The sequence below is a fragment of the Triticum dicoccoides genome, chromosome 7B (assembly GCF_002162155.2).
Source record: "Triticum dicoccoides isolate Atlit2015 ecotype Zavitan chromosome 7B, WEW_v2.0, whole genome shotgun sequence".
In the NCBI taxonomy this organism is placed as follows: domain Eukaryota; kingdom Viridiplantae; phylum Streptophyta; class Magnoliopsida; order Poales; family Poaceae; genus Triticum; species Triticum dicoccoides.
The window spans coordinates 740,089,205-740,142,378 of record NC_041393.1 but is presented as its reverse complement, the minus strand read 5'-3'; the positions used below and the strand labels follow the sequence as shown (position 1 = coordinate 740,142,378).

Genomic DNA, 53,174 nt, shown 5'->3' with positions numbered 1-53,174 from the left:
GGGGGAGGGTGCGGGGGGGCCGGGTGCTCGTCGGCGGCGGTGGAACGGGGGAGGGTTGCGGTGGGTCGTCGGCGGCGGTGGAGCTAGCGGGGGAGGATGCGGGTGGGATCGAGATTGAGATCAAAAAGTGTCCATGAAAATATACATGGTGCGCCATTGGCAGTTTTGCAAAAAAGTAAAAAAAATTATATACTAATGGCGCACTGCTTACAAGGTGCGCCATTACTTGGTAGAACTAGTAATGGCGCACTTTGGCACCATGCTCCATTAGAGTGTATGGAAAAATGAAAAAAAAATTCAATACTAGTGGCGCACCCTGTGCCTGGTGCGCCATTAGTGTCTTCCACACTAATGGCGCACCTCCGACCGGTGCGCCATTAGTATATAGTAGTGGCGCACTGCTTACCAGGTGCGCCATTAGTATCAATCCTATCTATAGCCCTTTTCCTAGTAGTGACATGGCGATAGTACACACATTTGTCATCTTCGTTCACAACAAAGCCTGCAGCTGTTAAAGTTCTTTCAAACTTCTCATGCCACTGTTTGGGTGCTTGCTTGAGTTCAACTCTCCAACTTGCACACTTTCCCTGCCTGACCATCTATTACAAACCCATCTGGTTGTTCCATATAAATTTCCTCGTCCAAGTCTCCATTTAGGAAAGCAGTCTTAACATCCATTTGATGAACGTGAAGACCATGTGAGGCAGCTACTGAAAGTAGAACTCGAATAGTGGTCAGTCGAGCCACAGGTGAGTAAGTATCAAAGAAGTATTCACCTCTCTTTTCGGTATAACCCTTAGCCACGAGCCGAGCCTTGTACTTTTCAACAGTGCCATCAGGCCTAAGCTTCTTCTTGAATACCCATTTGCATCCTATAGGTTTGCACCCATAAGGACGACCAGTTATCTCCCAAGTTTCATTCACCGAGATGGAATCCATCTCGCGACGAACTGCTTCCTTCCAGTAGTCAGCATCTTCAGATGCATAGGCCTCTGAAGTAGAACTCGGAGTGTCATCTATGAGATACACAAGAAAATCATCACCAAAAGACTTTGCAGTACTTTGTCTCTTTCTCCTAGTAGGAACTTCATTCTTCTCCTCCATAGGACTTTCAAAGTGTTCCATCGAAATGGCAGGTTCAGTAATTGTAACTGGTTCCTGATTCGATGAACTAGGCATCTCCTGATTAGATGAGGTAGCCATATCCTTCATGGGAAAGATATCTTCAAAGAAAGTCGCATCATTCAACTCCATGATCATACCGACATGCATGTCAGGTACCTCAGATTTTATAACCAAGAATCTATAACCAATTCTATGAAAAGCATATCCCAGGAAAACACAATCCACAGTTTTTGGTCCCAGCTTCCGCTTCTTTGGAATTGGCACATTGACTTTCGCCAAACAACCCCAGGTTCATAGATAAGAGAGCTTTAACCTTTTCTTGTCCCATTCCTTGAATGGAGTTATCTCTTTGTTCTTTGTGGGAACTCGGTTTAGGACATGACATGCTCTCAATATCGCCTCCCCCCACCATGCCTTGGAGAGACCCGATGTGTCTAACATGGCGTTAACCAAATCAGTTAGAGTATGGTTCTTTCTTTCGGCCACCCCATTTGACTGAGGTGAATAGGGAGGCGTCTTCTCATGGATTATACCATGTTCCGCACAAAAGGAATCAAATTCATTTGAGAAATACTCTCCACCACGATCGGACCTAATCCTCTTGATCTTTCGATCAAGTTGGTTTTCCACTTCAGCTTTATAGATCTTGAAATAGTTCAAAGCATCATCCTTAGATTTCAGAAGATACACATGACAGTATCTAGTGGAGTCATCAATTAACGTCATAAAATACTTCTTTCCACCTTTTGTCAAAACACCATTCATTTCACATAGATCTAAATGTATGAGCTCTAATGGTACAAGATTTCTCTTTTCCGCAGTCACATGAGACTTACGAGGTTGCTTAGCTTGCACACACACTTGACACTTAGATCCCTTGACAGTGGTGAAACTAGGGATTAAGTTTTAACTTCGCTAGTCGCGACATGCAACCAAAGTTAACATGACAGAGACGTGAATGCCACACATTTGATTCACTATTGTTGCAAACGTGATTAACAACTTTATTGCAAACGTCTGATAAGGATAAACGAAACAGGCCTCCTAACTCATAGCCTTTACCAACAAATGTTCCATAATTGGAAATTAGAAATTTATTCGACTCAAAGACAAGCTTGTAGCCATCTCTACACAAAAGAGATCTGCTAACAAGATTTTATTGACGGAGGGGACATAATGCACATTCTTCAGCCGCACGATCTTCCTCGAAGTAAGCTTCAGATCGACTGTGCCAACACCACGAACAGAAGCACTTGAACCGTTGCCCATCAGCACGGTTGAAGTCCCTGCGGTCTGATAAGACGAAAACATGGAAATATCACCGCATACATGCACATTAGCACCCGTGTCAATCAACCAATCAGGAGAATGACATACTGAAAGAATAGTGGGAAATATACCATACCCAGCATCCTTCATGTCAGTGTCTCGAATGACAACATTGGCAGACTTGCCGCCTTTCCCAGGGTGATGCTTGTCATAGAGATTAGGGCAACTAGGAGCCCAATGATCAGGATGCCCACACACATGACAAACACCTTTTTTCTTGTCATTCTTCTTCTTGAAGTTCGTGTGCTACACAGCCTTGTTTTTCCCATCAAACTTTGCTTTTTTCCCATCAAACTTTGCTTTATCATCAAATTTGCCCTTATTCTTGAACTTGTGGGGCTGTAGGTTCTTCTTCTGTACCAGATTGGCACTAGAACCTCCCTCAATACCTCGAGCACGGTTGTCCTTTGCTCTCGCCTTTTCTTCCACATCAAGAGTACCAATGAGATCCGGAACGGAAAACTCCTGCCTCTTATGCTTCAGTGAGGTAGCAAAGTTCCTCCACATGGGAGGAAGCTTAGTGATGATACCTCCGGCAATAAACTTGTCCGGTAGGATACAATTGAAGTGCTCAAGTTCTCTAGCAAATAACTGTATCTCATGAGTTTGCTCAACCACGGAGTGCTCTTTAGTCATCCTATAGTCATAGAATTGCTCCATGATGTACAACTCAGTGCCAGCATCCGAGACCCCAAGCTTGGCCTCGAGTGCGTGCCACATATCTTTTCCCTTATCAATTGACGCATAAGCATCAGCTATGTTCTCACCAAGAACACTCATGAGAGCAGCCTTAAACAAGGTATCCATTTTCTGAAAAGCTTCTGCCTGTTGAGCATCTTGCTCTCCTTCAGGTTTGCCAAGAGTGGCGTCATAGCAACTCGTGGTTTGAAACCATAAGACCGCTCTCACGCGCCACCTCTTATAGTGGATACCCTCAAAAATAGGAGGTCTCATGGAAGCAGCAAAACCACTCGTGGTAAATTGACTATAATAAGGTTTTTGGATTGTTGGAAATATGAGCAATTTATCGAATGATTTTATTAACAGAAATACTAGATAAAGCATGACTAGCATAGTAGTGATAAAACAAATCATGCGATTTGACAAAGAGAAGGTAAACATCATCTGCATATACGAACTAGAACCGAACACATCTAGAACAGACACTAGAGCAAGAAGTTGTGACAGAACCTCGAACATGAAGAGTATGAGAACGTACGGAACGGGAGCAGATGCACCAGTCTTGGGGTCGGTGTCCTCGCTAGCCATGTCGTCGAGGAGGTTGTCGACGTCGGGGAAGAAGTCGTCGTCGGGGAAGTAGTCCTCGGAGGCCGGGGCGTCCGTGACGAAGAAGTCAGTAGTCGCGCTGAGTGCTCCCCAAAAACCTTATCACCCTTCTCCCGTACATGACTCAAAAGGTGCGGTTCCGGGTGCCTACTGTCCCGACCTGCGGTGCATGCTGCAAGCCAGGATGGGGAAGAACATAGCAGCGGCGCAGTGCTCGGGAACTTGTGGCGAGACGAAGAACACCTTCTGATGTGTCTCTCTGGAGAGGAGCGACCTCTCTTATATAGTCATATGAGAGGGACGCGAACAGGCTTCGACGGGAGGTGAAGCAACGGAGGGAGACAAAGTGAACAGGAAGCACGCGAAGAGGTGCACCGTTCATATTCATTCTCCACTATAGCAAAATGTTTCAGCTCCTGTGTGACCGTTCGTATACCCATCATGCGTGGCAAAAATTTAGACATCGACTCGGCTCATTGCCGCGGCGCGGCGCGGTGCGGCGGGACGAGGCGTGGCGTGGCGAGGCGGGCGGTGGAGGAGGAGCGCGCGTGGATGTCCCTCTTGTTCTCACGCTCATACATGTGGGGAAAGAACCTCCTTTATAAAGAGGTCCAACTCCCTATAAACTACCAATGTGGGACTAAACTTTAGTTCCACCTCTTGCCTTGCACGAATGGGCTGCGTGGGCCTCTATGATTTATTAGGAATTTCTGAAACTGCTATTGGGCTGGGTCCAAATAGACAAAATTCCAGCACTTTGCAGACGCAAGGACGAATGGTTTGGTCTAAGCGCAGATGGCATTAATCCTTTTGGGGAGAAGAGCAGGAATCATATCACCTGGCATGTGACTCTATGTATGTATAGCCTTCCTCCTTGATTATTTCTTCATGTACCGCAATATTTTAGTTTCAAATAGATTAAAATAGAATGTGTTACAAGTTATGTAGTTTTCATTATAGTTATTTTGATTCTATAGCGAAGTACGAGGAAATCTGATGGTGCAAGACAATGCCATGTTGAAAGAGGACTTATGAAGATTTTTCTCGAGAATTGCCGAGGGTTCTCCTTGTCACATTTATTTGCTCTCACACCTTGGGCGTCATGTTCTCTTGTTGGATCGCACGGGAATGTTTACTAATAACAGTAATAATAATATGACTTCGATAATACAACTAATGTTTATTTCACAACATATAAAAGAAAACAATAGAAAAATAGGATGCTGCACGCGCATGTGCTCAGGCTACCATTTGCTTGAGGATTTCTCTTGTCACATTTGTTCTCACACCTTGGGCGTTGTGTTTTCCCGTTGCAACGCACGAGCATGTTACTAGTAATAGTAATAATAATATGACTTCCATAATCTTATCTATCTATCTATCTATCTATCTATCTATCTATACCTATACTAATTATGCACTTCCTAGAAATTATCACGTTAATTAGTAATTAGAGACCATTGATTTTGTTAATTAGTAATTAGAGACCGTTGATTTGATGGGACAAATTAATTATGCTATAGATTAGCCCCACCTACGATTTACGTTACTCCTTTGCTAAAAAAAGAGTCCCAACAGGACTCAAACTGCACGTAAACCTCTTCTTTTCTAAAACTGATACAACCTTCACGTGCAAGGATTCTTTTTTTTTTGAGGGGTACGTGCAAGGATTCTAATGGTGGACATTTCCCTCCCATCACGTCTAAAAATAACTAATTAGAAAACCTACCCCTCCTAAAATTCTGGACCATATACAACTAACAATGTACGCATGAGATCACATCTCCCCTAACCCGCTTGATTTTGTTTCTCCCATGAAATCTCCTTTATCTCAGCCGCCACAACCTCTGTGTCGCCCTCGCGCTTCCTCATCATATCTGCGGCGACGCTCATGAGCCTCCACCTCTGCCCTCCTTTTCTCCCAATCCTCCACAGGACCATAACAAGGTGCGCACGACCTGGTAAACAGCTGTGAACGAGGCGGAGGTGGGGTCAGGTGGATCGAGCGGTGCACCTGCTCATTACTGTTGCCACCGCTAGGTGAGAATTTCCATCCTTGGCTTTGAACTACCATCGTGTACCATCCAGTCAACTATTAATTACACCAAGGCACCATGATCCTGATTGCTTTCATGGCAAATTCAAAGCCTCTAATGTTTGCCTCTTACAAGAATTTCTCCCATTGGCAAGCACACGAGAAGATTTTATGAGATGCTCTCTGAGTTTGAGGTAAATACTCCTTCATGCAGGCTGTCAAATAGTTTTGTTTTACCTTGAATATTTGTAATATGTTAAGTTACGTGGTACAGATACACACACTACTTTGGTCGGGATGTAGCAAACTAGCAATCAATCTGTTATTCTCTTTCTTGACCAAATTCAGAGTAGTGTTATAGGGAATACAACATGTTAATAGTATTCTCATTTAATTACAATTTCTATTTGCGATGCACCTCCTTACGCTATTCGCCTGCAGGTACATTCAGCAAAGGAAGATAATTGGTTCATTAACTAATTAACTAGGCAGGTACCTTCAGCAGGTACAATCTGATGTTTTATCTTATATGCGTATTTTTTTTCTCAAGTTCTATGCTGCGCCTGATTTGATGGGTTTTGTAAGAATTCCATCAGATTCTTTGTTTCTTTTCAGCTTCTAAGCATCAATATGCAGTTGATTTTGTTTTATCCAGGGATTATAATGGACAGAGGATAGATGGTCTGTATGGCAGTACAATCACACCTTCCTTTCTACTTCCAATTTGGCATGTTTTGTACTTTTTGTGTAATGTCTTTCTAGGATGGCAAGTGCATTGTTTCCCAGGATATCATCGTTGTGGGGTACAGGTTATTGTCTGCAAGACAACAAATACTAATGGTCCATGGAATAGACTTGCTAAGCAGATATTTTTATCTTATCCATGCAAGCCACCAGATCACTAAGTTGGAAAGATTCGTAGACATTTTCTGAATGTCTGACTGTCTGACAGCTAAATTGTAGCAGAACTATGGCAATCCCGCCATGCAAAAATAGGCCCATGAATCATATATCATCAAGTCACAATCTTTCCAACCTTTACAATGCATAATGCATTGGAGGTTCAGGTTAGAATTCCTTATCTTCACTCGAATTGTTTTTCTGATTGTTAGGGTACTGAATTTGCATTACTAAAGATGCAATGTCACTTTTGTAAGCAAGGACTTCACTTCACATCAGTTGATGCAATGTAAAAGTTGCAAGATAATCTAGGTTAAGAAAATGATGAAAGCATGTTCTGTTTAGAGAGTAGACGGATATGTTAAACATGTTTTGTTCGAGACTTTGCAGCATAATCAGATTACTTGCCCAATAACCCAAACCTATGTGACCGTATGAAAAGAGCTCAAACCAATACACCTCGGGTACCAAACTAGATGGGTCCAGATTCCAGTGTAGCAAGTTATAAAGGTCAATCTTACATACAAACAATAGCATTGAACATGTACGGGCTGACAATAATCTACATCAAGAAACATATTTACTTCTTTTTCGCTGTTCTCGATCCATTCACCCTTTGGGACGTGAATGTGATTATGTTTTGTTTCTGCTAATGCCATGTTGAGCTGGAGTCTTCGAACTAGTTTGGAAGTTTTTCGTAATAATATGCATGTTAATTTGTAGAAACCACATATATCCGGTGATACATAATGGATATGTGGCATCTGCATTCGGTTTTGGTCGGTTCGACAAATACTGTTTTGGTTAAATAAATTTGGACTCCAATTTCGTTTCCGATTCATTATATACAAAATTATTACAATAAGCATTAGGTAGACCTTTCTATATACGTTAATATATTTCCATTTTGCTTTTAGGAAATGACTAATATAATCAAAGTGTACGAGTTTAGGTTAACACATTATGATATGATGGAAGCAAACGAGATGCAACCATTGAGACATGTGCAGAAGCTCAACCACGTGACTATTTTCTTTATACATGAAATATATCAGTTGGAGACTAGGCTTTTCCCTTTTTATGAGAAAATTATGTAACAAGAAAAGAAGTAATAAAAAATGATCTCTGATGTGTGCATCTATTCTTCTTCTCTTTTAAAAATATGATTTTTTTTGTTGTTGTTGATTTTGTGAGGATCTTTCATCTTATATATAAGCTGGACTTCCTATTTACCCCACGGATGGGTAGGTGAACTAACAATGACAAATATAAAATTTTATGTGTTGAAGTCATTAAATACCAAGTTTCGAAGTGATTAAATAATTTGATTTGTTTATGTACATAGAGAATATCTGAGTATATGCTACATTTCCTATTCTATTATTTGAAGTACTGCATTATAACTATTATAAGACTTGAATATTAAACATATAAGGTCATAGGAACAAATGGAATGGTTCCAATAGAAATTTGGAACTTCTGGATTTCTTTACTCCCAGTAAATGAAACATAGTCTCAAAATTTCATCCCATATTATATTATGTAGGCAAGTCATAATAGTAGGTCACTAAGGCATAGCCTAGTGGTGGAAAGGGGCTGATGCCTTTTCACCCACCCAAGTTCAAGGCATGGTATTTGCAATTTGGATTTGTTGCACCAATTATACTGTAGGGGCCTCCCTTACAGTCTTTCTGTTAAAAAAAATAGTAGGTCACTACTAAACTAGCCCGTGCAGATGCACGGGTCGACGACTAATATATTTACTAATTGGAGGCACCTTTCAAGTCGTCTCATTATTCCACATCATTAATATTAATTACACCGTTGGATCGTAGAATTTACTCTCTGGATAGAAGAAAAACATACGTAACACATATGATCCCATTGTCCCTTAAAAGAGGCATGTGACACGACCAACGTTAATTAATAATGATAAAAAATGAAAGTAAACATCCTTCCGTTTCCTCAAAAAAATAAGGCAACACTTCATCCATATGGACTCTAATCCAACGAAAAAAGGAGAAAATCTACACGGTCCTGTTGATTGCCCTCAAAAGCCGGCTCCATAATAAAATATTCCGCCGATTAACCATGCCAGGACGTGACAGATCTGACATTGTATTGTACGTACAAAGGCAAAAGCAGGAGACGGCTGCAAATTTCAAAAAAAAAAGGCAAGGAGACGGCTGCAAGCTGGACTGTTGAGTCCTCTTTTTTGGAGAGAGAGAACCCTGATGATAGACGTTTGGTTGGATACATAAATTAAACAGAGTGACGTCTAAAAAATAAACAGAGCTCTGTATAGCTTGCAAGCTGGGTATCTATAGGTACATGTGTGGTTCCTCTATATCTAACAAATAGAGCTTCGGCTAGCTTCCAAGCTGGGTATCTATACTTGCATCAATATTGTCTGTGTCTAATTTATTTCTTGCGACCTTGCAAAAGAAACTAGCCCAGCATCTAAGGAGCCATCACGACATTCCGGTATCTATATGGGATTTGCTGCACCGGTACAACGGACGACTCCATATGCGAAGTGACGCGTCATGTAGTTGGCTAGACTCACCGGAGGGTTCGACTATTGTCCTACAATATGCAAGTATATAGTGCTAATTTTGTCTTGAGTCTAATTATTTACAAGAAGAGTTATGAATATCCACTCTTACATGCATACATAGTATATGAACCTCAAACGTCTTACTCCACCTTTTACATCTATACTCCATACTGTGTTTCGGAAGAAATATTTCTATTATTATAAAGTGATAGTTAATATTAAAGGTCGCATGTGTTTGATGTAAATTTTGGTTGAGATATTTCTTAGAAACAATGTAAAAAAATTTGTACGTAGAGTCGTAGATGAACTATTCTACCCCATGAAGTAGAATATATCATTATATCCTTATTTCAGTCTAATAAAAATTAATAGAGAAATATATGTACACACTATTTTGGGAGTGAAGTAATCTCGAAAGTGTAACTCCAATATATAGCAAGCTCAAGTGCTCCTAAGAAAATTAAAAAAATAGAGAAAAAATATTCTAAATTGGTTTTACAACAAACATTTCTTAGTTTTTTAACTACATGCAAAATTTATTATGGAACGTTCACCAATGTCTAGAAAAAATCAGTGCTCCAAAATGCTACTCCCTCCATTCCAAAATAAGTGCCTGGTTTTATCAAAAATAGACATTTTGGAGTATCATTTTTGTGCCCAAAATATTTTGAGTGCTTTTTATTCACGAAATATCTACAAAATATTCCACATAGACCTATTATAGAAAATAAACATAATCTATTTTAAAGGTAGGTTTGTTATCAAACTTTTTAAAATGTTAATCTGTGTGTTCTTGATATAAGTAAACAGTAAGTTCGGACTTTGTATTCTTTCATGGCAAAATCGAACCATATTCTTCTACATGTTATTTTATTTAGGCATCTTATACGTTATAACTGAATAAAACATGCACAGATATTACTTATATTCCTTACGATTTAGGTTCAACGTCTCAGATATTTTATTTGTCACCGACCTATAATATTGCTTCCTTCGTTCTTCGTAGGATTATGTGTGTTCAACAAATGCGTACTTTAACAAAGTTGCATTTTCATATTATCACAACAAGTATACTCTGAGATCTCTTGCAAAGAAACGAGAATAATATGTATATATTACTGTGACACAGTTGAACAATTAAAAAATAATGAAAAACTATTGCATGTCATGTTTAAACATATTATTATTGTCCAAAGATTTATATCAAAGAGAAAATTCAATGTATCAAGTATTAAAAAGTGCTAGACCGTGCAGAGGCATGGGTTGACGACTAGTACATATAATTTTTATTTCACAACATATAAAAGAAAACAATAGAAAAATAGGATGCTGCACGCGCATGTGCTCGGTCTACTATGAAAGTTATTACATTAGGCATGTATATGTATGCATATAAAAGACATAGACATATAAAATAACTCATATGTCCAGATTTCTATTTGATCGTCCTAAGCTTATTCATCAAGGCGCATATAGCCAAGGTTTGTAGCCCCTTTTGCTATCTCAAAACCTATAAGGGCATCGAACGCAGCATATCTGATTCTTTCAATGTTCAATGGAGCAATCTCCCATCCGGAGTTCCCAACACAAAATTTGCTAGGTCAAATAGCGACGGTGTAGGTTTACTGCAAATCGTTTTTGGTATGTGAATGCGCGTCTGTAGGTCAATGGGATTTTTGACATGGAGACCATATGGCTGAAGCACTTTTACGTCATTGCCAATTGCTGCTCCACAAAAGAAGATATCCTCACGAGCAAGAAATTTGTTGAGCTCTTCTGGTATGCGAGGCGAGTGCACGATGTGGTACACCAAGCAATCTTCTGCAAAACATAGTTGAAGTACAGCGGTGCGTCGCTCCATTTCTAGGGGCAGGTCCTTCTGCTTCACCCGATGGACTTGGTCGGTGAACTCAATATCTAGACCAACAATCTTCATTTCCACCGTTTGGAGGGAGTTCAACACACTCTTCACCCATTCATCAACGACGCCTGGTTCATTGGCAAACGTCACGGTTACCTTGAAGCCAACAATTTGATCAAAGCGATGAATAGCAGCAGACTGAGCCACCAGAATGGCAGCAGAGTGATCATCATCCTGTGGAGCTAGCGGAGGCAGCAGAGGATAATCAAAGATGGAAACAGTCTGTGGCTGCAATAGCTCAAAGGAGGATGGCGAAGCGAGCATATCATTGGCATTGGTCTCCGTAGAAAGCGCCCTGCAGTCATAGACCAAGTGATATCATGAACAAATAAAACATGTCTTTTTTTTGTATTACTACATGTCAACGCCCACTGAGTAGAACCATAAATAACTTAACACAAAGTACTCCCGTTCAATAGATGAAGAGTTCATCTGAATAGAAAAACTGAACTTGCTCAGAAACAAAATCCTAGATCTATATTCTGAAAATGAACCTGAGTACCCATGTTTTTTTGTTTTGCAAGAAGAATTAAAGTCCTCATATTTGCCGTCACGCAGTATACTGCTTGAAACTCCAATCTTCGAGTGCATGAACTTTAAAAGAAAGCTGAGACTAAATTGGACAAGACAAATTTTTCAAGACATCGTACAGAGAAAAGTTCACAAGCAAAACACCTCAAATTCGTCCGGAAGATGGAAAAATAAGAATGCATGAACATGCTGCGTATCATAAAAGAAGAAGACAATAAAATAAGTTACATTAGTATATTATTATACCTTGCTGACTTGGTTTTGTCTTGCAGCAGCGCCATAGTCAGGTGTATTGCAAATTGCAATATCCACTACACGTACGCGGGAGATGTTACTTCTCAGACTGCTGGATTGTATGTGATGTGATCGAGGGGATGGTTTGTCAATCCGGCCAAAAGGCTGCTTATAAGCTAGCCGATTGGGACAAAAATAGCAAGTTCTGATATTCGTATTTTGGGAAGGAAACAGTAAGGATTTTGGCGCATTGCTTGTCTGCAGCAAATTTTTAATAGCTTTCTTTATGTTTCATTCACGTCAAATAGCAAGCACTGATATTCGCATCACCTCTTTCTTTTATGTCAACGTGGTAGCTTTGGTTTACAATTTTTGAATGTGAACGTGCTGTAATTTTATTTAACATTTTTGCATGCGAACGTGGCATATTTATCCTTTTTGTTTTATGAATGTGGTCTATTTCACATTCACATAGGATGTGTTTGGTTGTTCGTAGCGATTTTGCCTGGATTGCATATGTGTCTCAGTTGGGCCTGATTGACAAAAAATCATCATATGCATATCGTTTCACTTCTAGAAAAAGGCTTATAGGTGGCCCTAACGAGTGGCGGGCGCGGAAAAGCACCCGCCATAGCCCTTTTGAAAAATTTGCAATGGCAGGTACTATAAACTTTGCTTTTCGACATAACAGTGGCGGGCATAAGTCCGGACCTGCCACTCCGTCACTCTTGCTAGTTTCTTCATGGTCGAAAAGCAACAGTGGTATGCACGTAGAATAGGCCCATCACTGGTGCCATGCTAATCATTGGCGGGCAGTTTCCAGCGACCGCCATAGACCCGCCCATACCGGTTTCAAATTTTGTAAGTGTTTGCAGTGGCGGGTCCGATTATGCACCCGCCACGGCTATATTCGGTCAGCGTACCACCTACCACTCAAATATAGCCGTGGCGGGTGCTATCTGCCGCCTGTCACTCTTATGCATGACCTTATCCACCCCACCCCACACCCGGAGCCAGTCACACATTATCCATCTAGACATAAATCTCTCTTTCTCTCTCTCTCTCTCTCTCTCTCTCTCTCCTCACTACCATGAGCGGCGTTGTGACATCCTCCGTCGACGCCACCGGCAAGGTCGCCGTCCGCCGCCTCGAACTGCGTCACGGACCCAATATTCCCTGTCACCCGCGCCATCCATCGCCTCCTCAATGTCCTCGGCCTTGTTGTCCACCTCCAACAACTTCCTCGTCACTATCGCCCGTGCCGTCCTCCGCCTCCAACGTCATCGGCTTCCCAGTCAAACCCGCCGTTCACCTCTTCCATCATCCCCGTCCTTCCCACCATCTCCGTACACACCAATGACCACACCTCCCCTCTCTCTGTTAATGGAGATTATAGTTATTCTTGTATATTGTACTATTACATTAGCAAAATTTTGTTAGTGTAGTTCAAACTTGTTATAGGATGTACTGTTAGTGTAGTTCAAACTTGTTATAGGATGTACTGCAGGACGTCTTAAATTTGATTGTACCATATTTTATTCAAGATGCAGATACTCATAACAAGTGCCAATGTTTTCGCTAAACGTGAATTAAGTTCCGTTTTGCTTAATTACTGGCAGTCAGTATGTCTAATTTCTAGCAAAGGTCATTCAAATTTTTCCGTATTTTTTAACTTTTTATGGACGAGCTACTTAATAATATTTTCCATCGCCTGGAGAATACTCACTCTTAATCCACAAGTTGATATGAGAGTTTTTCTAAGAGGAGGACACTACCTGTTGTCGTAGGGGGTTGTCCTTCTTGTTCACTTCGTCTTAGACTTTGCTAAAGTGGCAGGAGAAGATGAAGGACGACCATCACCAACAGTCAAAAATACAGTGACTAAGTGTGTGTACACCATATATATAACTACTTGAGAGATGAACCGACTATTGTTGTAGGATGTCGTTCTTCTCCCTCTTCTCCTCTAAGAGCTTGGTAAAGCAGGAGGAGAGAGGGGGAGAACCACCATTACCGCCAGTCGATATTATAGTAAGTGAGTGTACACCATATATACAACCACTTACAAGATGAACCTACTTAAGAGCTAGACATGTCCACCTATATATACAGCAACAGGTGAGTAAGTATCAAAGAAGTCTTCACCTTTCTTTTCCGTATAACTCTTAGCCACGAGCCGAGCCTTGTACTTTTCAATAGTGTCATCAGGCCTAAGCTTCTTCTTGAATACCCATTTGCATCCTATAGGTTTGCACCCATAAGGACGATCAGTTATCTCCCAAGTTTCATTCGCCAAGATGGAATCCATCTCGCGACGAACTGCTTCCTTCAAGTAGTCAGCATCTTCAGATGCATAGGCCTCTAAAGTAGAACTGGGAGTGTCATCTATGAGATACAGAAGAAAATCATCACCAAAAGACTTTGCATTCCTTTGTCTCTTGCTCCTAGTAGGAACTTCATTGTTCTCCTCCATAGGACTTTCAAAGTGTTCCATCGAAATGGCAGGTTCAGTAATTGTAACTGGTTCCTGATTCGATGAACCAGGCATATCCTGATTAGATGAGGTAGCCATATCCTTCATGACAAAGATATCTTCAAAGAAAGTCACATCATTCAACTCCATGACCGTACCAACATGCATGTCAGGAACCTCAGATTTTATAACCAAGAATCTATAACCAATTCTATGAAAAGCATATCCCAGGAAAACACAATCCACAGTTTTTGGTCCCAGCTTCCGCTTCTTTGGAATTGGCACATTGACTCTTGCCAATCAACCCCAGGTTCGTAGATAATAGAGATTTAACCTTTTCTTGTCCCATTCCTTGAATGGAGTTATCTCTTTGTTCTTTGTGGGAACTCAATTTAGGACATGACTTGCTGTCAATATCACCTCCCCCACCATGCCTTGGAGAGACCCGATGTGTCTAACATGGCGTTAACCAAATCAGTTAGAGTATGGTTCTTCCTTTCGGCCACCCCATTTGACTGAGGTGAATAGGGAGGCGTCCTCTCTTGGATTATACCATGTTCTGCACAAAAGGAATCAAATTCATTTGAGAAATACTCTCCACCACGATCGGACCTAAGCCTCTTGATCTTTCGATCAAGTTGGTTTTTCGCTTCAGCTTTATAGACCTTAAAATAGTTCAAAGCCTCATCCTTAGATTTTAGAAGATACACATGACAATATCTAGTGGAGTCATCAATTAACGTCATAAAATACTTTCCACCTTTTATCAAAACACCATTCATTTCACATAGATCTGAATGTATGAGATCTAATGGTACAAGATTTATCGTTTCCGCAGTCACTTGAGACTTACGAGGTTGCTTAGCTTGCACACACACTTGACACTTAGATCCCATGACAGTGGTGAAACTAGGGATTAAGTTTAGCTTCTCTAGTCGCGACATGCAACTGAAGTTAACATGATAGACGTGAATGCCGCACATATGATTCACTATTGTTGCAAACGTGATTAACAACTTTATTGCAAACGTCTGATAAGGATAAACGAAACAGGCCACCTAACTCATAGCCTTTACCAACAAAGGTTCCATACTTGGAAATTACAAATTTATTAGACTCAAAGACAAGCTTGTAGCCATCTCTACACACAACAGATCCGCTAACAAGCCTTTAATTGACGAAGGGGACATAATGCATGTTCTTCAGCTGCACGATCTTTCCCGAAGTAAACTGCAGGTCGACCGTGCCAACACCATGAACAGAAGCACTTGAACCGTTGCCCATCAGCACAGTTGAAGTCGCTGCAGTCTTATAAGATGAAAACATGGAAATATCACCGCATACATGCACATTAGCACCCGTGTGAATCAACCAACCAGGAGAATGACATACTGAAAGAATAGTGGGACATATACCATACCCAGCATCCTTCATGCCAGTGTCTCCAATGACGACATTGGCGGACCTGCCACCTTTTCCAGGGTGACGCTTGTCATAGAGATTAGGACAACTAGGAGCCCAATGATCAGGATGCCCACACACATGACAAACACCTTTCTTCTTGTCATTCTTCTTCTTGAAGTTCGTGTGCTGCACAGCCTTGTTCTACCCATCAAACTTTGATTTACCATCAAATTTTCCCTTGTTCTTGAACTTGTGGGGCCGGAAGTTCTTCTTCCGTAACAGATTGGCACTAGAACCTCCCTCAATACCTCGAGCATGGTTGTCCTTTGCTCTCGCATTTTCTTCCACATCAAGAGTACCAATGAAATGCGGAACGGAAAACTCCTGCCTCTTATGCTTCAGTGAGGTAGCAAAGTTCCTCCATGTGGGAGGAAGCTTAGTGATGATACCTCCGGCAATAAACTTGTCTGGTAGGATACAATTGAAGTGCTCAAGTTCTCTAGAAAATGAATGTATCTCATGAGCTTGCTAAAACCACGAAGCGCTCTTCAATCATCCTGTAGTCATACAATTGCTCCATGTTGTACAACTCAGTGCCAGCATCCGAGACCCCAAACTTGGCCTCGAGTGCATCTCACATATGTTTTCCATTATCAATTGACGCATAAGCATCAACTATGTTCTCACCAAGAACACTCAAGAGAGCAGCCTTAAACAAGGTATCCATTTTCTAAAAAGTTTCTACCTGCTGAGCATCTTGCTCTCCTTCAGGTTTGCCAAGAGTGGCGTCATAGCAACTCGTGGTTTGAAAGCATAATACCGCTCTCACGCGCCACCTCTTATAGTGGATACCCTCAAACATAGGAGGTTTCATGGAAGCAGCAAAACAACTCGTGGTAAATTGCCTATAATAAGGTTTTTGGATTGTTGGAAATATGAGCAATTTACCGAATGATTTTATTAACAGAAATACTAGATAAAGCACGACTAGTATAGCAGTGATAAAACAAATTGTGCGATTTGACCAAGAGAAGGTAAACATCATCTGCATATATGAACTAGAACCGAACACATCTAGAACAGACACTAGAGCAAGAAGGTTTGACAGAACCTCGAACAGGAAGAGTATGAGAACGTACGGAACGGGAGCAGATGAACCGGTATTGGGGTCGGTGTCCTCGCCAGCCATGTCATCGAGGAGGTTGTCGACCCCGGGGAAGAAGTCGTCATCGGGGAAGTAGTCGTTGGAGGCCGGGGCGTCCGTGACGAAGAAGTCAGTAGTCGTGCTGAGGGCTCCCCAAAAACCTTATCACCCTTCTCCCGTACAGGACTCAAAAGGTGTGGTTCCGGAGGCCTACTATCCTGACCTGCGGTGCACGCCGCAACCGGGATGGGGAAGAACGTAGCAGCAGCGTAGTGCTCAGGAACTTGTGGCAAGACGAAGAAGACCTTCTGATGTGTCTCTCTGGAGAGGAGCGACCTCACTTATATAGGCACAGGAGAGGGACGCAAACAGGCTGCGACGGGAGGTGAAGCAACTGTGGGAGATGAAGTGAACAGGCAGCACGCGAAGAGGTGCACCGTTCATATTCATTCTCCACTATAGCAAAATGTTTCAGCTCCCGTGTGACCGTTCGTATACCCGTCGTGCGTGGCAAAAATTTAGACATCGGCTCGGCTCATTCCCGCGGCGCGGCGCGGCGTGGCGCGGCGGGACGAGGCGTGGCATGGCATGGCGAGGCGTGCGGTGGAGAAGGAGCACGCGTGGATGTCCCTCTTGTGCTCATGCTCATACATGTGGGGAAAGAACCTCCCTTAAAAGAGGTCCAATTCCCTCTAAACTAGCAATGTGGGACTAAACTTTAGTTCCACCTCTTGCCTTGCACGAATGGGCTGCGTGGGCCTCTATGATTTATTAGGAATTTCTGAAACTGCTATTGGGCTGGGCCCAAATAGACAAAATTCCAGCACTTTGTAGACTCAAGGAACGAATGGTTTGGTCTAAGCGCGGATGACATTAATCCTTTTGGGGAGAAGAGCAGGAATCATAGCACCTGGCATGTGACTCTATATATGTATAACCTTCCTCCTTGATTATTTCTTCATGTACCACAATATTTTAGTCTCAAATAGATAAAAATAGTATGTGTACAAGTTATGTAGTTTTCATTATAGTTATTTGATTCTGTAGCGAAGCATGAGGAAATCTGATGGTGCAAGACAACGCCATGTTGAAAGAGGACTTATGAAGATTTTTCTAGAATTCCTGATGGTTCTCCTTGTCACATTTATTTGCTCTCACGCCTTGGGCGTCGTTTTTTCTTGTTGCATCGCACGGGCATGTTTACTAATAATAGTAATAATAATATGACTTCGATAATAAAACTAATGTTTATTTCACAACATATAAAAGAAAACAATAGAAAAATAGGATGTTGCACGCGCATGTGCTCAGGCTACTATTTGCTTGAGGATTCCTCTTGTCACATTTGTTCTCACAACTTGGGCGTTGTGTTTTCCCATTGCAACGCACGGGCATGTTATTAGTAATAGTAATAATAATATGACTTCCATAATCTTATATTTACTAATTGGAGGCACCTTTCAAGTCGTCTCATTAATCCAGATGATTAATATTAATTACACCGTTGGATCGTAGAATTTACGCTCTGGATAGAAAAAAAACATATGTAACACAGATGATCCCATTATCCCTTAAAAGAGGCATGTGACACGACCAACGTTAATTAATAATGATAAAAATGAAAATAAAGGTCCTTCCATTTCCTCAAAAAAATAAGGCAAGACTTCGTCCATATGGACTCTAATCCAACGAAAAAAGGAGATAATCTACACAGTCCTGTTGATTGCCAAAGCAGGCTCCATAATAAAATATTCCGCCGATTAACCATGCCAGGACGTGACAGATGTGACAACGTATTGTACATACAAAAGCAAAAGCAGGAGACGGCTGCAAATTTCAAAAAAAGGGAAAGAAACGGCTGCAAGCTGGACTGTTGAGTCCTCTTTTTTAGAGAGCGAGAACCCTGATGATACACGTTTGGTTGGATACATAAATTAAACAGAATGACGTCTAAAAAACAAACAGAGCTCCGTATAGCTTGCAAGCTGGGTATCTATAAGTACATGTGTGGTTCCTCTATATCTAACAAATAGAGCTTCGGGTAGCTTCGAAGCTGGGTATCTATACTTGCATCCATACTGTCTATGTCTAATTTATTTCTTGCGACCTTGCAAAAGAAACTAGCCCAGCGTCTAAGGAGCCATCACGACTCAACGTCTTGAGATGAAAAGTTAAGCTTTGGGGCGTCGCGACATTCCGGTATCTATATGGGATTTGTTGCGCCGGTACATCGGACGACTCCATATGCGAAGTGACACGTCATGTAGTTGGCTAAACTCAACGGAAGGTTCAACTATTGTCCCACAATATGCATGTATATAGTGCTAATTTTGTCTTGAGTCTAATTATTTACAAGAAGAGTTATGAATATCCACTCTTACATCCATATACAGTATATGAACCTCAAACGTCTTACTCCACCTTTTACATCGATAGTCCATACTGTGTTTCGGAAGAAATATTTCTATTATTATAAAGTGATAGCTAATATTAAAGGTCGCATGTGTTTGATGTAAATTTTGGTTGAGATATTTCTTAGAAACAATGTAAAAAATGGTTGTACGTAGAGTCGTAGATGAACTATTCTACCCCATGAATAGAATACATCATTATATCCTTATTTCAGTCTAATAAAAATTAATAGAGAAATATATGTACACACTATTTTGCAAGTGAGGTAATCTCCAAAGTGTAACTCCAATATATAGCAAGCTCAAGTGCTCCTAAGAAAATTCAAAGAAAATAGAGAAAAAATATATTCTGAATTGTTTTTACAACCAACATTTCTTAGTTTTTTTAACTACATGCAAAATTTCATTATGGAACGTTCGCCAATGTCTAGAAAAAATCAGTGCTCCAAAATGCTACTCCCTCCATTCCAAATTAAGTGCATGGTTTTATCAAAAATAGACATTTTGGAGTATCATTTTTGTGCACAAAATATTTTGAGTGTTTTTTATTCACGAAATATCTACAAAATATTCCACATAGACCTATTATAGAAAATAAACATAATCTAGTTTAAAGGTAGGTTTGTTATCAAACTTTTTAAAATGTTCATCTGTGTGTTCTTGATATAAGTAAACTGTAAGTTCGTACTTTGTATTCTTTCATGGCAAAATGGAACCATATTCTTCTACATGGTATTTTATTTACGCATCTTATATGTTATAACTGAATAAAACATGCACAGATTACTTATATTCCTTAAGATTTAGGTTCAACGTCTCAGATTTGTTATTTGCGACCGACCTATAATATTGCTTCCTTCGTTCTTCGTAGGATTATGTGTGTTCAACAAATGCATACTTTAACAAAGTGACACTTTCATATTATCACAACAAGTATACTCTGAGATCTCTTGCAAAGAAACGAGAATATTATGTATATATCACTGTGACACATTTGAACAATTAAAAAATAATGAAAAACTATTGCATGTCATGTTTAAACATATTATTATTGTCCAAAGATTTATATCAAACAAAAAATTCAATGTTTCAAGTATTAAAAAGTGCTAGACCGTGCAGAGGCACGGGTTGACGACTAGTACATCTAATTTTTTATTTCACAACATGTAAAAGAAAACAATAGAAATATAGGATGCTGCACGCGCATGTGCTCGGTCTACTATGAAAGTTATTACAATAGGCATGTATATGTATACATATAAAAGACATAGACATATAAAATCACTCATATGTCCAGAGTTCTATTTGATCATTCTAAGCTAATTCAGCAAGGCGCATATAGCCAAGAATTGTAGCCCCTTTTGCTATCTCAAAACTTATAAGGGCATCGAACGCAGCATATCTGATTCTTTCAATGTTCAATGGAGCAATCTCCCATCCGGAGTTCCTCAGTTGCTTGCACTCGTTGCCCTTCTCCAGATTCGTTCCCAACACAAAGTTTGCTAGGTCTAATAGCGATGGTGTAGGTTTACTGCAAATCGTTTTTGGTATGTGAATGCGCGTCTGTAGGTCAATGGCATTTTTGACATGGAGACCGTATGGCTCAAGCACATTTACGTCATTGCCAATTGCTGCTCCACAAAAGAGGATATCCTCACGAGCAAGAAATTTGTTGAGCTCCTCTGGTATGCGAGGCGAGTGCACGATGTGGTACACCAAGCAATCATCTGCAAAACACAGTTGAAGTACAGCGGCGCGTCGCTCCATTTCTGGGGGCATGTCCTTCTGCTTCACCCCATGGACTTGGTCGGTGAACTCAGTGTCTAGACCAACAATCTTCATTTCCACCGTTTGGAGGGAGTTCAACACACTCTTGACCCATTCCTCAATGATGCCTGGTTCATTGGCGAACGTCACGGTTACCTTGAAGCCAACAATTTGATCAGAGCGATGAATAGCAGCAGACTGAGCCACCAGAATGGCAGCAGAGTGGTCATCATCCTCTGGAGCTAGCGGAGGCACCAGAGGATAATCAAAGATGGAAACAGTCTGTGGCTGCAATAGCACCAAGGAGGATGGCGAGGCGAGCATATCATTGGCATTGGTCTCCGTAGAAAGCGCTCTGCAGTCATAGACCAAGTGAGCGATAGGAGATATCATGAACAAATAAAAGTTGTCTTTTTTTAGTATTACTACATGTCAACGCCCACTGAGTAGAACCATAAATAACTCAACACAAAGTACTCCCGTTCAATAGATGAAGAGTTCATCTGAAAAGAAAAACTGAACTTGCTCAGAAACAAAATCCTAGATCTATATTCTGAAAATGAATCTGAGTACCCATATTTTTTTTTGTTTTGCCAGAAGAACTAAAGTGCTCATCTTTGCCATCACGCAGTATACTGCTTGAAACTCCAATCTTCAAATGCATGAATTTTAAAAGAAAGATGGGACTAAATTGGACAAGACAAATTTTTCAAGACATCGTACAGAGAAAAGTTCACAAGCAAAACACCTCAAATTCGTCCAGAAGATGGCAAAATAAGAATGCATGAGCATGCTGCGTATCATAAAAGAAGAAGACAATAAAATAAGTTGCATTAGTATATTATTATACCTTGCTGACTTGGTTTTGTCTTGCAGCAGCGCCATAGTCAGGTGTATTGCAAATTGCAATTTCCGCTACACGTACGCGGGAGATGTTGCTTCTCAGACTGCTGGATTGTATGTGATGTGATCGAGGGGATGGTTTGTCAATCCGGCCAAAAGGTTGCTTATAAGCTAGCCGATTGGGACAAAAATAGCAAGTACTGATATTCGTATTTGGGAAGGAAACAGTAAGGATTTTGGCGCATTGCTTGTCTGCAGCAAATTTTTAATATCTTTCTTTATGTTCCATTCACGTCAAATAGCAAGCATTGATATTCGCATCACCTCTTTCTTTTATGTGAACGTGGTAGCTTTGGTTTACCATTTTTGAATGTGAACGTGCTCTAATTTTATTTAACATTTTTGCAAGCGAACGTGGTCTATTTATCCTTTTTTTTGTGAATGTGGTCTATTTCACATTCACATTAGATGTGTTTGGTTGTTCGTGGCGATTTTGCCTGCATTGCATATGTGTCTCAGTTGGGCCTGATTGACAAAAAATCATCATGTGCATATCGTTTCACTTCTAGGAAAAGGCTTATAGGTGGCCCTAACGAGTGGCGGGCGCGGAAAAGCACCCGCCATAGCCCTTTTGAAAAATTTGCAATGGCGGGTACTATAAACTTTGCTTTTCGACATAACAGTGGCGGGCATAAGTCAGGACCTGCCACTCCGTCACTCTTGCTAGTTTCTTCATGGTCGAAAAGCGACAGTGGCATGCACGTAGAATAGGCCCATCACGGGTGCCATGCTAATCATTGGCGGGCAGTTTCTAGCGACCGCCATAGACCCGCCCATACCGGTTTCAAAATTTGTAAGTGTTTGCAGTGGCGGGTCCGATTATGCACCCGCCACGGCTATATTTGGTCACCGTACCACCTACCACTCAAATATAGCAGTGGCGAGTGCTATCTGCCGCCCGTCACTCTTATGCATGACCTTATCCACCCCACCCCACACCCGGAGCCAATCACACATTATCCATCTAGACATAAATCTCTCTCTCTCTCTCTCTCTCTCTCTCTCTCCCTCTCTCTCTCTCTCTCCTCACTACCATCACCGGCGTTCTGACATCCTCCGTTGACGCCACCGGCAAGGTCGCCGTCCGCCGCCTCGAACGGCATCGCGGACCCAATCTTCCCTGTCGCCCGCGCCATCCATCGCCTCCTCAAAGTCCTCGGCCTTGTTGTCCACCTCCAACTACTTCCTCGTCACTATCGCCCGTGCCTTCCTCTGCCTCCAACGTAATCGGATTCCCCGTCAAACACGTCGTTCACCTCTTCCATCGTCCCCGTCCTTCCCACCATCTCTGTACGCACCAGTGATCACACCTCCCCTCTCTCTGTTAATGGAGATTATAGTTATTCTTGTATATTGTACTAGTATATTAGCAAAAAGAATTAGTGTAGTTAAAACTTGTTATTGGATGTACTGTAGTTGTCTCTTGTTATATGATGTACCATTTAATCTTTGTAATTGGACGTCTTAAATTTGATTGTACCATATTTTATTCAAGATGCAGATACTCATAACGAGTGCCAATGTTTTCGCTAAACGTGAATTAAGTTCCGTTTCGCTTAATTACTGGCAGTCAGTATGTCCAATTTCTAGCAAAGGTCATTCGAATTTTTCCGTAATTTTTTAACTTTTTATGGACGGGCTACTTAATAATATTTTCCATCGCCTGGAGAATACTCACTCTTAATCCACAAGTTGATATGAGAGTTTTTCTAAGAGGAGGACACTGCCTGTTGTCGTACGGGGTTGCCCTTCTTGTTCACTTCATCTTAGACTTTGCTAAAGTGGCAGGAGAAGATGAAGGACGACCATCACCAACAGTCAAAAATATAGTGACTCAGTGTTTGTACACCATATATATAACTAGTTGAGAGATGAACCGACTATTGTTGTAGGATGTCGTTCTTCTCCCTCTTCTCCTCTAAGAGCTTGGTAAAGCAGGAGGAGAGAGGGGGAGAATGACCATTACCGACAGTCGATATTACAGTATGTGAGTGTACACCATATATACAACCACTTACGAGATGAACCTACTTAAGAGCTAGAAATGTCCACCTATATATACAACAACAGGTGAGTAAGTATCAAAGAAGTCTTCACCTTTCTTTTCGGTATAACTCTTAGCCACAAGCTGAGCCTTGTACTTTTCAATAGTGTCATCAGGCCTAAGCTTCTTCTTGAATACCCATTTGCATCCTATAGGTTTGCACCCATAAGTACGATCAGTTATCTCCCAAGTTTCATTCGCCAAGATGGAATCCATCTTGCTACGAACTGCTTCCTTCAAGTAGTCAGCATCTTCAGATGCATAGGCCTCTGAAGTAGAACTGGGAGTGTCATCTATGAGATACAGAAGAAAATCATCACCAAAAGACTTTGCATTCCTTTGTCTCTTGCTCCTAGTAGGAACTTCATTGTTCTCCTCCATAGGACTTTCAAAGTTTTCCATCGAAATGGCAGGTTCAGTAATTGTAACTGGTTCCTGATTCGATGAACCAGGCATATCCTGATTAGATGAGGTAGCCATATCCTTCATGAGAAAGATATCTTCAAAGAAAGTCACATCATTCAACTCCATGATCGTACCGACATGCATGTCAGGAACCTCAGATTTTATAACCAAGAATCTATAACCAATTCTATGAAAAGCATATCCCAGGAAAACACAATCCACAGTTTCTGGTCCCAGCTTCCGCTTCTTTGGAATTGACACATTGACTTTTGCCAAACAACCCCAGGTTCCTAGATAACAGAGATTTAACCTTTTCTTGTCCCATTCCTTGAATGGAGTTATCTCTTTGTTCTTTGTGGGAACTCGATTTAGGACACGACTTGCTGTCAATATTGCCTCCCCCCACCATGCCTTGTTGAGACCCGATGTGTCTAACATGGCGTTAACCAAATCAGTTAGAGTATGGTTCTTTCTTTCGGCCACCCCATTTGACTGAGGTGAATAGGGAGGCGTCCTCTCATGGATTATACCATGTTCCGCACAAAAGGAATCAAATTCATTTGAGAAATACTCTCCACCACGATCGGACCTAAGCCTCTTGATCTTTCGATCAAGTTGGTTTTCCGCTTCAGCTTTATAGATCTTGAAATAGTTCAAAGCCTCATCCTTAGATTTCAGAAGATACACATGACAGTATCTAGTGGAGTCATCAATTAACGTCATAAAATACTTCGTTCCACCTTTTATCAAAACACCATTCATTTCACATAGATCTGAATGTATGAGATCTAATGGTACAAGATTTCTCGTTTCCGCAGTCACTTGAGACTTACGAGGTTGCTTAGATTGCACACACACTTGACACTTAGATCCCATGACAGTGGTGAAACTAGGGATTAAGTTTAACTTCTCTAGTCGCGACATGCAACCGAAGTTAACATGACAGACGTGAATGCCACAAATTTGATTCATTATTGTTGCAAACGTGATTAACAACTTTATTGCAAACGTCTGATAAGGATAAACGAAACAGGCCTCCTAACTCATAGCCTTTACCAACAAAGGTTCCATACTTGGAAATTACAAATTTATTAGACTCAAAGACAAACTTGTAGCCATCTCTACAAACAAGAGATCCGCTAACAAGACTTTCATTGACGAAGGGGACATAATGCACGTTCTTCAGCTGCACGATCTTTCCCGAAGTAAACTACAGGTCGACCGTGCCAACACCATGAACAGAAGCACTTGAACCGTTGCCCATCAGCACAGTTGAAGTCCCTGCGGTCTTATAAGACGAAAACATGGAAATATCACCGCATACATGCACATTAGCACACGTGTCAATCAACCAACCAGGAGAATGACATACTGAAAGAATAGTGGGAAATATACCATAGCCAGCATCCTTCATGCCAGTGTCTCCAATGACAACATTGGAGGACTTGCCGCCTTTCCCAGGGTGACGCTTGTCATAGAGATTAGGGCAACTAGGAGCCCAATGATCAGGATGCCCACACACATGACAAACACCTTTCTTCTTTTCATTATTCTTCTTGAAGTCCGTGTGCTGCACAACCTTGTTCTTCCAACCAAACTTTGATTTACCATCAAATTTTCCCTTGTTCTTGAACTTGTGGGGCCGGAAGTTCTTCTTCTGTACCAAATTGGCACTAGAACCTCCCTCAATACCTCGAGCACGGTTGTCCTTTGCTCTCGCATTTTATTCCACATCAAGAGTACCAATGAAATCCGGAACGGAAAACTCCTACCTCTTATGCTTCAGTGAGGTAGCAAAGTTCCTCCATGTGGGAGGAAGCTTAGTGATGATACCTCCGGCAATAAACTTGTCCGGTAGGATACAATTGAAGTGCTCAAGTTCTCTAGCAAATGACTGTATCTCATGAGCTTGCTAAAACCACGGAGCGCTCTTCAATCATCATGTAGTCATACAATTGCTCCATGTTGTACAACTCAGTGCCAGCATCCGAGACCCCAAACTTGTCCTCGAGTGCGTCTCACATATGTTTTCCATTATCAATTGATGCACAAGCATCAACTATGTTCTCACCAAGAACACTCAAGAGAGTAGCCTTAAACAAGGTATCCATTTTCAGAAAAGTTTCTACCTGTTGAGCATCTTGCTCTCCTTCAGGTTTGCCAAGAGTGGCGTCATAGAAACTCGTGGTTTGAAACCATAAGACCGCTCTCACGCGCCACCTCTTATAGTGGATACCCCCAAACATAGGAGGTTTCATGGAAGCAGCAAAACAACTCGTGGTAAATTGCCTATAATAAGGTTTTTGGATTGTTGGAAATATGAGCAATTTACCGATTGATTTTATTAACAGAAATACTATATAAAGCATGACTAGTATAGCAGTGATAAAACAAATCATGCGATTTGACAAAGAGAAGGTAAACATCATCTGCATATATGAACTAGAACCGAACATATCTAGAACAGACACTAGAGCAAGAAGGTTTGACAGAACCTCGAACAGGAAGAGTATGAGAACGTACGGAACGGGAGCAGATGCACCGATCTTGGGGTCGGTGTTCTCGCCAGCCATGTCCTCGAGGAGGTTGTCGACCTCGGGGAAGAAGTCGTCATCGGGGAAGTAGTCGTCGGAGGCCGGGGCATCCGAGATGAAGAAGGCAGTAGTCGTGTTGAGCGCTCCCCAAAAACCTTATCACCCTTCTCCCGTACAGGACTCAAAAGGTGCGGTTCCGGAGGCCTACTGTCCTGACCTACGGTGCACGCCGCAAGCCGGGATGGGGAAGAACGTAGCTGCGGCGTAGTGCTCAGGAACTTGTGGCGAGACGAAGAAGACCTTCTGATGTGTCTCTCTGGAGAGGAGCGACCTCACTTATATAGGCACAGGAGAGGGACGCAAAGAGGCTGCGGCGGGAGGTGAAGCAACTGTGGGAGACGAAGTGAACAGGCAGCACGCGAAGAGGTGCACCTTTCATATTCATTCTCCACTATAGCAAAACGTTTCACCTCCCGTGTGACCGTTCGTATACCCGTCGTGCGTGGCAAAAATTTAGACATCGGCTCGGCTCATCCTGGCGGCGCGGCGCAGCGCGGCGCGGCGGGACGAGGCGTGGCATGGCGTGACGAGGCGTGCGGTGGAGGAGGAGCAGGCGTGGATGTCCCTCTTGTTCTCATGCTCATATATGTGGGGAAAGAACCTCCCTTAAAAGAGGTCCAATTTCCTCTAAACTAGCAATGTGGGACTAAGCTGTAGTTCCACCTCTTTCCTTGCACGAATGGGCTGCGTGGGCCTCTATGATTTATTAGGAATTTCTGAAACTGCTATTGGGCTAGGCCCAAATAGACAAAATTCCAGCACTTTGCACACTCAAGGAACGAATGGTTTGGTCTAAGCGCAGATGGCATTAATCTTTTTGGGGAGAAGAGCAGGAATCATAGCACCTGGCATGTGAATCTATGTATGTATAACCTTCCTCCTTGATTATTTCTTCATGTACCACAATATTTTAGTTTCAAATAGATTAGAATAGTATGTGTACAAGTTATGTAGTTTTCATTATAGTTATTTTGATTTTGTAGCGAAGCATGAGGAAATCTGATGGTGCAAGACAACGCCATGTTGAAAGAGGACTTATGAAGATTTTTCTCGAGAATTGCTGAGGGTTCTCCTTGTCACATTTATTTGCTCTCACACCTTGGGCGTCGTGTTTTCTTGTTGCATCGCACGGGCATGTTTACTAATAATAGTAATAATAATATGACTTAGATAATACAACTAATGTTTATTTCACAACATATAAAAGAAAACAATAGAAAAATAGGATGCTGCACGCGCATGTGCTCAGGCTACTATTTGCTTGAGGATTCCTCTTGTCACATTTGTTCTCACAACTTGGGCGTTGTGTTTTCCCGTTGCAACGCACGGGCATGTTACTAGTAATAGTAATAATAATATTACTTCCATAATCTTATATCTTATATTTACTAATTGGAGGCACCTTTCAAATCGTCTCATTAATCCACATGATTAATATTAGTTACACCGTTGGATCGTAGAATTTACGCTCTGGATAGAAGAAAAACATATGTAACACAGATGATCCCATTGTCCCTTAAAAGAGGCATGTGACACGACCAATGTTAATTAATAATGATAAAAAATGAAAATAAACGTCCTTCCATTTCCTCAAAAAAATAAGGCAAGACTTCGTCCATATGGACTCTAATCCAACGAAAAAAGGAGAAAATCTACACAGTCCTGTTGATTGCCCTCAAAAGCCGGCTCCATAATAGAATATTCCGCCGATTAACCATGCCAGGACGTGACAGATGTGACAACGTATTGTACATACAAAGGCAAAAGCAGGAGACCGCTGCAAATTTCAAATAAAAGGGAAGGAGACGGCTGCAAGCTGGACTGTTGAGTCCTCTTTTTTAGAGAGCAAGAACCCTGATGATACACGTTTGGTTGGATACATAAATTAAACAGAATGACGTCTAAAAAACAAACAGAGCTCCGTATAGCTTGCAAGCTGGGTATCTATAGGTACATGTGTGGTTCCTCTATATCTAACAAATAGAGCTTCGGGTAGCTTCCAAGCTGGGTATCTATACTTGCATCCATATTGTCTGTGTCTAATTTCTTTCTTGCGACCTTGCAAAAGAAACTAGCCCAACGTCTAAGGAGCCATCACGACTCGACGTCTTGAGATGAAAAGTTAAGCTTTGGGGGGTCGCGACATTCCGGTAACTATATGGGATTTGCTGCGCCGGTACATCGGACGACTCCATATGCGAAGTGATGCGTCATGTAGTTGGTTAAACTCAACGGAAGGTTCGACTATTGTCCTACAATATGCATGTATATAGTGCTAATTTTTTCTTGAGTCTAATTATTTACAAGAAGAGTTATGAATATCCACTCTTACATGCATACATAGTAAATGAACCTCAAGCGTCTTACTCCACCTTTTACATCGATAGTCCATACTGTGTTTCGGAAGAAATATTTCTATTATTATAAAGTGATAGTTAATATTAAAGGTCGCATGTGTTTGATGTAAATTTTGGTTGAGATATTTCTTAGAAACAATGTAAAAAAAAGTTGTACGTAGAGTCGTAGATGAACTATTCTACCCCATGGAGTAGAATATATCATTATATCCTTACTTCAGTCGAATAAAAATTAATAGAGAAATATATGTACACACTATTTTGCAAGTGAAGTAATCTCGAAAATGTAACTCCAATATATAGCAAGCTCAAGTGCTCCTAAGAAAATTCAAAGAAAATAGAGAAAAAAAATATTCTGAATTGTTTTTACAACCAACATTTCTTAGTTTTTTAACTACATGCAAAATTTCGCCAATGTCTAGAAAAAAATCAGTGCTCCAAAATGCTACTCCCTCCATTCCAAATTAAGTGCATGGTTTTATCAAAAATAGACATTTTGGAGTATCATTTTTGTGCACAAAATATTTTGAGTGTTTTTTATTCACGAAATATCTACAAAATATTCCACATAGTCCTATTATAGAAAATAAACATAATCTATTTTAAAGGAAGGTTTGTTAACAAACTTTTTAAAATGTTCATCTGTGTGTTCTTGATATAAGTAAACTGTAAGTTCGTACTTTGTATTCTTTCATGGCAAAATGGAACCATATTCTTCTACATGGTATTTTATTTACGTATCTTATATGTTATAACTGAATAAAACATGCACAGATTACTTATATTCCTTAAGATTTAGGTTCAACGTCTCAGATTTGCTATTTGCGACCGACCTATAATATTGCTTCCTTCGTTCTTCGTAGGATTATGTGTGTTCAACAAATGCATACTTTAACAAAGTTACACTTTCATATTATCACAACAAGTATACTCTGAGATCTCTTGCAAAGAAACGAGAATAATATGTATATATCACTGTGACACATTTGAACAATTAAAAAATAATGAAAAACTATTGCATGTCATGTTTAAACATATTATTATTGTCCAAAGATTTATATCAAACAAAAATTCAATGTATCAAGTATTAAAAAGTGCTAGACCGTGCAGAGGCACGGGTTGACGACTAGTACATCTAATTTTATTTCACAACATATAAAAGAAAACAATATAAAGATAGGATGCTGCACGCGCATGTGCTCGGTCTACTATGAAAGTTATTACAATAGGCATGTATATGTATACATATAAAAGACATAGACATATAAAATCACTCATATGTCCAGAATTATATTTGATCATCCTAAGCTAATTCATCAAGGCACATATAGCCAAGAATTGTAGCCCCTTTTGCTATCTCAAAACTTATAAGGGCATCGAACGCAGCATATTTGATTCTTTCAATGTTCAATGGAGCAATCTCCCATCCGGAGTTCCTCAGTTGCTTGCACTCGTTGCCCTTCTCCATATTGGTTCCCAACACAAAGTTTGCTAGGTCAAATAGCGATGGTGTAGGTTTACTGCAAATCGTTTTTGGTATGTGAATGCGCGTCTGTAGGTCAATGGCATTTTTGACATGGAGACCGTATGGCTCAAGCACTTTTACGTCATTGCCAATTGCTGCTCCACAAAAGAAGATATCCTCACGAGCAAGAAATTTGTTGAGCTCTTCTGGTATGCGAGGCGAGTGCACGATGTGGTACACCAAGCAATCATCTGCAAAACACAGTTGAAGTACAGCGGCGTGTCGCTCCATTTCTGGGGGCAGGTCCTTCTGCTTCACCCCATGGACTTGGTCGGTGAACTCAGTGTCTAGACCAACAATCTTCATTTCCACCGTTTGGAGGGAGTTCAACACACTCTTGACCCATTCCTCAACGACGCCTGGTTCATTGGCGAACGTCACGGTTACCTTGAGGCCAACAATTTGATCAGAGCGATGAATAGCAGCAGACTGAGCCACCAGAATGGCAGCAGAGTGGTCATCATCCTCTGGAGCTAGCGGAGGCATCAGAGGATAATCAAAGATGGAAACAGTTTGTGGCTGCAATAGCTCCAAGGAGGACGGCGAAGCGAGCATGTAATTGGCATTGGTCTCCGTAGAAAGCGCCCTGCAGTCATAGACCAAGTGAGCGATAGGAGATATCATGAACAAATAAAACTTTTCTTTTTTAGTATTACTACACGTCAACGCCCACTGAGTAGAACCATAAATAACTCAACACAAAGTACTCCCGTTCAATAGATGAAGAGTTCATCTGAAAAGAAAAACTGAACTTCCTCAGAAACAAAATCATAGATCTATATTCTGAAAATGAATCTGAGTACCCATATTTTTTTGTTTTGCCCGAAGAATTAAGGTGCTCATCTTTGCCATCACGCAGTATACTGCTTGAAACTCCAATCTTCAAATGCATGAATTTTAAAAGAAAGCTGGGACTAAATTGGACAAGACAAATTTTTCAAGACATCGTACAGAGAAAAGTTCACAAGCAAAACACCTCAAATTCGTCCAGAAGATGGCAAAAAAAAGAATGCATGAGCATGCTGCGTATCATAAAAGAAGACAATAAAATAAGTTGCATTAGTATATTATTATACCTTGCTGACTTGGTTTTGTCTTGCAGCAGCGCCATAGTCAGGTGTATTGCAAATTGCAATTTCCACTACACGTACGCGGGAGATGTTGCTTCTCAGACTGCTGGATTGTATGTGATGTGATCGAGGGGATGGTTTGTCAATCCGGCCAAAAGGCTGCTTATAAGCTAGCCGATTGGGACAAAAATAGCAAGTACTGATATTCGTATTTTGGGAAGGAAACAGTAAGGATTTTGGCGCATTGCTTGTCTGCAGCAAATTTTTAATAGCTTTCTTTATGTTTCATTCACGTCAGATAGCAAGCACTGATATTCGCATCACCTCTTTCTTTTATGTGAACGTGGTAGCTTTGGTTTACCATTTTTGAATGTGAACATGCTCTAATTTTATTTAACATTTTGGCAAGCGAACGTGGTCTATTTATCCTTTTTTTATGAATGTGGTCTATTTCACATTCACATAAGATGTGTTTGGTTGTTCGTGGCGATTTTGCCTGCATTGCATATGTGTCTCAGTTGGGCCTGATTGACAAAAAATCATCATGTGCATATCGTTTCACTTCTAGGAAAAGGCTTATAGGTGGCCCTAACGAGTGGCGGGCGCGAAAAAGCACCCGCCATAGCCCTTTTGAAAAATTTGCAATGGCGGGTACTATAAACTTTGCTTTTCGACATAATAGTGGCGGGCATAAGTCCGGACCTGCCACTCCGTCACTCTTGCTAGTTTCTTCATGGTCGAAAAGCAACAGTGGCATGCACGTAGAATAGGCCCATCACTGGTGCCATGCTAATCATTGGCGGGCAGTTTCTAGCGACCGCCATAGACCCGCCCATACCGGTTTCAAATTTTGTAAGTGTTTGTAGTGGCGGGTCCGATTATGCACCCGCCACGGCTATATTTGGTCACCGTACCACCTACCACTCAAATATAGCAGTGGCGGGTGCTATCTGCCGCCCGTCACTCTTATGCATGACCTTATCCACCCCACCCCACACCCGGAGCCAATCACACATTATCCATCTAGACATAAATCTCTCTCTCTCTCTCTCTCTCTCTCTCCTCACTACCATCACCGGCGTTGTGACATCCTGCGCCGACGCCACCGGCAAGGTCGCCGTCCGACGCCTCGAACGGCATCGCGGACCCAATCTTCCCTGTCGCCCGCGCCATCCATCGCCTCCTCAAAGTCCTCGGCCTTGTTGTCCACCTCCAACTACTTCCTCGTCACTATCGCACGTGCCTTCCTCTGCCTCCAACGTAATCGGATTCCCCGTCAAACAAGTCGTTCACCTCTTCCATCGTCCCCGTCCTTCCCACCATCTCCGTACGCACCAGTGACCACACCTCCCCTCTCTCTGTTAATGGAGATTATAGTTATTATTGTATATTGTACTAGTACATTAGCAAAAGAAATTAGTGTAGTTAAAACTTGCTATTGGATGTACTGTAGTTGTCTCTTGTTATATGATGTACCATTTAATCTTTGTAATTGGACGTCTTAAATTTGATTGTACCATATTTTATTCAAGACGCAGATACTCATAACGAGTGCGAATGTTTTCGCTAAACGTGAATTAAGTTCCGTTTCGGTTAATTACTGGCAGTCAGTATGTCCAAATTCTAGCAAAGGTCATTCCAATTTTTCCGTAATTTTTTTAACTTTTTATGGACGAGCTACTTAATAATATTTTCCATCGCCTGGAGAATACTCACTCTTAATCCACAAGTTGATATTAGAGTTTTTCTAAGAGGAGGACACTGCCTGTTGTTGTACGGGGTTGTCCTTCTTGTTCACTTCTTCTTAGACTTTGCTAAAGTGGCAGGAGAAGATGAAGGACGACCATCACCGACAGTCAAAAATACAGTGACTAAGTGTTTGTACACCATATATATAACTACTTGAGAGATGAACCGACTATTGTTGTAGGATGTCGTTCTTCTCCCTCTTCTCCTCTAAGAGCTTGGTAAAGCAGGAGGAGAGAGGGGGAGAACAACCATTACCGACAGTCGATATTACAGTAAGTGAGTGTACACCATATATACAACCACTTACGAGATGAACCTACTTAAGAGCTAGAAATGTCGACCTATATATACAGCAACAGGTGAGTAAGTATCAAAAAAGTCTTCACCTTTCTTTTCAGTATAACTCTTAGCCACAAGCCGAGCCTTGTACTTTTCAATAGTGTCATCCGACCTAAGCTTCTTCTGGAATACCCATTTGCATCCTATAGGTTTGCACACATAAGTACGATCAGTTATCTCCCAAGTTTCATTCGCCAAGATGGAATCCATCTCGCGACGAACTGCTTCCTTCAAGTAGTCAGCATCTTCAGATGCATAGGCCTCTAAAGTAGAACTGGGAGTGTCATCTATGAGATAAAGAAGAAAATCATCACCAAAAGACATTGCATTCCTTTGTCTCTTGCTCCTAGTAGGAACTTCATTGTTCTCCTCCACAGGACTTTCAAAGTGTTCCATCGAAATGGCAGGTTCAGTAATTGTAACTGGTTCCTGATTCGATGAACCAGGCATATCCTGATTAGATGAGGTAGCCATATCCTTCATGAGAAAGATATCTTCAAAGAAAGTCACATCATTCAACTGCACTATCGTACCGACATGCATGTCAGGAACCTCAGATTTTATAACCAAGAATCTATAACCAATTCTATGAAAAGCATATCCTTGGAAAACACAATCCACAGTTTCTGGTCCCAGCTTCCGCTTCTTTGGAATTGACGCATTGACTTTTGCCAAACAACCCCAGGTTCGTAGATAACAGAGATTTAACCTTTTCTTGTCCCATTCCTTGAATGGAGTTATCTCTTTGTTCTTTGTGGGAACTCGATTTAGGACATGACTTGCTGTCAATATCGCCTCCCCCACCATGCCTTGTTGAGACCCGATGTGTCTAACATGGCGTTAACCGAATCAGTTAGAGTATGGTTCTTTCTTTCGGCCACCCCATTTGACCGAGGTGAATAGGGAGGCGTCCTCTCATGGATTATACCATGTTCCGCACAAAAGGAATCAAATTCATTTGAGAAATACTCTCCACCACGATCGGACCTAAGCCTCTTGATCTTTCGATCAAGTTGGTTTTCCGCTTCAACTTTATAGATCTTGAAATAGTTCAAAGCCTCATCCTTAGATTTCAGAAGATACACATGACAATATCTAGTGGAGTCATCAATTAACGTCATAAAATACTTCGTTCCACCTTTTATCAAAACACCATTCATTTCACATAGATCTGAATGTATGAGATCTAATGGTACAAGATTTCCCGTTTCCGCAGTCACTTGAGACTTACGAGGTTGCTTAGCTTGCACACACACTTGACACTTAGATCCCATGACAGTGGCGAAACTAGGGATTAAGTTTAACTTCTCTAGTCGCGACATGTAACCGAAGTTAACATGACAGAGGTGAATGCCACACATATGATTCACTATTGTTGCAAACGTGATTAACAACTTTATTACAAACGTCTGATAAGGATAAACGAAACAGGCCACCTAACTCATAGCCTTTACCAACAAATGTTCCATACTTGGAAATAACAAATTTATTAGACTCAAAGACAAGCTTGTAGCCATCTCTACACACAACAGATCCGCTAACAAGCCTTTTATTGACGAAGGGGACATAATGCATGTTCTTGAGCTGCACGATCTTTCCCGAAGTAAATTGTAGGTCGACCGTGCCAACACCATGAACAGAAGCACTTGAACCGTTGCCCATCAGCACAGTTGAAGTCCCTGCAGTCTTATAAGACGAAAACATGGAAATATCACCGCATACATGCACATTAGCACCCGTGTGAATCAACCAACCAGGAGAATGACATACTGAAAGAATAGTGGGACATATACCATACCCAGCATCCTTCATGCTAGTGTCTCCAATGACGACATTGGCGGACCTGCCGCCTTTCCCAGGGTGACGCTTGTCATAGAGATTAGGACAACTAGGAGCCCAATGATCAGGATGCCCACACACATGACAAACACCTTTCTTCTTGTCATTCTTCTTCTTCAAGTTCGTGTGCTGCACAGCCTTGTTCTACCCATCAAACTTTGATTTACCATCAAATTTTCCCTTGTTCTTGAACTTGTGGGGCCGGAAGTTCTTCTTCCGTAACAGATTGGCACTAGAACCTCCCTCAATACCTCGAGCATGGTTGTCCTTTGCTCTCGCATTTTCTTCCACATCAAGAGTACCAATGAAATGCGGAACGGAAAACTCCTGCCTCTTATGCTTCAGTGAGGTAGCAAAGTTCCTCCATGTGGGAGGAAGCTTAGTGATGATACCTCCGGCAATAAACTTGTCCGGTAGGATACAATTGAAGTGCTCAAGTTCTCTAGAAAATGAATGTATCTCATGAGCTTGCTAAAACCACGAAGCGCTCTTCAATCATCCTGTAGTCATACAATTGCTCCATGTTGTACAACTCAGTGCCAGCATCCGAGACCCCAAACTTGGCCTCGAGTGCATCTCACATATGTTTTCCATTATCAATTGACGCATAAGCATCAACTATGTTCTCACCAAGAACACTCAAGAGAGCAGCCTTAAACAAGGTATCCATTTTCTAAAAAGTTTCTACCTGCTGAGCATCTTGCTCTCCTTCAGGTTTGCCAAGAGTGGCGTCATAGCAACTCGTGGTTTAAAAGCATAATACCGCTCTCACGCGCCACCTCTTATAGTGGATACCCTCAAACATAGGAGGTTTCATGGAAGCAGCAAAACAACTCGTGGTAAATTGCCTATAATAAGGTTTTTGGATTGTTGGAAATATGAGCAATTTACCGAATGATTTTATTAACAGAAATACTAGATAAAGCACGACTAGTATAGCAGTGATAAAACAAATCGTGCGATTTGACCAAGAGAAGGTAAACATCATCTGCATATATGAACTAGAACGGAACACATCTAGAACAGACACTAGAGCAAGAAGGTTTGACAGAACCTCGAACAGGAAGAGTATGAGAACGTACGGAACGGGAGCAGATGCACCGGTCTTGGGGTCGGTGTCCTCGCCAGCCATGTCATCGAGGAGGTTGTCGACCCCGGGGAAGAAGTCGTCATCGGGAAGTAGTCGTTGGAGGCCGGGGCGTCCGTGACGAAGAAGTCAGTAGTCGTGCTGAGCGCTCCCCAAAAACCTTATCACCCTTCTCCCGTACAGGACTCAAAAGGTGCGGTTCCGGAGGCCTACTATCCTGACCTGCGGTGCACGCCGCAACCGGGATGGGGAAGAACGTAGCAGTAGCGTAGTGCTCAGGAACTTGTGGCAAGACGAAGAAGACCTTCTGATGTGTCTCTCTGGAGAGGAGCGACCTCACTTATATAGGCACAGGAGAGGGACGCAAACAGGCTGCGACGGGAGGTGAAGCAATTGTGGGAGATGAAGTGAACAGGCAGCACGCGAAGAGGTGCACCGTTCATATTCATTCTCCACTATAGCAAAATGTTTCAGCTCCCGTGTGACCGTTCGTATACCCGTCGTGCGTGGCAAAAATTTAGACATCGGCTCGGCTCATTCCCGCGGCGCGGCGCGGCGTGGCGCGGCGGGACGAGGCGTGGCATGGCATGGCGAGGCGTGCGGTGGAGAAGGAGCACGCGTGGATGTCCCTCTTGTGCTCATGCTCATACATGTGGGGAAAGAACCTCCCTTAAAAGAGGTCCAATTCCCTCTAAACTAGCAATGTGGGACTAAACTTTAGTTCCACCTCTTGCCTTGCACGAATAGGCTGCGTGGGCCTCTATGATTTATTAGGAATTTCTGAAACTGCTATTGGGCTGGGCCCAAATAGACAAAATTCCAGCACTTTGTAGACTCAAGGAACGAATGGTTTGGTCTAAGCGCGGATGACATTAATTCTTTTGGGGAGAAGAGCAGGAATCATAGCACCTGGCATGTGACTCTATATATGTATAACCTTCCTCCTTGATTATTTCTTCATGTACCACAATATTTTAGTTTCAAATAGATAAAAATAGTACGTGTACAAGTTATGTAGTTTTCATTATAGTTATTTGATTCTGTAGCGAAGCATGAGGAAATCTGATGGTGCAAGACAACGCCATGTTGAAAGAGGACTTATGAACATTTTTCTCCAGAATTCCTGATGGTTCTCCTTGTCACATTTATTTGCTCTCACGCCTTGGGCCTCGTGTTTTTTTGTTGCATCGCACGGGCATGTTTACTAATAATAGTAATAATAATATGACTTCGATAATAAAACTAATGTTTATTTCACAACATATAAAAGAAAACAATAGAAAAATAGGATGTTGCACGCGCATGTGCTCAGGCTACTATTTGCTTGAGGATTCCTCTTGTCACATTTGTTCTCACAACTTGGGCGTTGTGTTTTCCCGTTGCAACGCACGGGCATGTTATTAGTAATAGTAATAATAATATGACTTCCATAATCTTATATTTACTAATTGGAGGCACCTTTCAAGTCGTCTCATTAATCCAGATGATTAATATTAATTACACCGTTGGATCGTAGAATGTACGCTCTGGATAGAAAAAAAACATATGTAACACAGATGATCCCATTATCCCTTAAAAGAGGCATGTGACACGACCAACGTTAATTAATAATGATAAAAATGAAAATAAAGGTCCTTCCATTTCCTCAAAAAAATAAGGCAAGACTTCGTCCATATGGACTCTAATCCAACGAAAAAAGGAGATAATCTACACAGTCCTGTTGATTGCCAAAGCCGGCTCCATAATAAAATATTCCGCCGATTAACCATGCCAGGACGTGACAGATGTGACAACGTATTGTACATACAAAAGCAAAAGCAGGAGACGGCTGCAAATTTCAAAAAAAAGGGAAAGAAACGGCTGCAAGCTGGACCGTTGAGTCCTCTTTTTTAGAGAGCGAGAACCCTGATGATACACGTTTGGTTGGATACATAAATTAAACAGAATGACGTCTAAAAAACAAACAGAGCTCCGTATAGCTTGCAAGCTGGGTATCTATAAGTACATGTGTGGTTCCTCTATATCTAACAAATAGAGCTTTGGGTAGCTTCCAAGCTGGGTATCTATACTTGCATCCATACTGTCTATGTCTAATTTATTTCTTGCGACCTTGCAAAAGAAACTAGCCCAGCGTCTAAGGAGCCATCACGACTCAACGTCTTGAGATGAAAAGTTAAGCTTTGGGGCGTCGCGACATTCCGGTATCTATATGGGATTTGTTGCGCCGGTACATCGGACGACTCCATATGCGAAGTGACGCGTCATGTAGTTGGCTAAACTCAACGGAAGGTTCAACTATTGTCCCACAATATGCATGTATATAGTGCTAATTTTGTCTTGAGTCTAATTATTTACAAGAAGAGTTGTGAATATCCACTCTTACATGCGTACACAGTATATGAACCTCAAACGTCTTACTCCACCTTTTACATCGATAGTCCATACTGTGTTTCGGAAGAAATATTTCTATTATTATAAAGTGATAGCTAATATTAAAGGTCGCATGTGTTTGATGTAAATTTTGGTTGAGATATTTCTTAGAAACAATGTAAAAAATGGTTGTACGTAGAGTCGTAGATGAACTATTCTACCCCATGAAGTAGAATATATCATTATATCCTTATTTCAGTCTAATAAAAATTAATAGAGAAATATATGTACACACTATTTTGCAAGTGAGGTAATCTCCAAAGTGTAACTCCAATATATAGCAAGCTCAAGTGCTCCTAAGAAAATTCAAAGAAAATAGAGAAAAAATATATTCTGAATTGTTTTTACAACCAACATTTCTTAGTTTTTTTAACTACATGCAAAATTTCATTATGGAACGTTCGCCAATGTCTAGAAAAAATCAGTGCTCCAAAATGCTACTCCCTCCATTCCAAATTAAGTGCATGCTTTTATCAAAAATAGACATTTTGGAGTATCATTTTTGTGCACAAAATATTTTGAGTGTTTTTTATTCACGAAATATCTACAAAATATTCCACATAGACCTATTATAGAAAATAAACATAATCTAGTTTAAAGGTAGGTTTGTTATCAAACTTTTTAAAATGTTCATCTGTGTGTTCTTGATATAAGTAAACTGTAAGTTCGTACTTTGTATTCTTTCATGGCAAAATGGACCATATTCTTCTACATGGTATTTTATTTACGCATCTTATATGTTATAACTGAATAAAACATGCACAGATTACTTATATTCCTTAAGATTTAGGTTCAACGTCTCAGATTTGTTATTTGCGACCGACCTATAATATTGCTTCATTCGTTCTTCGTAGGATTATGTGTGTTCAACAAATGCATACTTTAACAAAGTGACACTTTCATATTATCACAACAAGTATACTCTGAGATCTCTTGCAAAGAAACGAGAATATTATGTATATATCACTGTGACACATTTGAACAATTAAAAAATAATGAAAAACTATTGCATGTCATGTTTAAACATATTATTATTGTCCAAAGATTTATATCAAACAAAAAATTCAATGTTTCAAGTATTAAAAAGTGCTAGACCGTGCAGAGGCACGGGTTGACGACTAGTACATCTAATTTTTTATTTCACAACATGTAAAAGAAAACAATAGAAAAATAGGATGCTGCACGCGCATGTGCTCGGTCTACTATGAAAGTTATTACAATAGGCATGTATATGTATACATATAAAAGACATAGACATATAAAATCACTCATATGTCCAGAGTTCTATTTGATCATCCTAAGCTAATTCATCAAGGCGCATATAGCCAAGAATTGTAGCCCCTTTTGCTATCTCAAAACTTATAAGGGCATCGAACGCAGCATATCTGATTCTTTCAATGTTCAATGGAGCAATCTCCCATCCGGAGTTCCTCAGTTGCTTGCACTCGTTGCCCTTCTCCAGATTGGTTCCCAACACAAAGTTTGCTAGGTCAAATAGCGATGGTGTAGGTTTACTGCAAATCGTTTTTGGTATGTGAATGCGCATTTTTGACATGGAGACCGTATGGCTCAAGCACATTTACGTCATTGCCAATTGCTGCTCCACAAAAGAAGATATCGTCACGAGCAAGAAATTTGTTGAGCTCCTCTGGTATGCGAGGCGAGTGCACGATGTGGTACACCAAGCAATCATCTGCAAAACACAGTTGAAGTACAGCGGCGCGTCGCTCCATTTCTGGGGGCATGTCCTTCTGCTTCACCCCATGGACTTGGTCGGTGAACTCAGTGTCTAGACCAACAATCTTCATTTCCACCGTTTGGAGGGAGTTCAACACACTCTTGACCCATTCCTCAATGATGCCTGGTTCATTGGCGAACGTCACGGTTACCTTGAAGCCAACAATTTGATCAGAGCGATGAATAGCAGAAGACTGAGCCACCTGAATGGCAGCAGAGTGGTCATCATCCTCTGGAGCTAGCGGAGGCATCAGAGGATAATCAAAGATGGAAACAGTCTGTGGCTGCAATAGCACCAAGGAGGACGGCGAGGCGAGCATATCATTGGCATTGGTCTCCGTACAAAGCGCTCTGCAGTCATAGACCAAGTGAGCGATAGGAGATATCATGAACAAATAAAAGTTGTCTTTTTTTAGTATTACTACATGTCAACGCCCACTGAGTAGAACCATAAATAACTCAACACAAAGTACTCCCGTTCAATAGATGAAGAGTTCATCTGAAAAGAAAAACTGAACTTGCTCAGAAACAAAATCCTAGATCTATATTCTGAAAATGAATCTGAGTACCCATATTTTTTTTTGTTTTGCCAGAAGAATTAAAGTGCTCATCTTTGCCATCACGCAGTATACTGCTTGAAACTCCAATCTTCAAATGCATGAACTTTAAAAGAAAGATGGGACTAAATTGGACAAGACAAATTTTTCAAGACATCGTACAGAGAAAAGTTCACAAGCAAAACACCTCAAATTCGTCCAGAAGATGGCAAAATAAGAATGCATGAGCATGCTGCGTATCATAAAAGAAGAAGACAATAAAATAAGTTGCATTAGTATATTATTATACCTTGCTGACTTGGTTTTGTCTTGCAGCAGCGCCATAGTCAGGTGTATTGCAAATTGCAATTTCCGCTACACGTACGCGGGAGATGTTGCTTCTCAGACTGCTGGATTGTATGTGATGTGATCGAGGGGATGGTTTGTCAATCCGGCCAAAAGGCTGCTTATAAGCTAGCCGATTGGGACAAAAATAGCAAGTACTGATATTCGTATTTTGGGAAGGAAACAGTAAGGATTTTGGCGCATTGCTTGTCTGCAGCGAATTTTTAATATCTTTCTTTATGTTCCATTCACGTCAAATAGCAAGCATTGATATTTGCATCACCTCTTTCTTTTATGTGAATGTGGTAGCTTTGGTTTACCATTTTTGAATGTGAACGTGCTCTAATTTTATTTAACATTTTTGCAAGCGAACGTGGTCTATTTATCCTTTTTTTTGTGAATGTGGTCTATTTCACATTCACATAAGATGTGTTTGGTTGTTCGTGGAGATTTTGCCTGCATTGCATATGTGTCTCAGTTGGGCCTGATTGACAAAAAATCATCATGTGCATATCGTTTCACTTCTAGGAAAAGGCTTATAGGTGGCCCTAACGAGTGGCGGGCGCGGAAAAGCACCCGCCATAGCCCTTTTGAAAATTTTGCAATGGTGGGTACTATAAACTTTGCTTTTCGACATAACAGTGGCGGGCATAAGTCAGGACCTGCCACTCCGTCACTCTTGCTAGTTTCTTCATGGTCGAAAAGCGACAGTGGCATGCACGTAGAATAGGCCCATCACGGGTGCCATGCTAATCATTGGCGGGCAGTTTCTAGCGACCGCCATAGACCCGCCCATAACGGTTTCAAATTTTGTAAGTGTTTGAAGTGGCGGGTCCGATTATGCACCCGCCATGGCTATATTTGGTCACTGTACCACCTACCACTCAAATATAGCAGTGGCGAGTGCTATCTGTCGCCCGTCACTCTTATGCATGACCTTATCCACCCCACCCCACACCTGGAGCCAATCACACATTATCCATCTAGACATAAATCTCTCTCTCTCTCTCTCTCTCTCTCTCTCTCCTCACTACCATCACCGGCGTTGTGACATCCTCCGCCGACGCCACCGGCAAGGTCGCCGTCCGCCGCCTCGAACGGCATCGCGGACCCAATCTTCCCTGTCGCCCGCGCCATCCATCGCCTCCTCAAAGTCCTCGGCCTTGTTGTCCACCTCCAACTACTTCCTCGTCACTATCGCCCGTGCCTTCCTCTGCCTCCAACGTAATCGGATTCCCCGTCAAACACGTCGTTCACCTCTTCCATCATCCCCGTCCTTCCCACCATCTCCGTACGCACCAGTGACCACACCTCCCCTCTCTCTGTTAATGGAGATTATAGTTATTCTTGTATATTGTACTAGTATATTAGCAAAAAAAATTAGTGTAGTTAAAACTTGTTATTGGATGTACTGTAGTTGTCTCTTGTTATATGATGTACCATTTAATCTTTGTAATTGGACGTCTTAAATTTGATTGTACCATATTTTATTCAAGATGCAGATACTCATAACGAGTGCCAATGTTTTCGCTAAACGTGAATTAAGTTCCGTTTCGCTTAATTACTGGCAGTCAGTATGTCCAATTTCTAGCAAAGGTCATTCCAATTTTTCCATAATTTTTTAACTTTTTATGGACGAGCTACTTAATAATATTTTCCATCGCCTGAAGAATACTCACTCTTAATCCACAAGTTGATATGAGAGTTTTTCTAAGAGGAGGACACTGCCTGTTGTCGTACGGGGTTGCCCTTCTTGTTCACTTCATCTTAGACTTTGCTAAAGTGGCAGGAGAAGATGAAGGACGACCATCACCGACAGTCAAAAATATGGTGACTAAGTGTTTGTACACCATATATATAACTACTTGAGAGATGAACCGACTATTGTTGTAGGATGTCGTTCTTCTCCCTCTTCTCCTCTAAGAGCTTGGTAAAGCAAGAGGAGAGAGGGGGAGAACGACCATTACCGACAGTCGATATTACAGTATGTGAGTGTACACCATATATACAACCACTTACGAGATGAACCTACTTAAGAGCTAGAAATGTCCACCTATATATACAACAACAAGTGAGTAAGTATCAAAGAAGTCTTCACCTGTCTTTTCGGTATAACTCTTAGCCACAAGCCGAGCCTTGTACTTTTCAATAGTGTCATCAGGCCTAAGCTTCTTCTTGAATACCCATTTGCATCCTATAGGTTTGCACCCATAAGTACGATCAGTTATCTCCCAAGTTTCATTCGCCAAGATGGAATCCATCTTGCGACGAACTGCTTCCTTCAAGTAGTCAGCATCTTCAGATGCATAGGCCTCTGAAGTAGAACTGGGAGTGTCATCTATGAGATACAGAAGAAAATCATCACCAAAAGACTTTGCATTCCTTTGTCTCTTGCTCCTAGTAGGAACTTCATTGTTCTCCTCCATAGGACTTTCAAAGTGTTCCATCGAAATGGCAGGTTCAGTAATTGTAACTGGTTCCTGATTCGATGAACCAGGCATATCCTGATTAGATGAGGTAGCCATATCCTTCATGAGAAAGATATCTTCAAAGAAAGTCACATCATTCAACTCCATGATCGTACCGACATGCATGTCAGGAACCTCAGATTTTATAACCAAGAATCTATAACCAATTCTATGAAAACCATATCCCAGGAAAACACAATCCACAGTTTCTGGTCCCAGCTTCCGCTTCTTTGGAATTGACACATTGACTTTTACCAAACAACCCCAGGTTCCTAGATAACAGAGATTTAACCTTTTCTTGTCCCATTCCTTGAATGGAGTTATCTCTTTGTTCTTTGTGGGAACTCGATTTAGGACATGACTTGCTGTCAATATCGCCTCCCCCCACCATGCCTAGTTGAGACCCGATGTGTCTAACATGGCGTTAACCAAATCAGTTAGAGTATTGTTCTTTCTTTCGGACACCCCATTTGACTGAGGTGAATAGGGAGGCGTCCTCTCATGGATTATACCATGTTCCGCACAAAAGGAATCAAATTCATTGGAGAAATACTCTCCACCACGATCGGACCTAAGCCTCTTGATCTTTCGATCAAGTTGGTTTTCCGCTTCAGCTTTATAGATCTTGAAATAGTTCAAAGCCTCATCGTTAGATTTCAGAAGATACACATGACAGTATCTAGTGGAGTCATCAATTAACGTCATAAAATACTTCGTTCCACCTTTTATCAAAACACCATTCATTTCACATAGATCTGAATGTATGAGATCTAATGGTACAAGATTTCTCGTTTCCGCAGTCACTTGAGACTTACGAGGTTGCTTAGCTTGCACACACACTTGACACTTAGATCCCATGACAGTGGTGAAACTAGGGATTAAGTTTAACTTCTCTAGTCGCGACATGCAACTGAAGTTAACATGACAGACGTGAATGCCAAAAATTTGATTCACTATTGTTGCAAACGTGATTAACAACTTTATTGCAAACATCTGATAAGGATAAACGAAACAGGCCTCCTAACTCATAGCCTTTACCAACAAAGGTTCCATACTTGGAAATTACAAATTTATTAGACTCAAAGACAAACTTGTAGCCATCTCTACACACAAGAGATCCGCTAACAAGACTTTCATTGACGAAGGGGACATAATGCACGTTCTTCAGCTGCACGATCTTTCCCGAAGTAAACTACAGGTCGACCGTGCCAACACCATGAACAGAAGCACTTGAACCGTTGCCCATCAGCACAGTTGAAGTCCCTGCGGTCTTATAAGACGAAAACATGGAAATATCACCGCATACATGCACATTAGCACACGTGTCAATCAACCAACCAGGAGAATGACATACTGAAAGAATAGTGGGAAATATACCATACCCAGCATCCTTCATGCCAGTGTCTCCAATGACAACATTGGCGGACTTGCCGCCTTTCCCAGGGTGACGCTTGTCATAGAGATTAGGGCAACTAGGAGCCCAATGACCAGGATGCCCACACACATGACAAACACCTTTCTTCTTGTCATTATTCTTCTTGAAGTCCGTGTGCTGCACAGTCTTGTTCTTCCAATCAAACTTTGCTTTACCATCAAATTTTCCCTTGTTCTTGAACTTGTGGGGCCGGAAGTTCTTCTTCTGTACCAAATTGGCACTAGAACCTCCCTCAATACCTCGAGCACGGTTGTCCTTTGCTCTCGCATTTTATTCCACATCAAGAGTACCAATGAAATCCGGAACGGAAAACTCCTGCCTCTTATGCTTCAGTGAGGTAGCAAAGTTCCTCCATGTGGGAGGAAGCTTAGTGATGATACCTCCGACAATAAACTTGTCCGGTAGGATACAATTGAAGTGCTCAAGTTCTCTAGCAAATGACTGTATCTCATGAGCTTGCTAAAACCACGGAGCGCTCTTCAATCATCATGTAGTCATACAATTGCTCCATGCTGTACAACTCAGTGCCAGCATCCGAGACCCCAAACTTGGCCTCGAGTGCGTCTCACATATGTTTTCCATTACCAATTGATGCACAAGCATCAACTATATTCTCACCAAGAACACTCAAGAGAGTAGCCTTAAACAAGGTATCCATTTTCAGAAAAGTTTCTACCTGTTGAGCATCTTGCTCTCCTTCAGGTTTGCCAAGAGTGGCGTCATAGCAACTCGTGGTTTGAAACCATAAGACCGCTCTCACGCGCCACCTTTTATAGTGGATACCCTCAAACATAGGAGGTTTCATGGAAGCAGCAAAACAACTCGTGGTAAATTGCCTATAATAAGGTTTTTGGATTGTTGGAAATATGAGCAATTTACCGATTGATTTTATTAACAGAAATACTATATAAAGCATGACTAGTATAGCAGTGATAAAACAAATCATGCGATTTGACAAAGAGAAGGTAAACATCATCTGCATATATGAACTAGAACCGAACATATCTAGAACAGACACTAGAGCAAGAAGGTTTGACAGAACCTCGAACAGGAAGAGTATGAGAACGTACGGAACAGGAGCAGATGCACCGGTATTGGGGTCGGTGTTCTTGCCAGCCATGTCCTCGAGGAGGTTGTCGACCTCGTGGAAGAAGTCGTCATCGGGGAAGTAGTCGTCGGAGGCCGGGGCATCCGTGATGAAGAAGGCAGTAGTCGTGCTGAGCGCTCCCCAAAAACCTTATCACCCTTCTCCCGTACAGGACTCAAAAGGTGCGGTTCCGGAGGCCTACTGTCCTGACCTGCGGTGCACGCCGCAAGCCGGGATGGGGAAGAACGTAGCAGCGGCGTAGTGCTCAGGAACTTGTGGCGAGACGAAGAAGACCTTCTGATGTGTCTCTCTGGAGAGGAGCGACCTCACTTATATAGGCACAGGAGAGGGACGCAAAGAGGCTGCGGCTGGAGGTGAAGCAACAGAGGGAGACAAAGTGAACAGGTAGCACGCGAAGAGGTGCACCTTTCATATTCATTCTCCACTATAGCAAAACGTTTCACCTCCCATGTGACCGTTCGTATACCCGTCGTGCGTGGCAAAAATTTAGACATCGGCTCGGCTCATCCCGGCGGCGCGGCGCAGCGCGGCGCGTCGGGACGAGGCGTGGCATGGCGTGACGAGGCGTGCGGTGGAGGAGGAGCACGCGTGGATGTCCCTCTTGTTCTCATGCTCATATATGTGGGGAAAGAACCTGCCTTAAAAGAGGTCCAATTTCCTCTAAACTAGCAATGTGGGACTAAACTGTAGTTCCACCTCTTTCCTTGCACGAATGTGCTGCGTGGGCCTCTATGATTTATTAGGAATTTCTGAAACTGCTATTGGGCTAGGCCCAAATAGACAAAATTCCAGCACTTTGCACACTCAAGGAACGAATGGTTTGGTCTAAGCGCAGATGGCATTAATCTTTTTGGGGAGAAGAGCAGGAATCATAGCACCTGGCATGTGAATTTATGTATGTATAACCTTCCTCCTTGATTATTTCTTCATGTACCACAATATTTTAGTTTCAAATAGATTAAAATAGTATGTGTACAAGTTATGTAGTTTTCATTATAGTTATTTTGATTTTGTAGCGAAGCTTGAGGAAATCTGATGGTGCAAGACAACGCCATGTTGAAAGAGGACTTATGAAGATTTTTCTCGAGAATTTCTGAGGGTTCTCCTTGTCACGTTTATTTGCTCTCACACCTTGGGCGTCGTGTTTTCTTGTTGTATCGCACGGGCATGTTTACTAATAATAGTAATAATAATATGACTTAGATAATACAACTAATGTTTATTTCACAACATATAAAAGAAAACAATAGAAAAATAGGATGCTGCACGCGCATGTGCTCAGGCTACTATTTGCTTGAGGATTCCTCTTGTCACATTTGTTCTCACAACTTGGGCGTTGTGTTTTTCCGTTGCAACGCACGGGCATGTTATTAGTAATAGTAATAATAATGTGACTTCCATAATCTTATATCTTATATTTACTAATTGGAGGCACCTTTCAAATCGTCTCATTAATTCACATGATTAATATTAATTACACTGTTGGATCGTAGAATTTATGCTCTGGATAGAAGAAAAACATATGTAACACAGATGATCCCATTGTCCCTTAAAAGAGGCATGTGACACGACCAATGTTAATTAATAATGATAAAAAACATATGTAACACAGATGATCCCATTGTCCCTTAAAATAAACGTCCTTCCATTTCCTCAAAAAAATAAGGCAAGACTTCGTCCATATGGACTCTAATCCAACGAAAAAAGGAGAAAATCTACACAGTCCTGTTGATTGCCCTCAAAAGCCGGCTCCATCATAGAATATTCCGCCGATTAACCATGCCAGGACGTGACAGATGTGACAACGTATTGTACATACAAAGGCAAAAGCAGGAGACCGCTGCAAATTTCAAATAAAAGGGAAGGAGACGGCTGCAAGCTGGACTGTTGAGTCCTCTTTTTTAGAGAGCAAGAACCCTGATGATACACGTTTGGTTGGATACATAAATTAAACAGAATGACGTCTAAAAAACAAACAGAGCTCCGTATAGCTTGCAAGCTGGGTATCTATAGGTACATGTGTGGTTCCTCTATATCTAACAAATAGAGCTTCGGGTAGCTTCCAAGCTGGGCATCTATACTTGCATCCATACTGTCTGTGTCTAATTTCTTTCTTGCGACCTTGCAAAAGAAACTAGCCCAACGTCTAAGGAGCCATCACGACTCGACGTCTTGAGATGAAAAGTTAAGCTTTGGGGCGTCGCGACATTCCGGTATCTATATGGGATTTGCTGCGCCGGTACATCGGACGACTCCATATGCGAAGTGATGCGTCATGTAGTTGGTTAAACTCAACGGAAGGTTCGACTATTGTCCTACAATATGCATGTATATAGTGCTAATTTTTTCTTGAGTCTATTTATTTACAAGAAGAGTTATGAATATCCACTCTTACATGCATACATAGTATATGAACCTCAAGCTTCTTACTCCACCTTTTACATCGATAGTCCATACTGTGTTTCGGAAGAAATATTTCTATTATTATAAAGTGATAGTTAATATTAAAGGTCGCATGTGTTTGATGTAAATTTTGGTTGAGATATTTCTTAGAAACAATGTAAAAAAAAGTTGTACGTAGAGTCGTAGATGAACTATTCTACCCCATGGAGTAGAATATATCATTATATCCTTACTTCAGTCGAATAAAAATTAATAGAGAAATATATGTACACACTATTTTGCAAGTGAAGTAATCTCGAAAATGTAACTCCAATATATAGCAAGCTCAAGTGCTCCTAAGAAAATTCAAAGAAAATAGAGAAAAAAATATTCTGAATTGTTTTTACAACCAACATTTCTTAGGTTTTTTAACTACATGCAAAATTTCATTATGGAACGTTCGCCAATGTCTAGAAAAAAATCAGTGCTCCAAAATGCTACTTCCTCCATTCCAAATTAAGTGCATGGTTTTATCAAAAATAGACATTTTGGAGTATCATTTTTGTGCACAAAATATTTTGAGTGTTTTTTATTCATGAAATATCTACAAAATATTCCACATAGTCCTATTATAGAAAATAAACATAATCTATTTTTAAAGGTAGGTTTGTTAACAAACTTTTTAAAATGTTCATCTGTGTGTTCTTGATATAAGTAAACTGTAAGTTCGTACTTTGTATTCTTTCATGGCAAAATGGAACCATATTCTTCTACATGGTATTTTATTTACGTATCTTATATGTTATAACTGAATAAAACATGCACAGATTACTTATATTCCTTAAGATTTAGGTTCAACGTCTCAGATTTGTTATTTGCGACCGACCTATAATATTGCTTCCTTCGTTCTTCGTAGGATTATGTGTGTTCAACAAATGCATACTTTAACAAAGTTACACTTTCATATTATCACAACAAGTATACTCTGAGATCTCTTGCAAAGAAACGAGAATAATATGTATATATCACTGTGACACATTTGAACAATTAAAAAATAATGAAAAACTATTGCATGTCATGTTTAAACATATTATTATTGTCCAACGATTTATATCAAACAAAAATTCAATGTATCAAGTATTAAAAAGTGCTAGACCGTGCAGAGGCACGGGTTGACGAATAGTACATCTAATTTTATTTCACAACATATAAAAGAAAACAATATAAAAATAGGATGCTGCACGCGCATGTGCTCGGTCTACTATGAAAGTTATTACAATAGGCATGTATATGTATACATATAAAAGACATAGACATATAAAATCACTCATATGTCCAGAGTTCTATTTGATTATCCTAAGCTAATTCATCAAGGCACATATAGCCAAGAATTGTAGCCCCTTTTGCTATCTCAAAACTTATAAGGGCATCGAACGCAGCATATCTGATTCTTTCAATGTTCAATGGAGCAATCTCCCATCCGGAGTTCCTCAGTTGCTTGCACTCGTTGCCCTTCTCCAGATTGGTTCCCAACACAAAGTTTGCTAGGTCAAATAGCGATGGTGTAGGTTTACTGCAAATCGTTTTTGGTATGTGAATGCGCGTCTGTAGGTCAATGGCATTTTTGACATGGAGACCGTATGGCTCAAGCACTTTTACGTCATTGCCAATTGCTGCTCCACAAAAGAAGATATCCTCACGAGCAAGAAATTTGTTGAGCTCTTCTGGTATGCGAGGCGAGTGCACGATGTGGTACACCAAGCAATCATCTGCAAAACACAGTTGAAGTACAGCGGCGCGTCGCTCCATTTCTGGGGGCAGGTCCTTCTGCTTCACCCCATGGACTTGGTCGGTGAACTCAGTGTCTAGACCAACAATCTTCATTTCCACCATTTGGAGGGAGTTCAACACACTCTTGACCCATTCCTCAACGACGCCTGGTTCATTGGCGAACGTCACGGTTACCTTGAGGCCAACAATTTGATCAGAGCGATGAATAGCAGCAGACTGAGCCACCAGAATGGCAGCAGAGTGGTCATCATCCTCTGGAGCTAGCGGAGGCATCAGAGGATAATCAAAGATGGAAACAGTTTGTGGCTGCAATAGCTCCAAGGAGGACGGCGAAGCGAGCATGTCATTGGCATTGGTCTCCGTAGAAAGCGCCCTGCAGTCATAGACCAAGTGAGCGATAGGAGATATCATGAACAAATAAAACTTTTCTTTCTTAGTATTACTACACGTCAACGCCCACTGAGTAGAACCATAAATAACTCAACACAAAGTACTCCCGTTCAATAGATGAAGAGTTCATCTGAAAAGAAAAACTGAACTTGCTCAGAAACAAAATCATAGATCTATATTCTGAAAATGAATCTGAGTACCCATATTTTTTTGTTTTGCCAGAAGAATTAAAGTGCTCATCTTTGCCATCACGCAGTATACTGCTTGAAACTCCAATCTTCAACTGCATGAATTTTAAAAGAAAGCTGGGACTAAATTGGACAAGACAAATTTTTCAAGACATCGTACAGAGAAAAGTTCACAAGCATAACACCTCAAATTCGTCCAGAAGATGGCAAAAAAAAGAATGCATGAGCATGCTGCGTATCATAAAAGAAGACAATAAAATAAGTTGCATTAGTATATTATTATACCTTGCTGACTTGGTTTTGTCTTGCAGCAGCGCCATAGTCAGGTGTATTGCAAATTGCAATTTCCACTACACGTACGCGGGAGATGTTGCTTCTCAGACTGCTGGATTGTATGTGATGTGATCGAGTGGATGGTTTGTCAATCCGGCCAAAAGACTGCTTATAAGCTAGCCGATTGGGACAAAAATAGCAAGTACTGATATTCGTATTTTGGGAAGGAAACAGTAAGGATTTTGGCGCATTGCTTGTCTGCAGCAAAGTTTTAATAGCTTTCTTTATGTTTCATTCACGTCAAATAGCAAGCACTGATATTCACATCACCTCTTTCTTTTATGTGAACGTGGTAGCTTTGGTTTACCATTTTTGAATGTGAACATGCTCTAATTTTATTTAACATTTTGGCAAGCGAACGTGGTCTATTTATCCTTTTTTTATGAATGTGGTCTATTTCACATTCACATAAGATGTGTTTGGTTGTTCGTGGCGATTTTGCCTGCATTGCATATGTGTCTCAGTTGGGCCTGATTGACAAAAAATCATCATGTGCATATCGTTTCACTTCTAGGAAAAGGCTTATAGGTGGCCCTAACGAGTGGCGGGCGCGAAAAAGCACCCGCCATAGCCCTTTTGAAAAATTTGCAATGGCGGGTACTATAAACTTTGCTTTTCGACATAACAGTGGCGGGCATAAGTCAGGACCTGCCACTCCGTCACTCTTGCTAGTTTCTTCATGGTCGAAAAGCAACAGTGGCATGCACGTAGAATAGGCCCATCACTGGTGCCATGCTAATCATTGGCGGGCAGTTTCTAGCGACCGCCATAGACCCGCCAATACCGGTTTCAAATTTTGTAAGTGTTTGTAGTGGCGGGTCCGATTATGCACCCGCCACGGCTATATTTGGTCACCGTACCACCTACCACTCAAATATAGCAGTGGCGGGTGCTATCTGCCGCCCGTCACTCTTATGCATGACCTTATCCACCCCACCCCACACCCGGAGCCAATCACACATTATCCATCTAGACATAAATCTCTCTCTCTCTCTCTCTAT

At 41.3% G+C, this 53,174-nt stretch overlaps 2 protein-coding genes and 1 pseudogene across 2 annotated transcripts; all 3 read right to left on the bottom strand.

Moving 5' to 3' along the window:
• Window positions 1-20,665: 20,665 nt before the first annotated feature.
• Window positions 20,666-22,003, bottom strand: LOC119339616 (Werner Syndrome-like exonuclease). Its single transcript, XM_037611604.1, has 2 exons — window positions 21,969-22,003; window positions 20,666-21,473 (listed from the first exon to the last, which is right to left on the bottom strand). The coding sequence occupies exons 1-2, from the start codon at window positions 22,001-22,003 to the stop codon at window positions 20,666-20,668; spliced, it is 843 nt and encodes a 280-aa protein (XP_037467501.1).
• Window positions 22,004-40,757: 18,754 nt separating this feature from the next.
• On the bottom strand, window positions 40,758-42,078 carry LOC119339615 (annotated as a pseudogene).
• Window positions 42,079-50,827: 8,749 nt separating this feature from the next.
• On the bottom strand, window positions 50,828-52,160 carry LOC119339614 (Werner Syndrome-like exonuclease). The gene is made up of 2 exons (XM_037611603.1): window positions 52,126-52,160; window positions 50,828-51,635 (listed from the first exon to the last, which is right to left on the bottom strand). The coding sequence occupies exons 1-2, from the start codon at window positions 52,158-52,160 to the stop codon at window positions 50,828-50,830; spliced, it is 843 nt and encodes a 280-aa protein (XP_037467500.1).
• Window positions 52,161-53,174: the final 1,014 nt, after the last annotated feature.

Excerpts from the sequence above, each read along its gene's own strand:
- LOC119339614 (XM_037611603.1), bottom strand. The coding sequence starts at position 52,160 with ATGGCGCTGCTGCAAGACAAAACCAAGTCAGCAAG. Across the intron at positions 51,636-52,125 it reads GACAAAACCAAGTCAGCAAG|GGCGCTTTCTACGGAGACCA; the intron begins GTATAATAATAT and ends CTATGACTGCAG.
- LOC119339616 (XM_037611604.1), bottom strand. The coding sequence starts at position 22,003 with ATGGCGCTGCTGCAAGACAAAACCAAGTCAGCAAG. Across the intron at positions 21,474-21,968 it reads GACAAAACCAAGTCAGCAAG|AGCGCTTTCTACGGAGACCA; the intron begins GTATAATAATAT and ends CTATGACTGCAG.